This window comes from Takifugu rubripes, chromosome 13 (genome assembly GCF_901000725.2).
Source record: "Takifugu rubripes chromosome 13, fTakRub1.2, whole genome shotgun sequence".
In the NCBI taxonomy this organism is placed as follows: domain Eukaryota; kingdom Metazoa; phylum Chordata; class Actinopteri; order Tetraodontiformes; family Tetraodontidae; genus Takifugu; species Takifugu rubripes.
Window position 1 is genome coordinate 19168442 of NC_042297.1, and position 72089 is coordinate 19240530.

Sequence of the window (72089 nt, forward strand, 5' to 3'; positions counted from 1 at the left end):
TTTTGTTTTGCCAGCAAAGGTGGCCTCAGTCTGAGCCATTTTGAGGTGACCCCCGGCTTTGGGGTGTTTTAGCGACACGTTCCGCGTCACGTCGTGACCTTCTAATCATCAGCGCAACGCATTCCCGGCTCTCCTCCCTCCTCAACGGGATGAAAAAAAGCATTTTATGGGCTGACATGTGTGGCCTCTGAGGTGTTTTATGGTCAGAGCGGCAGGACCTATTCAGGAAGCACCGCGTGTTCCGATCCGACCGCGGGTATCGATTGTCAGCCGTGGTGGTGGCGCGGCTGACTGGTTAAAGCCTCACATTTGCCCTCACAGAGAGATGAAAATGAGGCCTCTGTGTGTAATGATCTGTGCGTGAGAAGGGAGAGGAGGCCGCAGAGACAGAAAGAGGAGAAATTAAATCATTCCTTTGCTCCTCCAGGAGAGGCGCCGCAGCCGGCCGCGTGCGGCTGCTTAATGCCGGATCTGTTTTTGAAAGGAAAATTAAAAAGTGAGAGACAGGGGAGCAAGTGAGAGCGGTGTAAAGAGAGATAAATGGCTGGATGTGGAGGCGGAAAACGAGAGCATCCTGATCCGGAAAGCTGTGAGCGGACGTCTCTAATGGGGGGAAGGCTGCTGCGTGCTGTCTGGTAGCTGACCACCGCGGTTACGTTGCCTCTCTCCCAACCCCACGTCGCCCCACGCCCCCGCTAATTGGCAGAAAACGATGGAGCATAACAAGTGCCGAAGACGCACCGGTCTAATTTGAGAGGGAGTGAAATGACGGGTGAAATACTTGTAATCATAGGAAACATTTTCTTGCCAGTGAGGCAAAAACTGTGTGGCGCTCTCTATTCAAAAGAGAGGAATGTGGGGGGGAGGGGGGGGGGGGCACCAAAAGGTAATTCAACATTATCTATTTGGCTTCTGTGATATTCCAGGTTGTTTCCAAAAAGCCAGAGCCTGACACCCCCCAAACAAGCAAGAGTGGCAAACAAACCCTCCTTTTTTACAGGGAGAAACCTTGAGCAGGACCAAGCTCATATGATTGGGGGGGGGGGGAAAGAGGGACAGGAAGAGATGAATGCACACAACATGGGGTCAGTGGGGTCAGAGGTCAGTGTGTGTGCCTGCAAGTGATTTACTCGAGCAGATCAGTCACTGAAGAGACAAACTTTGAACGGAAGTCACTCACAAGAGATCCCAGCTGTCTTTTTATCCAGCGTAGAAACTAAAAATAAGGAAGCGATGCAGAAACTCTCGTTTCCTCACCACGGTTGAGTATTTATAACTAAACTGTTATAATGTCGGTGAACCAGGACGACCGAATCAAACCTACCTGAACACAACAGACACCGAGTGCTGTAGCCACAGAGGAGGCAGGAAAAGCCACGACACGGGATCGTGCCCCCCCCCCCCCCCACACACACACACACACACACACCATCCTCCAAGACTGTCGCTTCCACCCCACCGGGCCGAGCGCCTGCACCTCGCCGGCCTCATTAAAACCAGCCTCTGCCATCATTAAGACATTTGCAGTGAAATTAATTGAAAGACAGATTAAAAATAAATTAAGAAAAATGCATTGCAGAATGCCTACGTGCACGTCATAAATCACCGGGGCAAAGCCAGGAGCCGGCTCCCCGTAATTAACTGCAGACTATTTATTTTATCCTGACGGTATAAATTAGAATTCAGGCTCACAGATTATATTAGGACTGTCTGCCATGCGGAACTGCTGAGGGGTGTGCAGAATATTTTAAGCATTCAAAGAGGAGTACAGAGAGATGGAAGAAGGAGAGAAAGCCAGAGAAAGATAATGTGTAGAAAGGCAAACAATATGTAAATGCATCCAAAGCAGAAAGATAACATTTGCATCCCACGGAGAAAGTATTTATTCAGCCGGTGCATGGAGAAACCGACAAAATAATTAGCAGCAACACGGAGTGTGTGATTAAATAAGTGAGACTGAAGGTGCCGAACAGGGTAGAAGTTTCACAGCAGGTTTCTTCCGCACATGTCAGTAACAACGCTGGTTATTGCCCCCCCCCTCCCCCCCTCCTGCTGTGTCAGAACCCGACCACTCCGCATGCAAATGTGCACCGAACCGACGCACCTCCCTCCGCAGTGGCAGTCTGGCTCCGTGTGCAGCCAGCGCCGGGCACACACTGCCTCCTGGTGGGCCCGGTGCCAGGCCGGGCACCGGGCCAGGCCTGCTCTGCCACGCCGGACTGGCAAAGCCTCCTCTCTCGCTCCTTCCACGAGAGATTCCCAGCACAGCCTTTCATCACGGCGCCTGTGGCCCTCTCCTTCTCCATCTTTATTCTGCACCACAGCTGAGATCCACGCTTTGAACGGATGCCCTGCAACCACGGAGAAAAATAATTCGAGCGCGGCGGCTGCTGGAGAACAAATAAAGCCCTCGTACATTTGAATGTTTGGCTATTATGCAATCACACTGAAGGCAACAACCACCTTCTTATGAACGGTGCTCCATCAAGGCACCGCATCAGACGTCAGGTGAGTGGGGACGGGACTGCGAACAAGGGCGTGAGATGTAGGACTGGAGATAAAGGACAGAACCTGCAGTTCAGGCCCGATCCAGGCAGGCGGACTGAAATATGGGTTGTTTGTAAATGCAGAATTTATAGAAAGCTCTGCCAACCCACCAAACCAAGCAAAACCAAAATAATCTCTTCTGATTCCACCGTCAGAGAGCTGGCTGTTATGGTCAGTTGTGATGCACAGTGACCAGCAGTGTAGTGAAGTGTTTGAGATTTTATTATTGTGACCCCCCCGCCCCCCCAACCCTGCTGTGACAGCCTCTCAGGGGGAGCCTCGCAGCAGCTCTCAACAGCTCTTTTAAATCCTAAAATCACAGACAGACAGACAGACAGACAGACAGTCTGAGTTTGATCACCTGACCAGCTGTCCTGTGTTTTCACTGCTGTACAGATTGTTGCATTCATAACAGCGAGCCCAAACATTCAGAATAACAATGCCCCCCCCCCCCCCCCCCCCCCCCCCCCCCACACACACACACCTTTTTTTTACAGTCATATCACGTAAAACAACCAGTCTGCCTCAGATGTATAACTTCGTTTTCCCCGGTGAGTAAAACGCCTCGGAGGCGCAGCAGTCATGTTTTTTAAGATACATGGCTGAAGCCGCTCCTTTTTTTTTTTTTTGCTGAAGCGCCAGGAAAAAACAAACAAACAAACAAACAAAAAGCATTAAATCACCAGCAATATATACTTATTACACTCTGCCCAGCGCACAGTCGCCCCCTTAACACACCGCGCATGCAAATGTGCAGCACAACACTCGGGCAAAAACATGGTATGAAAAATGACAGCAGGGAGGGGGGGGGGCTGCAGACCTGGAATATAATGGTGCGGATGAGCAGAGGAGAAATAATCACACCTAGTGGTGGTGGTTTGGTGTGTGCGTGTCTGTCTGTCTGTCTGTCTGTGGGTGGGTGGGTGGAGTGGCGGTGTATGGGGGATGGATAGGAGGAGCAAGAGGAAGATGAGTCTGTGCCCTGTAGCATGGAAATGGAGCTATACTGCTCTGCTGCTGCTGCTGCCTGATTGCAACAGAATAGAAGCTGCCTTCAGGAGGAAACCGCAGAATTTCGCGCAGATAAAGGCACGGTCGGATGTAGATGCACTGGTCGTATGAAAAAAAGGAGTGCTGCGACAATAAAACAGATTTACTATAGGCAATGCTGATTATTATTGGGTTTTTAAAAAAAAAATAACAACGAAAACCACAAGTGCGATTCCACCTATCGCCTTTAGGTGTCTCTCTTTCCCCACTCATAGGTGAAGCCCTCTCTCGCCTACTACAGCTCCTCTATCCCTGAACTCTTATCTACACATAATATATACACCATCATTTGAAAATGGCAGCTTTTTGAAAATTCACCTTGATTATCAGACATTAAAAGTGACTTCTCCAGAGCTGAGTGTCTGGCTAGGGGGATGGCTGCAGACGACAGAACAATGCAGCAGGCTTGATATTAATGCCGGGCTGGGGTGTGCAGGGAGGAGAGAGGAGCCAGCCCTTTGTTCTCTCCTACAGCCAATTATTTTTTACGTGCGCCTCGTTTCACAACAAGAGAGAATTTAATTTTAATGCACTCTCTAGTAAAAAAACAACAACAAAAAAACAACAAAAGCAGGGAAACACACAATACAGTATTCCAGAACAGAGATGGGAACTAGCATCTGCTGTTAAGCATATACATATGCACATGTCTTTGTATGAGGTGCAGACAACTGACAGGCGCAACAAGAATGACATCAACCCGAACGCAGGCTGCAGCACGAAGCTTCTCATGCAAAATGCAAAGACACATCCTTTTTTCCTCCCCCCAACCAGGGCACAATTTTATGCAGCCTTACCTTCATGAAAGCAAGACCAAAATGAGAAAAGATACACAAAAATAACCACCCTTTTTTTTCATACAGCGTCTAGGTGGAGTTGTTTGGTGTGCATTAATATGTGCATACCCAGGATTTGATGATGATGCATCATCACCAGCAGGATTCCTGCTCAAATGGCATTAAAAAAAGCTGCTGTTGGGAGGTATGTGGCCAAATATTGTTCTAATTGGAAGGGCACTTCATCTTGCTGTCAGAGAAGCACTAAAAAGCACTGCTATTCCCATAAGGAGAGGAGCACAGCTTGATGTTTTTATTAATGTTGGAACTCTGATATATGTGTTTGCACTGTGCTTTCATCAGGGAGCATCGCCATAAAGAACACATATATTACAAACTGGTAAAAGACCCAGAAACGGTCCCATTTAAACACATCATCCCGCCTTCAACAGGAGCATGTTGCCAAAAAATAAAGTTTGCCATCAATAATTTAGAACGTCAACAGTAACCAGGGGCTTTTAGGCTGGGGGGTTAATGCAGGAACAGTTCTGAACACGCACCATAGTATTCAAATCCAGAAACAGCAGCACCGAGCAAACAAATGCCTCGTAAAACGGTTGAAAAAAAACAAAAAACAAAACACTCTGGAAGCACAACACACCAGAGAAAAGGATGGCACAATCTGCTCGTGCGCACGCACACACATGCACGAGTGGAACAAAAACACTTATATATGCGGTTTATGCAAAACTAGTTTCGCACACAGAAGAACTCTAAACTGACTCATGCAGACAAAAGACAGCCAGACAGACACACGCACGCACGCACGCACGCACGCACACACACACACACACACACACACACACACACACACACACACACACACACACACACACACACACACACACACACACACACACACACACACACACACACACAGGAACTAAACTGCCTGTGTGTTGGAGCTACTCAGCAGCACACCAAAAGCAATTCTCTGAAAATGGTGAAATTAAAGGACAGAATCCAGCCTGCGTATGGTTCTCACCGCCGTTTCCCCTCAATCAAACGTTTTATTAGGAATCGTTTGGTCCTGAAAGTCGTGTTCCAGGGAGGCAGCTGGTGTGATGACAGCAGTTTCTGGACAGACGCCGCCGCCGCCGCAGCACTTACTGCTCCCAATTATTTACACCCGGGGCTGTTGGTGTACCTCTAATTGAGCACAAGACAACTGCATGATTGGGCCGCCATCTTGTCCACACATTTATTCTTTGTACTGGTTTTTTTTTTATCATTTCAATTAATTTATCTAAAATTGCACCCCTGCAGGATACAATGAAAATCAAACCATCTACATATTTCTTTGTTTTGAGCTTTATCCATAGATTGACTGTATGAGATATCACATCTGGCAGGATATTCCTTTTAAATCTACTACCTTGCAGATGTTAAAAGTAAAAATGTAAATACTGCAATTTAAAAAGGCAGCTTTCTATCACAGGGTGAGATGTAGAAAAGCTCATGGGCATATCTGAGACCCACTGAGCGAATGGGAACTGTAAGAATCCATGGGGGCGGTCTGACAAAGACTAAAATATTGTTTAAAAAAAGGAGAAGAAGGAAATAGCACGGGTCTTTATTGATCCAGTGAAATTCCTATATGGTTCTGTTGGTTAAGAATCTACTGTACCTGCTTACTGAAGCGGTCATGGATGCCTCGGAATGTGGTGGCAGGATCCTCTTTTCAATCTGGGGAAGAAAGAGAAGAAAGCTGAGTAATCAATAAGATGTCAAGTGTCCTGCTTGTACAACCATCCTTCATATTTCAGACGGGATCTTCGCTGGGTCTTCCCTGCCATTGTTTAGATCCCCGCTGATGTGAAGAAGCGGCTTTTGAAGCAAAAGCTTGTCATCTTAACTAGAACTGGAAACTTTAGTGGCAGCATCGGTGTAAAAACAAGTAGTGATTGTAATGGCTGCTGGATATCTACATTTGTGTCTGCGTATTGTATCACTGCACCATCTCTACCCCCCAAACACTGCTCACTTCTGCTGTCTGGAAGCAGTAATCTGCTCCTGAGCCAGTGCTGCCGGGATTAGGCAGCGACTGGAGGCAGGATATACGCATCATTGAAGTGAGAGGACGCCACAGCAGCGAGGAGGCAAAGTCAAGAAAGGTGACATGGACACGCAACCCACACACACAAACACACACACGTGCACAAATGTGCACGCAGTGTATTAATAAAATAAAAACAACCCCTGCTGTATGCCTGCAGATGTGTGTATGTGTGCCTGTATCAGTGTTTTCATGCACCTTTCCCCCACCCACATTCAAATCCTACAAACTTCCAGTTAAAATGAAGCAGGTGCAATATTCGGAAACGAGCAACACCCCATATAGTTTCCATACTGCTCCCCGCTTTTCTCTGGCTCTTCTGTTTTCTCTCGTGCGATGCTAACCTAAGAACTACGATCTACAGCCGTTGTGTTGTAAACAGATAAAAACACGTGAAAAACACAAACTAGCAAACCGGGAAGCTGAAAACCTGTAAAGTAAAGAAATGGTGGAAGTGAAGTGGGTTCCACTGCTGTTGTGAAGCTCGAGGACAGACTACAGGTGGACAGCAGCGGCGCTTAGCGAGGAAAGGTGAGCATGAGCCGCCGCAGGTGGTGGCACACCCCCGAGCACCATGGCCAGGAGGCCCTGGGGGGGGGGCAGGACGCTAACAACTCCTATCTGCTTCTTTGTGCCTGGAGGAACAGAGGAGCACTGTCAGAGCCCCCTACAATCTTCTCATTTGTCCGCCTGTTTCTGCTCATCCTGTCAGTCAGAAGCCACCGGGGGGGGGGGGGGGGGGGGCACGCGGGCCTGACATCTATCTTGTGGGTTTTTCCCAAGCAAATGACAATCAAGACAGAGCTTTGGAGACAGTGCCGGGGTCGTTCCGCTGCCCGTAACGTCCTGCAGCAGGGCCGGTACAGCAGTACCTGGATGGTGTGGAATTGAATGCTTTAGCCTTGCTGGGGGGGGCTGGGCACCTGTGGGGTGTTTTAAATGTTTCCTTTTGTATTCAGCTCTGAGCTCTTAGCCATTGAAGTGCATTCTTGGAACATCTCAGTGAACGAGGGGCTGAGCAGGCAGGTGACACAGACACCTGTTATTTCTTATTCTTCAGGCTAGTTGCAAGTTGATCTTCTTTCCCTTTTTCTATATGTCACAAAGTCCTGCAATTAATCACTGCCGTCGCACGTTCGTGTCGCCCACGCTTGCCTGGCTGCTTCATCCTTTCATCGGAGCCTCTTAAGTGTGTGTAAACGTCCTGTTTGAATATTTAGCGACCTTCCAATTAGACCTTCATACACATACATTTTCTTACAGTTGTATGTGTTTGAATAGGCTGAGAGGCAGCAACAAAACCACATTTAGTCAGAATCAATCGATGGAAGGATGAAATATTGAAGGATGTCTCGCCCAAAGGCCTCATAAAGCAGCATGAGCATGAGTCTGGGGTGGACTGTCGGGCCTCGGTGACTGGCTCGGAGATCTTTGCCTGTGGTGGGACGGCTGTCGCACCACGGGGGGGGGGGGGGGGGGGGGGGGGGGGAGCCAACCTGCTCGCCCCGCAAGGCTGACACCGCTCTGAGCAGTTTGTGTTGGATTATGACCAGGTCCAAAATCTAGACTGTATAATACTTGATCAGTAACTCTGTAAGAGGAAAGGTTTATTTAAAAATCTTTGCAGAACATTTCTGAATCCCGGTACATGAGCAAGCCAAAACATGCTCCCTCCACAAAAGACATTCATATTATAATAATAGTAACATACTGAGCTAGCGGCACAGCTATAGATTACCCAACATGTATATCCAGCAATAAAAGGAGGAACTACCAGATGTCTGGTCAGGTGCATCGATGATAGTAAACAGGCGCTAATTAATAACAACCTGACTCGCTAAAATCAGAGAGGTAGGAAGGATGGAGGGGGAAGGAGAGAGAGTCAAAGAAGGGAAGAGAGAGAGGGGAAGAGGAGGGATCCTGGCAGAAAGGAAGGAACGATGGGAAGACAAACAGACCCAGATGCTGGTTGGCACGGATGGAGCCGTCTGTCCGCTGGTCCAGAAGCCAAAACCAGACAAGATGGAGACTCGGGCGGGCAGCAGGATGAGCAGCGTTGCGTCTCAAATGCTCAATGAAAGCAGCAAATCCAGGGGTAAAAGAAAAGCTCTTATTCCTGTTGTTGCCCCGTCGAAGGCTGAGTGTCCTGTCCATAGCTTCATTTTCCCCTTTCTGGCTGGAGCCAATGGAAAAGATTCTAGAGGATAGTTCCAAATTCAGAAGAGAGATGAGGCAGAAATCCATCCTTAAAACGTGCCTCATCCGTTCATCAGCACGCTCTTTCTGTATGCGATCCACCCCGATAACCCGGGTCTTGCTTTCTTTCCCTCACAATCGCTCCCTCTCTCTCTATTCTCCCCTCCTAAACTGATCAATACTTCATTTAAATCAAGACATTAGCACAACTGGAAGAAAAAGAGGGGAGAACGAATACGAACGAGCCTCCCGCGTTGACGGGACCGCCGACGCTTTGCGCTTTTCAACATTTGGTCAAAGCGTGCGGGGGAAAAGACAAAAGAGGGAAATATTCGCAAGAGTTGGAGGGCTGTGGTGCTCTTCTGGGCTGAGCTAGCGAGCCTCAGCCTGATCAATACGCATTTAAATCCAGAGTGAGGGGAGCGATCACAATAAGTCATCTCATCAGAAACAAGGCAAACGTGCGAACCCAATCATCATAACCATCCCCAATGACAACTGTTGGGGAGAACCAGGGCACTGATAGAGGCGTAATTCATATTTATTCAGCAGATTTTTTTGTATTAAAATCTCAGCTTGTAATTGTCTAATATATATGCACGGTCACATTTTTTCTTCATCTATTCCCATGATTCACAATGAGCGGGATCGATACTGCCGACTCCGGACGGCGCTCAACGCTCCGACTAAAAATGCATCTGCCTTAAATCATCTAAGATGCCACTGAGAAAACCACAGAAGAAGGAGGCTAATTTCCTCCACGCTCATTAAACGCTGGGGTGAAAGTTACCCGCTAATCTTCCTGTCCCTCGTTAAAACCCGGATATTTACCTGAGCGTGCGGCGATGTCGCCCGGCCTGGCTGGAGAGAACCGCGATTCTTCGGAAAGGGTCTCGTCCTGCGGAGACAAGTGACAAGGATACAGTCCGGTCGAGAATGTGGGGGAACAGGAGGAAGCAGCAGAGGAAAGAGAAGAGTGAAGGGCAGAACCTAAAGCCCAAAGCAGGCAGAACATGGCGTCTCAGGGGAATGTGCCCTTACATATATTCTGGCATCAGTGTCAACCAATGAGCAATTAGGTAGGCAAGACCAAAGTTATTGATCGGGTTTGGGCTCCGTTCACAGGGGTAACGGGCTAGCTGTTGTGTTACGGCTGTCAGGGTGGTGGGCTCAATAAAAGGTGAGGGCAGATCTTACCCTCCTCAGGCCTTGAACCCTTTCAGTGGCCCCACAAGGAGCCTGAAATGTGGCTTATGTAAATGCACATTTCAGGCTCCCGGGTGATACAGGGATGTGAAACTCCTGATCCTAGCCGATAACGAATACGGGCAAAGTTGGTCGATGTGACATCCGCTGTTTACCAACGTTGATGGGTAAGAAAAGAAAGGAAGCTAATTTTGTAAAATGCTGTGAAAACACTTAAAAACAGCAGAGACAAGTTTCCGAAGGCAAAAACCATGAATTACAGCTGCGTTTATGCTGTTCCTGATCCAACCCCCCACGGTGGGATTTGCACCCGCAACCTCCTAATATCAAACACATCTTGCTTTGCGCCATCACCCACCTCTCCGATAACAGCGGCTTCAGAAACGCACCCGACGTTTCTCCCATTCTGCCACAAAATCTACAAATGGAACTACAAATTTTAAACAGTGGCCTCTAAAATGAGTCAGAAATTAGCCTCCATCTGTTTCCAGTCAACACTCAATTATAATTAACGGCCAGCCCACAAAATGATGTTATCGGCTAAATGTCACATGAGTAAACACTAATCAATGAGGAGGCCTTTAGGCGCTGACAGATGTGGGGGACGTACGTGGAAATTAGGTTTCCAAATATATCTGGATGAGGGGGTTCATGAAATTTGTCACTTTTTCTGCTAAAATGCTAAAAGTGATGGTGCAGCCCTTCGCTGTTCACTCGGCATTTCCATTTAAACAACGTCTTTTTGTCAAAAAAAAAGCAAATCTATGAGAAAACAGAGTCCAGAACAATGAGAGGAAACACAAAACAAAAGCACTGATATGATTGTCCGTCCCTCGCAGCTTCCACTGCCTCTGCAGCGGAAGGACACCTTTAATATTTGGACTTTCTGTGGCACTCCAGGTTAAATCCCTAGCAACCGCCATAGCAACATACTCGGTGCTGGACGTGGAATGAATGGCAAGTTCCCTCCTTCACTAGCAGGGGGGAAAGTTAACGTCACTGATGTACACGCAAACATGACAAAAGTAGAAATGTTCAGATTAAAAATGACACTTTCATGATTTCGGTTTCTGCAGAATAAAAATGAATACAACAAAACAAAGTTTGGAAAAATACATAAATATGATATGCCTGTAGTATCACCAGCTACTTAGATAATAATAATAATAATAATAATAATAATAATAATAATAATAATAATAATAATAATAATAATAATAATACCTGTAACTCTTAACTCAAATGTTCAAAGGTACAGCAGCTTCCACTCGTAGTTGTGGCTCATATCACATGCAGAAAAGCGTTTATCACCAGCGAGGGCAGAAATATACTTACTAAGGCGCTCTGAGTAGCTATTAAACAAGTGTGGAGGTGACCTCTGTGTTAAGCAGCTGTGTCTCTGACATGCAGAGCTCCAAAGGCCATGTTAAATGGATTTTTCTGAGGTTTCATTCACTAAGATGAAAAAGGAAAGAATAAGAAGACTGTTTCAATTAAATGCTGGATGTTTCAGTGCTTTCAAAGTGCTGCTCTATCCCTCTGAAGGGCCCCGCTGGTGCCCACGTTTCCACGGTGGGGGGGACCAGGAGGTACTCTTCCGGAGTGAGGAACGTTTTTCTTCATTTAATCAGATTGACATGGTTTAAGAAATTCATCGTTTCCCTCTGGTCTCACCTAAAAGTATCAGTAACACGGACGCACGACTCGATCAGCTGATGTGAACTTTGCAGAAGGAGGGAGATGTTTGCCTGGACCCCCCCCACACACACACACACCACAGACGAGGATGTCCAACTGTCTGCAGGCGGGGGAAAGCTGTCTGCACCTTTGTGGGCCAGCACCAAATCAAATTATTGAAGGCAATGTTAATTTCGAGCAGCGTTTCATTATAAAGGGGAAAGATAACCAGCAACAAAGACTCTGTGTCCTCCTGACTAATCTAATAACACTTAATTTGTTTGCTTTAATCACATTTAATGATTAAGAAGCAGCAAGAGAGCTCAGCCATGTAGACGGAGGGATCTGGTAATCTGCCTGTCACGGCCCCCATCTGATTTCCTGCCATTCGTCACAGTGGGGATGACGGGACGAGACGACGTTTCAATCTTCAGCTCGGAGTGTGAGAGGAGCAAGTAGCTTCCCGTTGGGAGGGAATTTGGTGCTTTGGTGTTTGGTCATTTCTACATTTGGGCAGCCTGAGTGGAGCCTCGTGGGACCACATTTAATGGAAGGTGCTGGATTGTTGTGTTGATTAAAAAGGAGCCGTGCTTCACCGAGTGAGCCTGCACATTTTTGCTGAATAACAGAATGGGCGCGGCTCGATGAACAACGGGTGGGCGACGAAGGTGCCGTTTTCAGGGTTTTTTTGTCACACCCCCCCTCTCCGAGAAAACATTAAAATCCCTGTCCTCATCAGTGGCCGCCATCGCTCCAACCGAATCAATCCATCGTGTTCCGCTTGGCTTTGCTCTCCTCTGCTCCTGGAAAATCCAATCTTTTCCATGTCATCACAAGGCACATTCATAAGGACCCAGCCCCTTGATTATCTCCCCCCCCTCGCCGAAGCCTCCTCCACCCCCCGCTGCCTTACGCTGCGACGTATTAAATTAAACGAGGTGTCTGTTTGGGTCACCCTCGCTCCACACACACACACACACACACACACACTGCAGGTAATCAAGGCGCAGGACCCCACCCTGCTGGTTTTTGCGCCAGCCAGGCCGCATAAATTAGCATTAATAAGCTCTAGAGAGAGCAGCGGTACAAGAGGCACTGAAGGACAGAAAGGAGCAGAAACTAGAGGCTCCAGGAAACTCAAAGGATTGAAACAGTGGTGGCTTAAGTTCTGGCAACAAACGAAATCACAGATGAGGTTGAATTGTGCTCCATAATACTGACAACATCCATGCTGTTTGTCAAATATTGACTATTTGGGTGAAAGGATGCAGATGGCGACAATATGAAGATGCGTTATGCTGACAGAGGTCTCACTCTGGCAAGGTAAATTTGATTTAGGCCATATGATTAGATTCAATTATCTCGGAAAAAAGCTATGTTACAACGCTGCATGTGGGACTGACGCGACATCAGAATGATTAGTATTTATATGCTTGGCTGCGATTCTTCTGTGAGAATCTGTCAAAACGGGGGTGATGTATGGCGCACCAGACCGAGCGAGCCGTAACAATTACAGGAAAGTCATCACATCCCTTCTAATAGCTTTCTGCATCCATTTCCTGCCAAACAACTGTGCTCATCTTTATTTTCCCTCACAACTCAAGATCCCTCCCCCCTTTCTAATATCCTCCACACATACGGTCCTCTAGCGATAGCAAATTGACACTATAAACCATAAAGGTAACAGTTTTTCATAAAACAGGAGCCAACTCTAATGAGATGTCCTGATTGCATCTGTGGGTGACGGAGGCCAACGAAACTTTGGCTCGACTGCCGGAGCAGCAGCGTCTGATAAGGCTGCCTTAGGAATATCTATAAGGAGTATAATTGGATTTATGGCTGCACGGTAGCTCTACATATACAACACCTTCATGAGCTTACAGGAACCATCTGGACCAGCAAGCATTTCTATTCATGTCTGAGGAGTCATGCGGACGCAAACACATATGATCAAGCCGCTGTAGCGTCAAAACAAGGGTTCCAATAATTCCTCGACAGAATACCCCCCCAACACGCGTTCCACAGCCCTGATTATTGCCACTTCCATATGTGCACGTGTATGTCTAGTAGGTGGATGAATAACCAGCCGAAGTCAAACCAATAATCCATTCGACTGTCACCTTTACAGGGTGAGAAAGCACCGTAAGAAATTTTTGGTTTATTTTAAAGCAACAAATCAAATTAGGACTCCAAGAGCACGCTTTACAGGAAGTGCTTTTTTAAAGAACTAGGGATGGCACAAATTGGATCATCTAAAAATAGAGATGGATTTCAAAAGCAACCGCCAGGTTTAGGAGAAGCTGGAAATGCCGCCGCTCGACAGGAATTTTAATTAATGCTGGCTGCTCAGTCAGCAGCACAGCAACCTACTTCTGCTCTTTACAAATAAACAAAGCTGGGATTCTTTTCATCATGAACTAAATCACACCGCCGCCACTGATGGGGGACAGCTTCTCTTTCATGGCTTCACAGTTTCATCTTTCGTGATGGGGCGATGAAAGAAACATGAAACGAAACCTGACACATGTCAATAACTGACCTGAAAAATATTCACGTCTCGTTTTTACGTTGCTAACATATTAGCACGCCGCTACACCGTGAAAATATCTACACACGTGATGTCGGACCTGACTTCTACATTTTTAAAAATCAGTTATAGTTGTTTTAAATTTGAAAAAAATGGGAAGCCGTCATCCTATAAACTCGAATATACGTTCCATCCATTCATCAGCCCATCATGGACAGGTCGTCGGGCCACACACACCTTATACTCACAGCGAGAGGCAATTTAGAAGCTATAATCCAGCTAATGTGCATGTTTGGGACCGTGTGAGTGGCCAATAAACCACCCAGACAGGCTCAACATAAAAAAGCTCGAACCCAAACCCTTGTTGCCATGAGGTGACTCTCCAAACCTGACATACATCTCTATGTGACCTTGGAGCCAAGGAAGAGGCGTCCCAGAGTTAGCAAAACACACTAGTTCTGTCTTTCCAACACACGTCCAATCCAAAACCTGCGACGGGGAGCGTCCCTGCAGGACAGGATGGCGAGGAGGCCACAGCTCCGCTCCCTAACGCAGGGCAGGTGACAGAGCAGTGACCGTAGATGGCTGCAAAAGGAAACAGAAGGGAGCGGGAGGAGGCTACGGGGTGAGGGTGACGAACAGGAATTCAGCTGGCATGTATATTGCTGCCAATTCCAAGACACCCATTCCATCTGAGAGCTCATCAGCTGTCAAATTGGGAAAGCGATGGGGATGTGAGGGCTGCAGGAATCTCAACAAGGCCTGAAGTTGGCACGCCACTGAGACCTAATCAAAACACAATCACGTTCACTGCCAGAACCGACTCGCGCTCCAACACCATTCTCTGTGCCGCCCCGCTTTTTTTTATTTTACACAAACACTTTTAGACAAATGCACATATTATCACACACACACACAGAAAAAAAACATTAACTTGAAGTCACACATGGACAAACACATATTGTGCCATGCAATCAGACTTTGGCCCATTTCAAACCATCCAGAGCTCAGAGGCAGAAAGACGATGTATAAAAGTCAGTGCAATATGCTGTCTTATCTCTGGTTATGACCCATGACTTGGGTTTATCTCCATTATACAGTGGCTCATTCCAAAAGCTTCACCTCTGTGGGAGATTACTGGCATGAAAGACCAAAAAGGCAGCAACCGCGGTGTTGCATATACGGCTCGGTTCAAACAGTTCTCAGGATCACTTTAGCCTTTCTCCCTAATGCCCCAAACCTTCGGACCGGCGTGTGCAGCTCCACGGCCGAGTCCACTCATTTAGGTGTAACGCCATCAGATCTGACCAGCTCCCAGGTCAGCAGCCTCTCACCCTCCACACACAGACCACATGCTATAGCGGCCTCCTGCTGCAGGCTGCTGAGTTTAGAATCATTTTTTGTTATGGTTTCATCTTTAATAAATACAGGATATAGTTATGTCCATACTATCCTTAAAAGAAACCACCTTTCTTTCTTCACATAAACACATCTTTTCCTTTGCTGCTACTGATGAAAGGGTGGGAATATTTGAGTAGAGATATTTCAGCCTTCTCTCCACGAAAAAAGAGTCTATCCTTGTGGCAGAGTCAAGTGTCCCGTACAGAAAAAACCTCAGAGCCCTTCAGGTTTGTTAATGCGCGTCTTTATGCAGTCGGTGGACGCGTCATTGTAGCGACAGGTTCAGAAAAAATGGAGCCGCTCTAGTAAAGGGCGACGTGTGCAGCGACCACTCGACGACGCGCAGACATGAGCACACATTAAAGAGGTCGAGTAAAACAGAGAATGCAAATCTATTTATCTGTCATGTACGTTTCTCAACCTACAGACAGAAAATCAGCTGAAATGATCTCAGGAGAAAAGAGCTGCACGTTCAGACAACCGCTCCTGAATGTGACAACAACAAAAAGGGCTGGTTGTGTCTAAAATCTTATCAAAGATGTTTACCTCCCACAAGATACAGAAAAAAATGCATTCACAGAAAATGAAGGGTTACAAATAAGGAAAGAACAGGAGCTCTGATGATAAGTAGGTGGGGAACAGACATCTTTTCATAGATGCAGCTAAAGACAGAGCAACAACACAAACACAAATCTTTCCCAGTAAACGCCGTTTACTCAGTGTCGGACTGCGTCTTCTCAGACCTAAAGGTCACCCAAAAGTGTAGGTTTGAGAGCTTCTGCCTCCAGGACAGGCAGGTCACCAAAACTAAAAGTAAAAACTTTGTGTTGCGCTTCCGACCGTTGAGAGTCGGAGGCTGGCGCAGGATGGTGACACTGACAACACAAGGGGAAGCAGCCGGAATACCTGGTCCAGAGGAAAGGAGAGTGAATCTTCAGTGCCTACACAACAATAGCTGCCCTCGTGTGAAGGATTATGGGGTTTAGGTTCTATAGCGGAGCCGCAGATACATACACGAGTCCGCAGAAAAAAGGGCCGCAGCTTGCTATCAACCCAACAGTGACGTGGCACAGGGGCAGGATATGCCATTCCTGACAAGTGCAGTGTAGCAGACTTAAACACCCCCCCCCGCCCCCTTCTCTCCCTTTTCTCTCGTCTCCTTCGCAGTCCCTTTCTGTCAAGTGGCACACAGGAGAAAGAGCCAAATGGCTGTGTCTGCTTACTGGGGCAAGTGAACATCTGAAATGACAGAGGGTGACGTTGGCTTGAGTGCTGGAGAAGATGCCTGGAAGCTAAGTGAAGGACCATTAGGGAGACGTTGATAAGATGCATGCATGTAGACAGCCCCGCGGTGTTCACCTTGAACAGCTCGGCGTCGGGGAGCGCTATCGTACAGTGAGAGAAGCGCATCAAACTCCAATAAAATGCCACGGTGGCTGACAGGAAAATCAAAGCCGTGCCCGTGCACATGCCAAAAGGTACCGTGACCTATCCGCACCGCTATTATTCATGCACGGTGACTGGCTGCTGGTTTGATGGCTTCCCACTTTAGCTGACATTCATGTGTAGGTGAACTAAGCAAAAAGCTTTTAGGCAAGAGCAACACTGATGAAGAGCAGCAGAAAAGACACTTTGTGCTGAAACAAAAGCCCGAGCAACGACGCCTCATATGTTCCCAGTTAATCACAAACCTATCGCACGAACTTTCATACAATTTAAGCTGTGGCCTAGTTTGGTGATATATGTGAGGTCGTGGACATATTGTGGTGGTAAAGAAATTAAAAATGCATCCACAAATAATAAACTGTTGTCATGTTTGCTGTGCATGACAAACACTGGAGGGCTGAAACAGAAAACTGCCTCTCTGTCTTTTTCTGGCCGTGTTTGCAGAGTTGGAAACATCCTAAATAATTGATGTTGTTAATAACCATCTCTGTCCTTATGGAGCAGATCAGCCTTGTCCAAACACTCTCTCACTCTCTTTCTCTCTGTGTGCGTGCGTGCGTGTGTGTGTGTGCCTGTGATAATGTTTAAACAGCGAGGTGAGTGTGTACATATGAATGTGTCCGTGATATCAGCGGGAATTATCACAGACTGGATGGAATTGAGTGATGCGGCAGGCGAGGCCGGCTCCCTTTGTTATGTTACTGATGGTCGTGTATTGAATTATCCAAGCAGGAATGTGGTGCAGGAACAACAATTTGCATATATATATTTGCATTAATGTGAGGTTACAGCATGAAAATGTCACAATGGAGGTAACCTACATTTCTGCACCGGCTCCTTTGATGAGTAAACCTCTCACAGTGTTTCTGATCCTCCTTTTTAGCTTCATTTGTGGTTAAAAAAGGAATAATAATACTGGTTTACTTCTCCTGTTGTCTACCAATCTTCTCCTCAGGAACAAACCAACAGAGGAACAATGGCTCCCTGTAACCTTGACATTCACAGACAAATGAATGATGGGATGGAAACTAATCAGTCACTCATCCTCATCCCAGCCGATTCTCTGTTTTCATTTCTCTGTGTTCTGCTGGCCCCCGTCAGTGAGGCTGTCAGGGAGCAGACCATTTCCCCCCCTATTTTCCAAGATGGGAGGCATGAGGAGGAGGTGGGGCATGTTCTCAATAAGGATGACCTTGGCAAAAGTCTGATGATTTGAGGCGAGCAGTAATATCAATAATAATGGAGAAATGAATAAGCTCTAATGCCCTGGCCTGGGGGTGAGAACACAGGGGTGGATGCGGCGCAGGGACAATGGTGGCTATAATTGTCTGGTCGAAGGTGAGGGGGGGGGGGGGGGGGGTGAGGCGTGCACCAGCGGACAGAGGGAAGCAGGAAAGGAAAAACGATTGGGGCTTTAGGGTGGTGGCGGCATTGGCGGTGGGGGTAAGTGCACGATTTCCTTAGCAGCAGTGTGGTGCTGGAGTCCACGCTGTCACACGTCAAAGAGGGAGCAAATCAAAGGCAGCTCTTTTGATGAATATAAAACAGAGAGTCCTGCTGAGATGCGCCCTCCCTCCCTCCCTTTCTAATCACCGAGCTGCAGAGGCGGCAGGCTGCGCCAATCCCCTCAGCCGAGCACAAAATAAAAGGAGGGCAGAAACACGGAGAGGGGGACAGAGAACGCACGCAATCACAACAAAGGCTGCTTTATAATAGCAATAAACATTTGTCCTCTCGAGACATCGCCGCAGAATGATGGGTGTGGTGCGGCAAGATGCGACACAAGATGGAGCGGCATCAACGCATTTTTAGCCTCCACTCAGCTCTCGGAAAGGGCTCAGCGCAAAGAAGCGTGCATCCATTTTAATCTGTCCACAAGGAGCCACAGTTATCTACCAGTCTAGAGCAGGAAGGACAGGGCCAGGCTGCCAAAACCAGCATATACACACCTGAAGACAGACAGGCAGGCAGGCAGGGAGACAGGCAGACAGACAGACAGGCAGGCAGGGAGACAGGCAGACAGACAGGCAGGCAGGCAGGGAGACAGGCAGACAGACAGACAGGCAGGCAGGGAGACAGACAGACAGGCAGGCAGGGAGACAGGCAGGCAGGCAGGGAGACAGGCAGACAGACAGACAGGCAGGCAGGCAGGGAGACAGACAGACAGGCAGGCAGGGAGACAGGCAGGCAGGCAGGCAGGCAGGGAGACAGACAGACAGACAGACAGGCAGGCAGGCAGGGAGACAGACAGACAGGCAGGCAGGGAGACAGGCAGGCAGACAGACAGGCAGGCAGGCAGGCAGGCAGACAGACAGGCAGGGAGACAGACAGACAGACAGACAGACAGACAGGCAGGCAGACAGACAGGCAGGCAGGCAGGCAGGGAGACAGACAGACAGACAGACAGACAGGCAGGCAGGCAGACAGACAGGCAGGCAGGCAGGGAGACAGGCAGGCAGACAGACAGACAGGCAGGCAGGCAGGCAGGCAGGGAGACAGACAGACAGGCAGGCAGGGAGACAGGCAGGCAGGCAGGCAGGCAGGGAGACAGACAGACAGACAGACAGACAGGCAGGCAGGCAGACAGGGAGACAGGCAGGCAGACAGACAGGCAGGGAGACAGGCAGGCAGACAAGACAAGACAAGACAAGACGGACAGACAGACAGACAGACAGACAGACAGACAGACAGACAGACAGACAGACAGACAGACAGACAGACAGACAGACAGGCAGGCAGACAGACAGGCAGGCAGACAGAGACAGACAGACAGACAGACAGACAGACAGACAGACAGACAGACAGACAGACAGATAGATAGATAGATAGATAGACAGACAGACAGACAGACAGACAGACAGACAGACAGACAGACAGATAGATAGATAGATAGACAGATAGATAGATAGATAGATAGATAGATAGATAGATAGATAGATAGATAGACAGATAGATAGATAGATATGCTCTCCATCTGCCATCTTTGAGAGCGACTTTTCAGTGTTGACAGAGATACCTGTAGAAAGGTGCTTTAAAAGAAAACCTGTGCCGCTGCCCTTGCACCATGGAGGAATGCCTTTGTTAATTCGAAAGGCTCACACCATCTGTTTCTACTTTTTTTTGTTTATCAATATTTTCTTTCTTTATTTAATTATTTTTTTCTTTTTTGGACCATGTAGTGCAAAGAATTCTTTTCCTGTTTGCAGAAATACTTAGTTGAATGCACCAGTTAAAGGCTTTAGGACGTATTTTAGCTTATTAAAGATGTTTTTATGCCAAATAATTTGCCTGCACATTGAAAAGATTCTATTGTGATGAGTCAGCCAGCCAGCCAGTCTTTATATTTACACATATACGAGATCCAAGATAGTGACTAAATTGTGTAAAGAATGCAGTAACTAAAGAAAAGGTATTTCCACTGATTCCATCATGTTATAAACACATAACTCATCATAGAAATGTATAACACGTTTTAAAAATATCTCTCATTCAGTTGGAAGGTTTACTGCCGTCTACTGTAATTCAACTACAAATACAAACGACTTTTGACATCAGATATGTGGTTAAATTAGAGGATAGAAACAGAAAAAACCTCATTCAGCACCAGACAACTTAAATCGAATCAGTGTCTTGAAAAACAGGAAAGAGACTTGAAGAGGTTGGACCCTGGAGAACTGTTGCTGGTTCCGCTCCTGCGTGGCTCAGAGCTGGACCTGGAGTCCTGTGTTCAGCAACTTACAACATATTGCACTCTCCTTTCACATATGAATGAGAGGTTTAGCAAGTGCAACAGAAATGGTTCATCTGGGCTCTTTTGCTCCTCTGCCTGAACAAAAGTTAGAATATGATAAAGAAAAAGCCAACTGTGATCGACATGGAGTCTGCTGTCTCTGACCAGGCGTGGTCAGATCTCTCTCTGTGAATATTCAGGACGCTGGTGTGGAAACAGCCTTCCGTTGTCTGGCTTCCATACTGAGCTGAATTAACCCAGTGTTTCTGTGTTCACACCCAAATATTTTAGCATATGACTGATGGCAAACAAGTTTGCTGGCAGCAGAGCAAACTGTAACTCTGGAGAGACGCGGAGACAATAAATATACAGTAGAATACAGAGGAGCCAAGCTGAGAGGGAAACTGCTGCAGCTGCCAAATACAGAGAAGAAGTGAAGCCCAGACTGTGTGGATGCATGAAATAATGACCTGCTGTCATCTGGATAACTCAGCGGCATATATCTGTGCATGTACCGCGCATTCGTTAACAGATTTACATTTGGCACGGTCCTTAGCCTGATGCTCTACGCTGCAACACAGCGCAAAAACCAAATGAGGAAAGAAACAACTAAAGTGTGTGCTGGAACCAGCAGGAACAGATTGATGGAAATAGCTCCGAGTCACAGCAGAGAGACAGGAAGGCTAAAACGGGACAGCTGATGCTGTGTGTATAAGGTTGGGGTAACCCTCCGCTGGGGCCAGAGCTTTTTAAAAATGCCCTTGGAAAGATCAAAAACCTGAGGAAGAAAAAACAAACATTCATTTTCTTGGCTTGAACATTGGCTTTTTTGTGTGATGAGAAGTTGCTTTTGCTCAAAGGAAGCTTTTCAACGTTCCTCTGAATTGGAATACATTTGTGATCGATGGTTAAAGAACATCAGGTATTTCCTCATTTTAGGTTCATATTAAGTCCAAAAGTAAAGTTTGGTTGATGAAACACTCGATTGAAACGGTGTTTTTTTATCTCAAAGGTGAAAAAGGTGGCTTTCTTTTCAAGTCAAATCTTAAAATCTTTAATGAAAGGCCAGACTATATTCCCTAAAATCCCCACTCTGCTTGTTTATGTGCCGTCTGTTAACCACAAGTGAAGGCTGACCCACAACTCAAAGGATACTGATTAATACTAGATTATTCTGTATTGATAAAAGTTAACAGACCCGTGTCTGCAACTCAGATAACAAAGGCCTGTGCTCCAGCACCACGACCACCCTTCACTTTCTCCTCTTTACGTTGCCTCGCGGCCGCCATCCTCACCCCCGCCGGAGGGAGCGCTGCCTTTGTGGCCGTGCGACTGCCTGACCTCCCTCTGGGCGCCGCTCCTCCGCTGCTCCCCGGGCAACATTTCTGCGTGACACCAGAGTCCGCTCCCACCCAAGAAAGTGACACATGCATGGGTGTCGCTGCCGCTTCACCTCCTGCCTGCTGAAGTATGAGGCAATTTCCTGCAAGTGGTGCACGGCGAGAGAGAGCTGGCGAGCCGGCTCCGTGGCTCTCTTTGATACTGTCAGGAAAGAGTAATGGCCCTCTGCAGCAACAGCCACTGCAGCCTAACAGAGTGTGACTTTGGTCCTGTTTTCTTATGCATTACAACCACGGTGAGTAAGAAGGGGATGGCAAAAAGACGGAGAGAGCGAAACGGGAAAACGAGTGGACAGGAAAAGACAAACTCAGACGTGTCATCAGAGCACATTTGTGAGGTTCCCCAACAAGCATCAGGGGGAGATAACACTGCGCAAGACGTGGGGGCAAAAACTTTGTCGGCAAAGCCTGAGGCAGGAAACCTCATATCGTTACAGGCTCGGCGGACTTTAGCACACGGGATCTCTGGGAGGTCGGAAAACGTGCTAGCTCGGCATCCACGACTGGTTCCATTGTGCCAGATGTTGCACGTTCAATAGGAGATTTTAAAGGGGTTTGATATTCATCGCAGTTGAAAACAAAGTGGGCAAAGAAAGCTGCGGCGTGGCCGTTCTCCGAGGTGGAGCTACAACTGCAATGAAGCTGTAATAATTCAGCACAACGCGCCACTTGAAACTACACAGCATGATGATTCAAGAGGAGATCAACCGTCGTCAGGCTGACCAGAGCGTTCACCCACCCGAGTTCTGTCGACAGCAACGGACTCCTCGTCAGGGTCTTCCTCTTCTTCTGGGATAGAGGCAGGAAAAGCCCCTGGACAGGTCACCAGTCCATCCCAGGTCACTTACGCATCCATAATGAGGAACAGCGTGTTTTTCTGACTACTACCCACATGCAAACTCATCACGGAGAGGTCGGACCTGGAAAGGAACCTCCATGCAAGGCGGCATAAATATAACGCGGACATTTTCATACAGCATCATTAAAAAACGTTCTTTTTGTGCTTCCCTCCTCCCAAACAGAGGCATTATGCATTAATAGAAAAAGAGAAACGGTAACAAAGTGGATAAGCAGACGGGGGGTGTCTGCAGCCTGTGGCCCCGGGCCGTGCACCGACAGCGAGGGGCTGGCGTGCACACTGCGTGAGACCATCTCAGAGCGGTTGGGCTCTTCTCGCAACTACTGGGGCTGTGTTGGCTGCACAGTAGGTCAAAGGAACTGCTGCCCGCTCTGGTTTTATGTCTCCTAACAATATATTTCAAGCAAGAGCGGCATAAACTGCAAAGCTGATGTCAGAGCCGGTCTGAGTGCGCACCCTCTCCAGGAACCATGAACACTTGGGCAGCACTTTCCAAAACCCTGGTGCTCGTCTTTACGTCGCACTTCACCCCGGACAGTGCAGTAAAGAAGTGATTCCAAACGTGATGTTACATGTTTCTAAAGGGGGCCATTATACGGTACAAGTGTATGCTTGGGTTTTTAATGGCCCGATGCTAGCCACAACAAGCCCAGATCGCCATGTGAACCCCGCGTTCCATTTCGTCTTAAATCACATAAAGCATCCTGTTTGATCTCCATCCGCTGTGACAGAGCAGCACCAGCAGACCCTCTAAATGAAGCACTCAGAGCTCAAGCAGCAGGCAGCAACGTCAAGCAGAGATGGGCAGAATATATGCAGATCTGCTAGGAACACAAAAAAGCAGACATGAGAATACACGGTCCTTTAATTAACGACGACGGGCTGGAGGCAGATGTGTTACTCCGGGACATAAAAGAGAAGATTGCTGCCGGGATTTTCATAAATTGCTCCCAGGATCAGTCGTTTGCCGAATAGAGGCACAAAGTTTCGTTTGTGTCATTTGTTGTCATCAAGGCTTGAAAAAGGCACTACACCCTTTTTGATCTTCACAGGTCATAGTTCTGGTGATTAGCCGCGCTCATTACCATGATTTTCTAGAGCTACAAAGGGCACAGACGCTCTGAGGTCTTGTGGGGGTTCTTAAAGACCTCTTCACTGCATCTAAAAAATAGCTTTTGATCTCCATGAAAATACACGGTCCACAGAAGGTCTGGGGTAAACCGTGAAGTGGGGCAGGTGTTCCTGGATGGCGCACAGGTGACCCAGAGTCTTTTCATCATTTGTCTTCTATTAGAGCTTCCAGGCAACGGGCCGTATTCTTCCAGACGCCACCAAATGGTGGCCTGTGTGTCAGGGCCTGGACCAGGTCACAGATCTATTCAGAACCATGAGTGATTTCTAACAGCTAATGGAGAGAATGTAACTCATCATGTATTATTCCTCTCCTTCCTGATGCGGCGTTAAAAGGTTACCAAGAGACCCGACACAGATTTACAGAAGAATGAACCGTGTACAAAACTCAATGAAGCAGTTCCAGCCCATAGACGCCCACGCGAACGTTCAGGTTCCAGAACATTCTGCGATGGAGGAGGGAAGAGGAGCTGTAACATACAGAAGATGATATGCTTTCATATGTGTTGGACCTTTGTCACCAATGGAGGCTGAAGCAAGTCAGCACATTTGTGTTAAAACATTAACAACATATTTGTGACCTTCTCTGCATCCGTGCACCCCATCATCCATGTACTGCATGTGTGCAGTCTTAATATCTCATTTTTTCCCATATGGATATATTTTCCAATAAATTTTCCCTACTCCAGCATTTCTATCAGCTTCACTTAGTGGCCGAGTAAACGCTATCATAATAAAGGTGTAAAACAATCAGGCCGAACACCTCGTAAATGCCTCCACCCCAATTAGCTGCTCCTCCGCCGAGGCGATCAGGGCTGCAGTCAAGGTCAGAGGTCACTGTAGTCATTTAGTGAGAAATCAGAATGATTAGGATTTCCTTTTAGAAACTCCACAGGAAACGTGCACACAGGAAACGTCACAAAGTGCTGACGTGGTGGCTGGGGGGGGGGGGCAACGATAAAGAGGAGGAAAGGGAGCAGAGGGGAGATGGATGAGAGGGAGCAGAAATAAATACAGGAAATACAAATTCTTAGTTCCACAATTGCAACAATTCAGAGCCCTGAAATTGAGGCGTATTTTTGGTAACCATTCCAATACGAGGGGGGGAAAATACACTTTTTGGCTCCCCGATGAGCCAAACCAGCCCACGTAGGCTGAATGATGTGGTCGGGCAAATTATAAATGATAGCGCCATGGCGAAATGACATAAAGGAAATAATAAAACGTCTAGTGGGGGTGTGATGAACATACACTGCAAATGTGCACTTCACTAAACAACCTACCGAACACAATTATATGAAATTGGTGCAGCTATGGAGAATTTCTATTCTGGCGTTAGCACAGTCGACCTTTTAATGGAGGGCTGTTAGGTGATAGCTGTGTGTGGGCCTCTGCTCTGGGGTCCCAACAAATCCTTTCCTTTAGAGCTTTTATAGACTGGCTGTGCTGGTTTATGACCACAGTCCTTAACCTAGAGAGGGAACTAACGTGTCCAACGATGGTGTCTGAAGGCCAGTACCACCAGTCTCCCATCCTGAAGAGGAGACAAAGGAGGAAGGAGGAAGAAAACAAGCTAAACAAGCTAAATGGTGCACGTAACTGGGTCTTAAAGGCTTCCTGCAGTCCCCAGGAAGCAGCTCAGGCTAACGTAACACCTCCTGCAGCTCCTCCTCGCTCACTTCCTGCATTTGCCACATTAGAGTGACAGTACACCTGGATAATTGTAATATTGACTCTGATTCAATGGGCCCTTTTACGTACAGCCCATGAATGACTCGACAGTTGTATCACTAGTTTTAGTAATTGCTACCTGTTTGCACTGGACTGGTAACAGGAATGCCTGGTGGGAGTAAAAATGAAGGTTCTGGGGTTCTGGTTTACAGGTATAAAGAAGAATGAGAGGTTCAGATGACATTTGTTTTTCCAAGAGGATTTTTTTTTTGTGAGAATTGTGACATCGAAACCTGATGGAATTTGACAGCATGGTCAAAGTGGACAAAAACGGACCGACAAAGTTTTATAAAAGTTGACTTGGTGTGGTGAAATACTTGCAAAAATAGAGAGGCCCAAATCCCTGTACATGGTAACACACACCTCCTTCTCTCCTCCTCGCTCTGTGCATCTTAATCTCACACTCATATTTTTCATGCCTTCTCCTGGCTCACCCAAACATCCCACCATATCTCATGCTTAGACACAATTGGGAAATTTCAATCCCCTTTTCCACACCCCCCGACAAATTCCTTTCCTAATTACAGATGCATTTCAAAGCAGGCATCATTATATTTTTAGACCCATTTCTTTCCAAATGCACAGAAATCCTTCATGCTGGTTCCCAAGGGTTCCCTTTTCCTCTCCTGTCATGCTCTTATTAGTCTGTTTCTGCCTCTCCCTGCTGAGGGAACCACATTGTTATTCATTTTCTGTCTCTCTGACCTCTGTGTGGATGGAATTCATCGAGCCCATCTCTTGTTCTTTACATTCCTTTAGAGACAGGAAGACTACTGTCTGTTGCAGCTATTAAAACATAAACACCATTAAATAAAAATGTGCTGCAGTGTGATGTGGTAGAAAAGGAAAGGCAAACATCAGAAAGCTTCTACTGGCTTTTTGGATCAGAATATGGAATTTAGCTATGAAAAATGTGCATCCATCTGAAAATAAAAAAATGACTTCATGGTGCAACACGAATTCAGACAAACCTTAAATTTCTTTCTAAAACACCACTTTCGTTACACATTTACAAAAATGTAATAACAGTAGTGAGATACATGAGCACCACAATAATGGGGTTTGAATTAGCATCAGCCAGTTTACAGTCCAACGGAGATCTTCCGGGTCTTGTGTTTTGGAATATTTGCAAAGAAATATTGCATTTATGGCACTGCAATATTTGGGTTTTCTGCTGAATAATTTAGGCTGTCCATGTGCTACCGCGGCTGTACCGCCGGCTTCAGTACGTTATTTTATTCCTGAAAGGATCAGACAGCGTGGTGTTGGACGGATATATTCTAATGCTTCAGAGCACGCTCTGACGGCTGCTGCTGGCTGGAGGGGCTGGCAGGCAGAAAACAAAGGAGAAGGTAAATTATTTTTCACTGCGGCCAGTATTCTTCCCATTAGCTACAAATATTAAATAAGTTATGGACTTTAACGAAGCCCTTTACCCCCCAGGCATTGCTACACACAAGACTGGAAGCAGAACAGATGATTAAATGGAGGATGTTGAACGGCAACACAATCTCTCCATTTGTGTCACACTGTGTGGAGATTACTGTAGCGACAGGCTGATTGGCAATTAAAGCACAGATGTTGGTGCCTTTCAAATGTCCCAAAGATAAGGAACTAAGCAAAGATGGCCACTTGTGTGTTCTGGACGTCGTTTGTATTCTGACAACATGGAGAAAGGGACTTGGCTCATCTTCACCATCCTCACTCGTCTTCCTGATTCAGCCAATCAGTGACCTGGAGAAGCAGAGTTTTCCTGACCTTTTCAAGCATTCTGATTCATCTTCCCGAGAGGCGAGATACTCCTGCTTGTGCACGCACAACGTGCACGAAAAGAAATGTAACATGAATGGAAACGTAGAGAAGTTGGTACATTTATGCAATTTGTTGCAGAAGTTCCTGGTTAAAGAGAAATTTTAACATGAATCATAAAAAAAAAAAAACTTTTGATGATTAATTAGTGTTTAATTTATCTTTACATATATAAATGAGGTATTTGTGGGTTGGGATACATTGTCACACCTTTCTTACATGTGTAAGACTTTAACTTTTACATTTATTTAACAACCTTGAGGTTAATGGAAATAACGGTGCCACCAGAGTTTGAATTTAAAAGTTTTACTACTGAATATTTTCCCCCAAAATCTGACCTTGAATTTGAAAAATCATCACATTCCTAGCACACTTTTTCTAAAAAAAATGAAGCCTCAGTGTTGTGAAATTGTCAGTATTGGAAATTTAGACATAAAAAAATACTGAAACATCTGAAATCCAAAAATTAATGCACAAACCTCTGTGTAACCAAGGAGAAACATAAGATCCCTGCAGGAACTCGTTCAGCTTGTAGCCAATCAAAGGCCACACCACTGATCATGTGACCCCACCACAGCAGCGACCAGATGCCACCTTAACTGTTTCAGCTACGCGTCACTGGAGCTGCCGTCTTTGGGAGCCCAAGATCTGATGTTCCCTGGCCAGAATGACGTGTTTGAATGGACAAACGTACATTTTTCTGACAACAACTTGTTTGACCGATTTTCACGAAATATGATTGATGACACTGTAATATTAGGAAACCCGGAAACTGTTGTTTTTCCAAATTGCCTTAATTGGTCCTTATTCTGCTTCCTCATCACAGCTAGTGTAGTTTATCCCGTATGCTTGTTTTATTCATTGATTTTATTTAATGGTAATTGATGAAGTAAACAAGACTACTCACCTGAAACTCGCTTATCCACAAATGACATAAATATTACAGACTAACTTTTGAACATTTTTAAATTCATGCTATGAAACACAGAGTTGGATACAGGAATGTAACATATAAAACAGAAGCAAATGATAGAAAACCCATTTCCAAACTTCCCAACAGATGTTGCCTTGCCAAGAGTGGGATGTTTGGCTCTGACAGGTGCTGCAGCCGTCAGCCCTCATTGTCTGAAAGGAGTAGTTGTCATATAGCCTCGAACTACCCCTTTAATTGCTTTGAATCCAGAAGATTTTTGAGATCCTCTGTCGCAAACTACCACTTTGAAGGTGCAACGTGAAATTTTGCATGGTGGTGCTGCCTCCAGCTGCTGACAACCAGTGATGAGATGAAAAAGTGATGCTGTCACTGCCGTCCTGTGGTTCAGAGTCTGAGGCTGATCACATATGTCTATGCATGGTCTCATCAGGCCCCCATTGTTCTTCAGGATCAACAGGTAGTAACGCTCAGAAAATGCTGGGAGAGCAAATGGCACTGACAGTAAAGCAGCATCCGTTTCCAGAGGGAAACGCCAACAATAATTCACAGAATATGTGCACCAGGGTGCAGTAGCACCAGCACTGAGAACCTTCACTGGATTCTATGAAGACAGTGGAAAATTAGGAGTAAATCACTGTGTGAAGCATCATCAATGGAGTTGGTTAATTATTATATGCTATATGCTAATTATTCATACTGCAGAGCCCCCCGTGTTGCTCCTGAGGTGGCGTCACATGACCAGTGATGCATGACTGGGTTGACTGGATGTTGAATGAAAAAAACACGCCTTTTATGTCTTTTCTATCCACGTACTGTTGATATTTCCAACAGCTTAAACATTTCAGAAAGGTGTCATATTAGGTCCATTATCAGAAGGTATTTCTTGCACTTAGTCACACATCATGTATTTGTTTTATCATTACCAGTAACAGGCTTACATGTATGAGGGGAAAAGAATGGGCTTTTTATTTATTTATCTATCACTACTCCACCTCTGCTCCCACTGGCCACGGGGCTAATAAGAGAAGATACCGATTCCATACACAAGTGCCATGTTGCCTCTTCTTACATCACATCATGTGCCAGCTCTGTTTATATTGCCAACCAGCTGGGCCTTTAGCGCAAATGAATTATGAAGTGAGTACAAGAGTCTTAATTACTTCATCCATCCAATCTGAATAATGCAGGCTTCTGCTTACAACCGTGTTAGTGCACGCTGCGTGCATTACACAACGTGACTGCTTAACACAGCCCAGGGCTCCGCGGACTGGTGTGTGTTTCAAGATGAGACTCATTAGTAATGTGTCTGCATATGTGAGTACACACATGTGCATGCTTCCACTGACAGTGACATGGGGTGCATGCTAAATGCAGCCATTAAGGGAGAAGACGCTGGCGGCGGGCTTGTTTACCCTCTGGCACTTGTCTGTGGTTCATCAGGCGTGAGATGGCGGGCGACTGTGGAAGCAGCTGCTGGTAGAGGTGTCAGAGTCGGGCAAAAGGCGCGCCCACGGTAAACATGGCACATGCTCAAAGACGCGGGCACTTCCAGTCAGGCTGCTAGAACAGCGTGGTGGTTGCACACTGATGACACAAGACAGTAGACAAAGCCTGTCTTCATGTTCACATTTTCAGTTTTAAAGGAAATGGTAGTTTCTGTACAAACAGATTAAGACTTGTTTACAGTTAACGTAGTAAGGTAGTCTTGTGTGGAGCTAAACCTTCTACAAGCAATACATGATGTAGAATATATAAAAATGTAGGTGATGTTATTCCATTTCATTGATATTTACTTAGTGGGTACAGTTTGCTTGACTATTGTCCAACAGTTAGTTACAATTTACTCCAGTCCAATAATTCATAGCCTTAAGAACCCCACATGCCACCTGGCAGCTGTGTTCATAGGTGTCCACTTTACTGGATTGTTAATGTATTCGTCTGAACCCTTAAAAAGACACAGAAGGCTTGTCCCTGTTTGAGGTTAAGACATCGATGTCCAGCAACAACAAAAGTACATATGATGCAAAGGCTAAAGTAGACAGAGGTGCACGCATAAGAAAGTCTGGAGGTGCCAAGAGTGCTGGTCCAAAACTTTATTTTCCCTTTTTATTATTGCCTTTAACACCGTGTCACAGTGATAAATACTGTGGTACAGCAGTTCTTGTCATTTTTATTTTCAGGTGAAACTGAACAAAATTAATTGCATTATCTAGCTGAAGCCAATCTAACCAATCTAAGACGTTAGCTTAGAAGCTACAAAGGTACCAAAGACACCATCTGCAAATGGACCTACAAGACAGGATTCCTTTAAAGCAACTGGAAATATATTTCTCCAGTACCACCATCACAGCTGCACCACTCTTTTATGCACCTGAGGTCAACTGAAAAAGGTTTAATAGTTTATATACTGGTCACTACTACCGGTAGTTGAAATGGAAAATTATTGATTAAGGTGTGTGAGGAGATTTGAAGGTAAACCGTTAATATCATTTTATTGATGAACTTTTCTTTTAAAGCCACGTGGATGATGACAAAAGGGATTTAAAGGGCAACGACTGCACACATTTTGAAACACAAGCTGTTTTTTAAGATGTTCCAAATGAGGAAGTTCTCAACAGATGAGGTATATTTAACCAGACACCAGAAAGGACACCAGCCATTTTAATCTTTATTGTTTAAATATCTTAGTTAGATAGAGAGATCCAGAAGTGAATGACCAACAAATACAAACACAAATATCATATTCAAAGGTTACGTAAGTTTGTCACTACAGACAATCACACATTCCTTTCCTTACACATATTGTGTCTTAATTGTTAAAGCCAACTAGCCTTTTTGCATTTACTTCAACAATTCATTTATTGTTGAATGAGTTTGGTCTACAAGGTCTTCATGCCAAGCATTGCAAAGTCTAGATGTATAGAAATAGAGCCTAATTATAAATAATTGCTCCGTTTTGGAATTTGTTGCATCTTTGGTTTAATTCTTCTTGTTCTCCTTGGTCTTAAATCACAACATTTATTTTATTGCTATTATAAGAAGACAAAATAACATTGAAGTCACATAATACTTGATAATAAATCCACACAATCTGTGTAACTACAATAATTCGACTATAAAATGTACAGTGCACATTATATACCATATTCAAATGTGTTATTAGACCTACTGAATGCTCTGTGCTGTATAATTTGCGGCCCTTTATATTTTAATTGCTTGCATTTCTGCTGGTAGATTGTTTTGTGATTTCAGTGCAATCAATAGTAAAAAGGATGCATAGATGAATAAATAATGCAAAGTGAGGACTGAAGACATAAAATGGGATAATGAGCTTCAGATGCTAATGGGAATGCTAATTAAGCACCAGAGAATAGTAGGGAACTGACAGAGCACAAGACAAAGGTTGGCATGAAATCATCTTAGAACTCAAATTCCTGCCACAGTCGAAGATTACGGCGAGCGTTCCACTTATTAGGATGTTTGTGTCTGTGCATTTGACAGAGAATGCAGATTTGATATTTCTGTAAGCAGTGGCCTCTGCCTCTTGTCTGTAACAGGCATTTGCTCTTTGCCAGAAACATATGATGTAGATACCTTGGCTCACTGGGCATGCAAATAGCCTACAAAGGGTGGTTCTGGCACGAGCAGCTTTCTACAGCTTCTGTCACGAGTCCATAGGTCCAAGTGTGAGGAAATGCAGTAAGGGTGCATTCCAGCTTCTCACAGATACAGTAGAGCAAGATGAAGTCTGAAATGTCTCTAAACTGGTAATCTTTTGAGAGGCCCTTGGGAAATTTATTTGATCAGTATTTGTGTCCACATAGAATTTGAGCATTGGGTCGTGAAAGCCTTTTTCCTCAATGCAGTCCCCCGTGGTTTGCTTTTCTTCTCCAGAACAGTGTCGAATTGTCTCCTAAGCCATTAGCCTCACATCAAGTATGGAAAAAGGCCAATTATCGCCATCGGGTCCAGGCAGCATAATTGCAGCAAACAAAAATCCAGCTGGGAACAAAAAAAAGCCAAAACAACTGGTATGAAATTTACAGGAAAAACCACGATGTGTCGGGTCCTGGTCTCTTTTGATACAGGCTGGATGCTGCTTTCTGGATTGATTTAGCTGAGTGGCATCCTAGGCTACTGGCGAAGACTGACTGGAGCCCATGAGAAAATGCTTGACGTTTTCTCTCTCTCTCACCTCCCATGATCCTCTCTTTGCTTTCTAGCCCACCTAGCACACGGCTGCCTCCATCCAGTTGACTCATGAGTAAATTCTCCACAAGAGGTAATAGAAAGGAAAAAGATTCACTCTCACCCCAGACGCAACGACACACAACCCTTTGGAAAAGACCAAAAAAAAAAAGAGCAAATTCCAGAATCGCCACTGTCTGAGTCGAAGACTTCCCACTCGGTATTTGGTCTGATATTATTTAGTTTCGCTGTTGTTTTGAAACATTAGCATCTGCTACACAGCCTTTGTAGAGGGATTTATGTGCCCCCCTAAACATTTCCCCAATACTCCGGTCTCCGCCCCTTCCCTGCCTCCTTTTTCTTCATTAGTCTGCCACAGAAGTTTTCCCACCCAGCCACAGTACCCAGGCCAGCAACCCCTTTTGTGGGCGTGCGTGTTCGGCATGCGTCTGGTCTCTGTAGTGCATGTCGTGCCAGTTTGGATGGGAGGAGAGAAGTCTTTGTAAGTTATGGGAACACTAGGAGGGAGACGCAGGCGCTCATAAATTATATGGTTCATTTGCATATTCATGTCGTAAGGCATTATGCAAATACGGAGTGCTTTGCATAATGGATCCTGCATGTTGGTTCTTGGTTGATTTTTATCGTACACAAAAGGTGGAAAGAGGAAATTCCATGAAGCTCATCGTTCACTTTTTAATCCAAGACTAAAGAGAAGTGTTTTTGTGTCATCAACCTCAACGACTATCATGGGCAGGCCCAACTGCAGAAAGAATATTATAATTGACATTTTGATCACAGGCGTCACACTTTCATCTAAATTATCACTGTTAACTATGATTTAAGAATTAAATAAAGCAACCTAGATGCCCTCCCCTCTCCTCCCTTGATAAACAATTAAAATAAAAAACTGTAAAGTGTAAAACTGTAAAAACATAAACTGTATGTCATAAAGTTATTTAAGTGGCTGTTTTATCTTTGTTAACAACCCCTCAAAAATAAAATACTAAATCACAGACAGTGGCTCTCAAAATTAAAGCCATGATGCCAGATGTGATATAGAAAAGAGGAGGAATATGCTTTTATCCACATTCATATCAGCAAATCAAATGTCCGTATTAGTTAGCAGCAGGCAGATTAGGCTTTATCGTGGCACCGTCCAGCCAGCACCAAGGAAGAAAAAGCGTACAGCAGAGGCATGTCTGCCAGGCGCCGAGATGACAGTCGAGGGTGCGAAGAGGCAACAGTCAACTGACAGGACACGGAACCACGAGCCTTCTGATTTAGGTAACCTAAATGTTAATTAATGTCAGAGAGGAAAGGAGGGAGCTGGTGTCCTGAACATGTGAAAGGAACATGAGGGAGAGGAGGAGGAGGGTGGGCAAGGCATGGACCGAGAGAGAAAGGGGCTGGGCAAATAAGGGAAACAAGGAGCGAATGCGGTTGATGGCAGAGAGAAGTTGGCACCGTGCCACCCATTCAGGGTAGCATCAAAGCGTACTTCTGCTCGCTCTCTTGGTTCGATGGTTAGATGTAGCCAGGGAGACGGACGGGTCTCGTTCTCACTTGGGTGGCGTCATGTTTTTTTTTCTATGCACTGTTTTCTTTGACGAATGGAGGGCAATCTTTAAAATTGTGGAAGTTTTGAGAACGATGGCTGCGTATTCCTACTTCTTCGGAGGACAACTGATGATTTGCTGACGAAGGCGTCAAGATGTAAAGATGAACATCTGGTTGAATGGTTGGACGTGGCTAATCGCTTGGATGTTGCAGGATTATGGAAAAGACAAAATATCTGGCATCCTATAACACGCAAATGCTGAGGACCTACATAAGGAAGTGACACCACACTGATGGTTACCACAAAAGCGGCAGGACGTAGGACTAAAGGAGAAGACAGTAATGTTAGAACAAAAGTCGTCGAAACTTGAGGCTGTTTTGCTCTTCTAATTGTGACTGGGAAGTGTGGTTGTGGCAAAACAAAAGGATGCTCCTCCCATGGCTCCTCCTCGCTCTTTTTTTGTAAGCATCCTTCCATCTCTGTACCAAGCAGGCAGCACACCATCTGGGCAAGAGACACCTGCCAGCCCTTTGGCTAGCTTTAAAGGAAGCTAATTGTTAATATGTGGCAGCATACGTCATTTCAGATGACAGTTGTTACAGGCTGGGAGGATATCTGACACATTCAGGTGTCAAGCGGCATGCCAGAGGAACTGCAGTGGCATCAGATGCCACTGAACGGGTGAAAGACACAGCAGATGCCATTTGGATGCAGCTACCAAAGAGATTATAATTGTTCTAAGCAACAACCACTTTGATAATCAAAGCAAGCTAAACAAAGGAGGGATCCGACTAATCGACAAGATATTTCTTGACAAAAGTGAAGATGTGGCCAGACAAAACCAACATAATGCTTAATATGTAAGGCAAGTGCAACACCCTCCCCTCTTTCTGCCACCTTCTTGTCAGTGTTTGCCTTATTGGATGGTTGCTTCTTCCAAGGTATACCATAGGCGCTGCTCTGGCAGATGCTGCCAATCAACTTGTGTGCACCCAGGAGAGGAGGAGGAGAAACAACGGACCTGAGGGACTGTGTTTGAAGCCCAATAGCAGCTGTTTAGATTTCAAAGACACAAAAGAAAGACAAAAAAAAGCGACACTGCATACTAATGAAGTGGTAAATAAAAGCCATTAGAGGACAGATTTCCCCTATCTGAACTTGTGCTAATTAGAGTTTATCCCATAGCCATGGTAATTTTCTTAATGCGTTGAAGAAACAAGAACTTCTACTTCAGCCCAATTCACACACTGGAAGCAACGTGAGAGAGGTGGCACCGACTCTGGGTACAGAAGTTACAGGAACAAACTGGCAGCGTGTAATTTCGCTCGGGGGAGGTGCCGGCCTGCCTGCAACAGCACTGGGGGTAGGGGAGGCCGTGGGAACTCATTACATCCTTCACACCCACATCCTACTCACTTTTTTTGCCCTGTTCCTGCCAACCGCCCAAAAGAAATGAACAAACTCCACCCTTCCAGGATTTTCTCTCCCTCGGTAAACTATCATAAACAGATGCTGGGCAGGCTCGCCATCTGGTTTAGGTCGAGTTCCTGGGTACCGCTGGGTCCATTTCGGCGCGTTCTTGTGCCGCTTCTGGCATCGGGCACACAGCCAACGCTAGGCATCGCTGCGACGATACACAACGGAGGATTTAATTGAGTTAATTTCCTCGTTAATTCGGGCGGAATTGATGCGGCAATTAGCTTTGCAAGGATATTCATTCATTGGTGTCACTTTTTTTTCCCCTGGATTTGGACCAGAGGCACGGTTGCAGCATGTGAACAGTAAAGGATGCGTCCATGAGGCAGGATTATAACATCTTGCGCTTGCTACCCAACCTTGGCACTAGCAAGATGTCTGAAACTGGCTGCACCGGCACCGGCGAGAGATCGCTCGGCAGATGGCATCTTTGGGGGCATCTCGACCGGGATCACCGCCATCGCAACAAATACGATCAAGCAATTAATTTGGAATCGTGCCATATTTTCTTCTATATTCATGACGGGAAAACGCGGATATTCTAATCTTTCGGAGCTAATGAACTTTGGATAATCACCCTTTTATTTAATTCCATGGGGGATGTTAATTGTTCGGCGTCTTCATTACGCAAATGGATTACAAAAAAAGGGCTTGGACACAGTATAATGGAATTGGGGGTGGAGTGTGTGTGTGTGTATGTGTGTGTGTGTGTGTGTGAGAGAGAGAGAGAGAGAGGAAGAGAGAGAGAGAGAAAGCAAGAACAGGGATATTTTTTCCTTCGTTATATGCCAGTAGTCAAATAATGCCACAGTTCTAACAAACAAGCGGAGGAAAGCTCCTCCATTGGCAGATGTTCATATTCTCTCTTTTTGGAAACCCTCCTCTCTTTGCTACCCGCCTTCTCGCCAGAGCACCAACTCCCACAGATGAAGATCTGCCTCTCCTGGCTCTGGATCTTACAAAGCTGAGAAGACCCCTTCCCGGAATCTAATTTCTATCGAATCGGATGCTACCTGGTATTCAAACGATTAGTGCATTAGCGGCATTGATCTCCTCTAAATCGGCGTTGTTGATGCCGTGGCTGAAGCGGATTGCGGAGAAGACAACAGAGACTGTGGCGGGCACTAGCTAATGTCCTCTGTGCTTAATCATCACACAGCAGAACGGTTTTATGCATATTTCATTTGCATATCATTAAAGCGCCGTGGCATACGTGCCGGTGGAAGCGGAGGGACGGCGGACTGGAGACGGAAAAACCATCAAAATTAGAGAAAGAAAATGAATAATTACGCCGTACGCCTGATTCTTGGCAGCATGCTATTTCACTTGATTCAAAATTAATTAAAGAATTGCTCAACCTTTCCCACATGGATTAATTAAGCTCCTTCAATTTTGGCATGCTGTCAGCATCCATATGATTATTATTATGTTTGTACAAGTCGACTGATGCTAGTGTGAATGTGAATAAAACCGGCATTGTTACTGTTATTAGGTTTCATTTCATGATGAGTATTATCATTAAATATTTGCATGTGACCTGCTGATTGAGAAAGACCAAATTCTGGTTAAATGAACTTTTTCTATTATTTATTTGTAGGCATTTTTGTCACGTAGGTGTAACTGAAGTCAGCGGGTAAAAAAAAAAAAAAATCAAATAACCTTCACAATATTACTCAAAACACCAAAAAAGTTCTCTGAATAAAACCAACCCTGATGTTTAATTTAGGGCTGCATTTGAGTTAGACTGTACTGTTTGTATTGTATTGTTTGACTATGCCACCACCCCTAGACACACACACACACACAGACACACACACACTATATGTCAACATCTAAAGTTCTGAATATTTTTCAAGTTTTAAATGCAATCAAAATATTAAGACCCACTCTTGCAGAGATTTGTGTTTCCTTGACCTTTGAATAATGACTAAAAGCCATTTTCGAAAGATGAACTGCTATTAAACAATGAATCGTGCCAGAGTCAAACATGAACTTAGGTTCAAAACCAACTGATAAGGTTTTGCACAAAATAATTTTTGTTCCAAAAAATCCGTGACAGGGTCCTGAAGTAAGATTTTGCTCCACTGAGAATCACATTTCTAATTGCGGACCCCATTCCCAGACATCCTTTCTTAATTCTTCCCCCACGCAATGTAAATCCCCCCGAAGCCAGAATATTCAAATGAAGCGAGCTTCACGCCTCACATAATTAGCCGTGTTTAGTAATTTGAGAAATGACTGCCGCAGGTGAAGGGGAGGAGGGGGCGGTACAGACAGGGAGCAGGCTGGCAGTCTGGGGGGAAGCCCGGTGAAGTGGGTGGGTACACGGCTGGCGCTTTTTAAGCCTGGCACATGCAGATGTCGCTGTAGTTCTTCCAATAGCTTCCACGAGCCGAGTGTGAGGGAGGTAACGAGTAACTCGTTTGGCATGGCACACCTCCACCGTGCGTCGCAAAGGATGAGTTTACAAGACTGGTGGAGTGTGGGGGGGGGGGGGGGGCTGGCAGTCAGAGCTAACAGGGTTAGGGGAGAGCTTGCCCTTACACAAAATGTGGATGCAACTGGAGCAGTAGCGCTGCTAATGTGTCTGTGCATGTCTGGCTGTCATAAGACACATGCATTATGCAGAGTGCTGCTATTAATACACATGCTGAAAGTCTTTATTACGCAGCTCAGCTCATTGATGGGCTGAACCAGCGGGCCTGGGTCACTGTCTGAGTGTTATCTGAACAAACACAGGCCTTATTTCCACACCCTGCTGAGAAAAAGTTATCGGTTTCATTCACACAGGTTAATTTGGCACCGGAAACACAGAATTTTGTGTATTAACTTTCAACACTCAGCGAGAAAAAGCTAGCAATAAAAACTAGCGTAACCATGCGATGTCCTCATAATCCCCATACTTTTCCTAAGCCTCCATATGACTTTCATTTATTTACAGAAAAGATTTTTTACCTCCACGACAGAGGTTATGTGCATCTGTGTGTTAGCAAAATAACTCAAAAGGTTAGGAACAAATTTAAAAGTCATTTCCAGGCAATGATCTGAGGAAGAACAAAGGTCATAGGCCAAAATCAATTCCAAGGAGGTTTGATCATGAATCAACATATGCAATACTACCGCCGTAAGCCACAATATGTTTTATATTGACAGTTTTCATCAGGTCTCCTCTAATCATATCAGAACAGTTCTGCAGCCGCGCTTTTACAGAACCTGTTCTGTGGTCTGCAGATTAATTAGTTACTGGCAATTCTATCAAATTAACATTAATATACTGTCACTAAAGGGGAAAGATGACCTACCGTATCTTACTAGCTTTCTAAAACTAGTATGAAGGTCAGCTGTCAGTCAACAGGCACGATATGATAATCAGTCGGCATGATGATGTCATTAACATCGAGCAGCCATGGCTGATGAAAGAAGTCGGGACAAAAAGCCTCCAGGGGTAAATTGGGTTTGATAGGAGCAGAAGCACAGGAGAGCAGAGACTACGGCTGTAGAATAGATGTCACCTTTAGGAAAACTCGCTTTAAGGGCTCGTGTATACAAACATCAAGATTTTTCTTAAAGTGTAAAACTGTAGCAGTGGAGATTTAAATGATTTTGTGTGATAAAGTGAAATTGCTTGAGGGAACACACTTGCTAATCAGTTGTATTTGTTCTTGGACTCAGTTAAACTTTTATATTCCCCCGGGAATGGAGGTGCCACAACAGGTCTCCTTTCAGAGAGTCGTACTCTACCTTAATAGTGCTTATTTTTTCCCACACCAGTTGAGGAACGTACCGTCGTACTTTGAGTCAAGCTGGGTGTCGCAGTGGACCCAAAGAAATTGTTTCCCAAAGGGTACATGTAGTACATGAACCTTGCAATAATGTAGCTTCCACTGTTATTTAATGCAATTATGCCATTTGTTTTAAATGTCAACTCATTTTTATGTTTTACCACTAAAACACCCCCTTGTCTCAGCGGCCTTTGAAGCCGGAATGTACAAATCCCGTGCTAAAAACAGGTGTTTTAGAGGTGCGACCGAGTACGAGGATGAAGACTGCAGTGGCTTACACGCTGTGTTTTGTCAGCAAGTAACAAGTAACCCGTGATGTAAAACATTTGAGAATTTTGATGCAAATGAATTTTGTGACTAGTTTGACCAAAGCAGCGGCATCATTGTGGTGTACAGCTGCACTTTAACGCATTCTTTTTAATCATAAGGTGATGCTAGCATCATATTTACTGATCTTCAGAGTATTTAAATGCATGGGGTAATGGTGTTTTCACCCCGCCCCCCAATTATTCTATTATAAATCTAAAATTAACCTTATCAAATTAATCTTATTTTTAACAGTATACTTTTGTGGTAAAAGGTCAAACTATAAATGTAACATTAATTTTCACTGGGAGTGGTGGTACAGTAGTGTTAACTGGTAACTCGCTCCAGTATTTAAAGCTAGCCCTGGCTGTCTCAGAGATAAAGATGTACCATCAGAGTGTGACTATTACACATGGTCCACTGAGGAACAGGCAGCCTGTGGCCTGATTCACTGAGGGTAGATCTGACTGCCCATGAAGACCCACTGAGCACTGAGGACAGTGGGACCTCCTAGGGGAACCAGTCCCTAAATGCTCCCCTGAGTCCACAGTGAGATTCTTGGCATGTGTGTGATTTCCTGTCTGCATCCCCTGAAGTTCCCTCTCCAGGTCACAGTTTTACCATAAAGTGAGGAAGGAGGGAAGACAAACGGGCGTGAAAGAGAGGAGAACGTGTAAAATAAATTGAGAGTCTGTGCTCGATCCCAGTGGGCCTGAACTGGGTGCCTGGCGAGGGAGCCATAGCATGCATGTGTCTGACAGCTCGCTGTCTCATTATAGCAGCTGACAGTTCCCACCACCGCCAGTCCAAATACCTCTAATAGCAGTTGCTTTTCTCTTCCTACAGTTTGCACAAGGAGCCACTCACTGCTCCTGGCTTCCACACCACCCACTGTGGGGTTTGGAGGACAGGCAGTGTCAGCTTTGTAAGTAACAGGACATCTATGGAGCGCCGTGCGGTATATAGACGGAGGTGTCACGAAGAGGAAGGCCAACACGCACATGCACGTGCGCACCACTGAATCTTTTCTCTGTGTATTACTGCTCTCTGTGTCATCCATGACAGCAACTGCAGCAGAGATGGTGATTCACTGGCCAATCACTAGCCTGCATTTTCTCTGACTCTGCTAGCTAAGGTGCACAAGTGTGTTCAGAACTGGACCACAAGGCTCTCTGAAAATGCGGCCGGTATTTAGCCTAACCTTTCTTTCCCCTAGAGGTACCAGCTCATGAAGACCACGTTGCCTGTTATTATCCATTATTACTATTCTGTCCTTTCCAGTAACCCAAATTTTTATAAAAATCAATTTATCTGGAGGCTCTAGACGAGGTGGATTTAACGTTAGCCCACACAGTTACTGCTGATCAACTGATGGAAGGCGGGATGTAGAGCAGCGATGTTCCACTGCGGCTGGGATGGCGGTGTCACACTGGCTACATTATATCTTGTCCATCTTAACTGTGTGTCTACAGAAATGAATAACAGCGCCGTCCCCTGAATGACCATGAGATTGAAACTTCTCGGTTCTGCTCACTTCAAGGGGCACCTGCTGTAAGTGCAGTGAAAACAGACAAGAAGGCCTCGTAAGTGCTGGACAAGCACACGCAAATGCGACCTCCGCTGCCCCTGGAAAAATTCAGCTTACACCCCCCACACTTTACAGGGTAGTGACAGATCTCATCTGAGTCGAAAAGTCCTTTTTTTGAAGGTTATGAGAATTATGAAGTGGAAAACCAGCCATTTTAAAAGCACATTTATGCTGTCAAATTCGCAGAATTCTCTATTGATGATTTGTGCTGGCCAGCTCAGCTCGCTCTGCCCAGGTGAATGCTGTAAAAATAATGACCCCCAAAGTTAAGGCTATTACATACTCTGCAAGAATGGAGAATTGTGTTCTCACTCCCAGGGTGCTTCAAAAGAACTGATGTAATTGTGTTCCCACAGCCCAGGTTTAGCAGTCCTCTAAGCCTGTTCTTGACACGTTTGCATCTGAGAGGTTTTGTGTGAATGATCAGAAATTGGAAGTGGTTAATATGGAAAAGGCACGTTTTTCTATTTTCCTTCTGTTTTAACATTAATTATAGGAACCCAAAACATTTTCCCAAAGTGAAATAAAATCCGAGTGTGACAGTTAATGAGAAAACCGCTGAGGTCTGCCCCTATTTTTTATAGCATAAGAATAATGCCAAAAAAGGTGAACAAGTGTCTCTGGGTCTGAGTTACAAAATGAACAATAAATATTGGGTAATAATTGTGCAATTTTGTTCGGAACTTGGCCGAGTGTAGCACCAGGGCTTAGCCTATTCTGCTTACTTTTGGAGACGTTGCTCTCCTCATTAAAGTGCACTACCCCAGAGAATATCGAAGAGTAACTAAACCCTTAGTTTCTCTTGAAACAAATGCCCTTTATTCCTCCTTATGAGCCTCACCTAAGTCTTGAGGAGTTTGGCTTTGGGAAATCATGCAAACTGAGAGTGGTGGTTTGAAGTTGAGCAGTCCAGTACTCTACACTAACAGCGGCCAGAAGAAGCCGCCATCACTTCTAAAGTAACCAGGGAAAGGGTGGGTATTTTTAATCTTCCAGAAACCAGAAGTGTGACAAAGGTGTATTGTTAGGAACGTGACGGGGCGAAAGGAACCTGCTTTTCATTTTGCAGTCGGTCCTGATGAGCATGTGGGCTAACGTTCGCTCTTATTTCCTGTGAAACTGATCCCATCTTATTCGACCTCATTGACAACACACCAGTCGTTCACATGTAGACAAACACTATTTTATTACGAATCAGCTGGAGTCGGTGTCTGATTATGGCCCCTGGAAGAATGTCAAAGCTACTTTTACACTCAGAATTGAAATGATTTGTTAAAATTCTTTTCAGCCATCTTACAAGATGCGATACATCACTCCAATGTGGAACAGCTACAAATACATAGAACAAAAGGGCCTTTTGATACAGAACTGTTATCCTCTTATATCCTCTGTACAAGGCTGACGACTAAATTGGATTTTCTCAGAACTCTTTCGTAATTTGAAACATCCATCATTTATTATTAAAGAAAAGAAATAAAGTGAAGAAACAGGGTAGTACTGCTTTGGGCTGTTTCAGGAAGTGCTCTACTACCACAAACCTTCAGATATTTTCTTAGAACACCTCGCTATGGCTGCATGCCCAGTAGAAAAGAGCACATTAATGTTTTGCTTGCCATTGTTACCTGGATGAAACCTTATAAACTACACCAAAAGTGCAAACTCTTCTTTATTGAACTTTTTAGCTTCTGTCAGGAAACAATAGTTTTCTTTTAACAATTTCCACCCTGTTGAAATTTGTCTGATTCAACTCTTGTATTAATTCTGAAAAATCGAATCCAACAAGTTAGCTCATGGCAAACCGGCGCACGTTTTAAATCACATAAACGGCAGAATCCTGTCAAAATTAAGCGTAACAGCTCTTTTTTTTTTGCATCATAATAATCTTGCATACAGGATATTAAGCATTTTAAAAATCTGTGTACTTACTTATTTTCCAGTGGAATATTACCTTAATTCAACCAATGAGAATCCACGATGATATGACTGTCACAAACCCTAAAGGCCCTAAACAGCACCTTTATGGCTCCGTCCCTGAGCAACATATACTAAACATCCCAGAGGGATGAGCTGGCGATCATGTGACAGGAAATGACTTTTCCAAAATTGTGGAATCACCTGCATATAAAATAAAGAAAGGAGCTAATTTCCAAAAGCTCATTATTGAGACCAAAGGTAACGTTAGACACATTTAAGAGTTTTCTCTGGGCCTTTTGTTTGACGGGTAATTTCAGTAGATCAAACACACACATAGTTAGGTAAAGGAGAAAATAAAAAGCTGGTTACCAGTATTCTTACAGGCTGAATGTGCTCTTGTATGCTGAAGGGATTGTGCTACAGATATAATGTCAAATAGGAGCAGCAAGTTCTGCTATTTATTTCTTTGAGTTCAAGTTGGATTATTGTTATTGGCCTGCTCTCTAATTCCTTCAAAGAAGCTCATTATTATTCTAGATGGGGTTGCAGAAATGGAGAGGCAGCAGATTTGGGACCTTGTTTCAGCTGTTTCTCAGCAAGTTATTAAACCAAATTGCCTGATGCTCTGCACACCCCATCTTAAAAAGCACCACAGCGTACCTCTATACTCCAACCCCTCTATGTATTTCTGCTTAGCAGAAACTTAGCAAAACATTTGCAGGGATACAGGCTGGGAATGGAAATGTTGCACTGATTGGTATGGTAATGAATGCTGAGACAGCATTGTGCAGTCTGCTGCCTGATGCATATGTCATGTCAAACAGCACCAGTTGAGGGACACTCTGCTTTGAATGGTCTCGACAGAAACAGAAGGTGGTGCTACGTCTGTCAACAACACCCTGGAAATCCTTCTTAATAAAAGCTCCTCCGTGTCCCTTTATAATCCCGCTCTATATTATCAGGATGTTGCAGCTAAGTGTTCCAATTAGACCAGTCTTTTTTCATGCAAATCAATTTGACAGCATAACAATCTGTTAGTTATGCTAACTCCTGCTCTCTCATTCTTTACTCTGCACTCCTTCGCTCTCGCTTCCTTCCATCTCATTTACCCTGGCATTTGCAGGGTTTTCTACATTTGCATTATTTATCATATAAGGCTACAATATGCAATTCAAAGGAATGTTATTTGAATATTATTACAAATGTGTGCACACAGAAAGCATTAGCTGGATTTGCATAAGTGCGTTTCCAAATTTACCGGGACCTTAAAACATTTAGAATATTTAAAACACAGATAGTGATACAAGAGGCCAAAAGAGGACAAACACATCAGCTTCATTGCAATTGAGTGCAAAATATGGCTACTTTTTTTTGTGGTACAATGTCGATACCAGTTAAAAGGAAAAAGAATGTATGATGACTAGCAACACTTGGTAGGTAGCACCTCTATCCCATCTATAAGTTGAAGGTATCACGTTCAAACGTGAATGAGCACTGTATGGTGCACTCATAAATGTACATGTTAAAGAGGGCTCCAGCAGCGGGCCGCTCTTACATTATGATGCATGTGCCTTTGGAAGGTTGGTCGTTGGGAATATTAATGGATACCATTTGTTCATAGGAGGAGTCCCATCAAAGGCCTGCACAGACTTGTACTGGTGTGATGGATAGATGTGGCTTTATTACCATTAAAAAGTCATTTACAAGACAAATAGGGACAAGGTTTTTGAATAATGGTTACTTTACAACACGGCGGACTCGAGGACAAAAATTACAAATAAGCTGTTGGTTTGCATTGGTGACCACTATTGATTACAGCCTTCTTCTAACAGTGGCCCCACCAGTCAGGTGAGCTGTCTTGTCCTTTTATCCCACCTGCCGTGTGTTAACTGTGAGTGCGTGGCGTGCTCAGGTGCACGTCACGTGTGACCAGAGGGCCTCTCGGTTCTGAGGTGGTGGCGTTTTTCTTTTAATGTGTCAGCCTCCTCTAAAAAAGATTAATTTTTTCTCCCCATCAAAGGTCTTAGTAAAGCACAGAAGCGAGATGAGGAGACAGCCGCGCAAATTCAGAGGGAAATAACAGCATGTGATCCCCCCCCCCCTTTCCTCTCTTCTTAGGGTCAGATAAATTAAATCTGACAGAAAAAATACTGAGGGATAATTTATGAGATATTAAAAAAAAAGCCGGAGGAGGGGAATTCGGCGATATGAGAGAGATTCTGTTTGAGAGGCAGAAAGGTGTGTGTGTGTGTGAGGGGGGAGAAGTGCAGCAGGACGGTTGGTGCTCCTCTACACTGAAGTCTCAATCTTGTAGTTTTGTTCCTTAAGAGGAAATCAGAGGGCTTAGCCAAGGCTTCGCCTCGAAAGTCATGAATAAACATCGGAGTGCCTTTCCGTGCATACATGATAGATCACAAGATGACACCACCTAATGGAGGAAGATTCCTCGCCCTCCGCCACATGAAAAGGCAGGAAAATTACCCACCAAACCGAGCAGCCGCATGGTTCTAAAACGGACCGCTGAGGGAGATGAAGGGAGGGGTTAAAGGGGGGGAAAGGAGGCATGCTGGGGGAAAAAAGGGGGAAATGGATCCCAATCACCACAGCGCTGGTGCGCCTATGTTCTGTGCTGAGAGGCAAATACACAATGCAAAAACCATTTACAATTTGGTACTTTCCTCATGTTTCCATGGGCTTTTTTTACAACCCCCATGCTAGCAATAAACGAAGCCCCTTTATCGTTTCGTTTAATTGAACGTCTAATGTAATTTTAGATAACATTACTTTTAAGAACCTTTAAGAATGTACCAAGGTGGGACACCTGCTGCAGAGGGAAGAGGTAGACAAAGAAATTTACAGAAAGAACACACCCAAAACAAGACAAGCAAGTGGTATGAAGAGATTTAGGGAGCAGAAGTTGTGTTTTTAAGCCTGAACAAACATGGGACTGCTGTAGGGCTGAACAATGACATCCCCATACCAAATGAAAAACAAGGCTATTATATACTATTTATTCATATACCGTAGCATCTGTCTGCTTATTTTGCTAAAAGCAAACCTCTAAAAATACTACAAACAAGCTTTTAGAATTCAGAATTTCTAATTGAACAAAAGACCAAAGAAAATCAAACCTCCTGGAAAACACTTGTGGCAAAACGTCCATGAATAATTTGTGGTAGGGATATCGAGAACAGACATGATTTGGAGGTCGCGCATGTCCTCCATTTCCTATCTGCGAGCGTGGGTGCATCATCTGCAGAGGCCCGAGGCAACTACGCGCAGGACATTTCCACAGAGGATCACTTGGAAAATATCCATCAGAGGGAGAAACTAATTAGCACAAGTTCACGTACCGATAGGTGCGCGCGTGTGTGTGTGCACGCCTGTCCACACGCACGCCAGGGCAGAGGCGTGTACACCTAGCCAGGCGTGAGAGCAGTGTTGTGCAACCGAGTATAGTAATTTCTTTGATCATTTTTAATGGCCATTCTTTCATGTGAGGCTGCAGCTCACACGCGGCTCCCTGCAGGTGTCATCTCATTCCTTCAGTTGTGGGATTAGTATGCAGCAGGCAATAAAAAGCCGGGCCATTACAGTGTGCGGCACACATACATAATCCCAACACAGTGGGATCATTACCCTTTCAAAGGAGGATATCAGCGCACGGTCTGCAGAGAGACACAAAAGACAGCAGCAGAAGCTGAGCAAAAGAGGGAAAGGAAGCGCACGGAGGGAGAAATAAAGAGGCTCTGCAGCTAAGCACAGATCCAATGTGGAATGGATGGGGGGGTCTGTCTGTATGTGTTTCAAATGGCAGACAGGTAGAGGCAAGATGGCGAGGAGACGCTTGTCAGGTTTTACCATTTTAGCCTAAAAATGCCAGTTTGTTTACTTCCCCATTGTTGGTAGGAATGGAAAAACAAACTCCACATTTTTTAAAAATCTGATATTGGATTTTAAGAACGGTCCTTCGTGGAAAAACGGACGCTGGGTTGAGTGCTCCAACTCAGCAGGCTGGATATCTAAGTGCCACACCGGGGCCACGCGTTTCTAAATCCTGACATGCACTGATTTCCTCACACCAAACAAAAAAGCCTTCAATGAGGAGAAAAAGTCTTCACGCTGTGAATTCCACAGACTCCTACACAAGCACATAGGTAAAAGACCTGTAATGCCAACTAAAAAGCCACTTTCATGATATGTGACTCTGTACAAAGCAGCGTGTTGTTTCATTATTAATAGATCTCAGGAGGCCCAGCTAGTGAGCTGCTGCTTCTCCCATGCTGCTCCACAGAACATGCCGCAGTTTACGGGCTTTATCCATTTATTCAGCTCCGCTCTGGAAGCCTTCAGCAGCACATGAGCTCATGCACTTTGACAGCAGAAGCTGAGCATTTTCACTTTTAAAGATAAATGAATCCCAATTATTATTGCAGTAATCACGCATTCAGCCAATTATTCAGATGGCTAAACAAGTAACACTTCGTTACACAAGAGCAGTGTGAAGAATATGCTACTATCAGCGACTTGCCGACTGTGTCACCCATTGATGTTTTAGCTTCTCTCTCATTTTTTTTCTTTATAAAAATGTGCCTGGTACTCATCTTTGAGATGCAATGAGATGTTGCTGGTTTATTGAAGTGAAATAAATCTGATGGTAAGAAGTAGCCCTGCTCTATTTCGAAGAAGTCCTTGAAGCTGCATGGCCAAATCGATGTTTCGCTGTGTTCTGCTGAGCTGCCATCCCTGATTCACTCAAAGCAAGTGTTTTTGGGCCGAGCCCTGCTTGTTAAAGTTTATCTCCTCCTGCTGAAAAACCAGGACTGAACGAAGCAGGGTCTTAATATCTCTAACTCACAAACACAAACACGACACAATAATGAGTAGAAAACCTGCAGATGTGCGCAGATGCCCGTTTGGACAGAAACTAATAATCAAAAAGAGAAAAAAAAACTGTCCTACAGTCAAACTTTGTTGAAATACTTGGGTGGCTTAAGGAGAACTTTGACAGAGATCACTTCCATGGAACACGACCAACAAACAAGCTAAAAGACGGATGATTAATGCCTTTTAATTGTCCTCATCTCGGCCCAGTCTTTACTCTAGCCTGGCAATGCCGTAATTACTCGACTCCAGGGAAATATCTGACATGATTCTTGGGCTTAGCATTCAGGAAAGGTCGGTAAGCTCGGGTATTCTTTCAGTAAGCCCATTAATCACCGAGAACCTGATAATATCAATTATTTCAGTAAAATATTTAGTCCAGATCAAGCCCCGGCATTAAATAACCACGTGGATAGATCTGGCAGCTAATTGGAATAAAACAGAACATTGTAGGGGATAACAGAGGATTTCAGACACTGTTTTCTAGTCAATTAAAAAGGATAAAACAGATAATAAAGGAAAACTACAATTATTCAATACTGGCAGTTTAAATAGCCTGGCCCATTTGGAACAGGGTTTACGTTGCGTCTCTGTACTATAAATTTACAGCTTTCAAGCAAAGTTAATTGTTAGAGTTGGAAAAACTATTTATTCACCCCTGACTAAAGAATATCTGCAACAGCTATCAAATAGACCTTTTGATTCCCTGGATACATAACAGAGGGCTCCCCCAGGTCCAATAAAATGATGCCTTCCTCCAGACTCCCGCCTGCATTCTGCTTTTTAATTGGCCTCCACTGTTGCTGCGAACCTTAATGACTTTGTTCCGGGATTAAATGTGCAGGCAAGACGTTGAGTTCTAACCTTTCCCTGACTACAACGTTCCTCGTCTTCTTTCATTCGTTTTCCCCAGAAGTTTTCTCTCGTTCTCTGTCTCAGATTGTTCAATTTTTCCACATGAATGTCTTCTAACCAGGTTAAATCTAATCTACAGGTCAACTCTCCCTCCAGAATCAACTGACCTTCTGTACCAAATCAATAAAACATTGGTCCTAAATCTCGATGCTGTGAATTCTTTGTCCGCCTGTTTCACGTTAGTGATGCATTAAATAAGTAGTTAAAATAAGAGTTGTCAAATGATATCTCTCTATACGTCTAGATTTCCAACAAAATATGTTCTCCATCTCTTCAGTCCATAACTTTTCTTTGCTTGAAAATAAACTTTGATATCAAATAAACAACACATTTTCACCGTATCGCTTGTTTTGACTCTCATTTTAGTGCAGATAAAATTAAATATCTCTTTTTTTTTTCTATCTTTGAAGAAAATGGTCCTGGGATAATCATAATAGGCTATAGTAAAATATTCCGAATGACAAAGCTATACCTTAATTGTGTCAAAAATGTTAGCAAAGGAAAAGAAGAAGCAACTATTTGCACTCACACGCACCAATTACAGCAGCTTGCTTTGCCCGCGTGGTAACGAGGAGCTCCTGGGTAAAATTGCCTTCAGCCACCGGCTACCGGGTCACTCCGGAGGCTGGCCAAACACCAACTGCAAGAGTAAACATCACTGCTATATTAATAACATGAATGCAAACAAGAGCTAGATTTTTTAATTATTTGCACAATATGAAATCATCAGTTTCTAACCAGCCTGCAAGGCAGTAGTCCTTAAAATCAGCCTCATAGGCTCGTTCCTTGTGTATCTACAACCTGGCTAAGTTAATGCTAGCTGCATTAGCAGGTTTTCAAGCACTGATACTGTTTCTTTATTAAAACACTTCACAATTGGCGAATTGTATGGTTCCAAATAAGGACTTTTGCTTGAGGCTTTGCAATGGAACCAACTGTCTTGGTTAGCTGTAATATCGAGTCTCTTGTTTGCATTAGTTGATGTAATCAAATAGCTGAAATATTCACATTATCACTCTTTAGCTAACTTCATTATTTCGTATTTCAACGATTGGTTGTGCTGTAGCTCGTGATTTGATTGGTCGTCGTCGAAGGCGGAGCTTGGCTGGAGCCAATGGCGATGGGGTGCCTTGCTCAGGGGCACTCCAGCCCATGACTAACGTGTCATAGCTGCCGATTTAAAATTGAAAACCTAATCAAACAAATATCACCCGTTTTCTTCCTATATATTTTGCGTCATACAGGTTAAAAAACTACATACAAATCGACCAGAGATCGAGCAAAGATAAGTGGGCGGGGCTTCAGAGACACGCGCGCTTCGATGACGTTCAACCCGCCCAAAATGGTGCCGCTGTGCCCAAACTCAGTCAGAACCAATTAACTTTTTATTCACGTTTTAAACATGTCTAAACTCTTCCTGCCCTCACGAACTCTCATAAAAGAGTGACGCGGATGCATTAGTTAACACACTGTAAGACACATTCACTGCTTACTGACCTGTAGGAAGCAGGTAGGAAGGAAGAATAAATCACTTCGTCTCGCTCTCCTCCCACGTGACAGGAGCCTCCCGGAAGTACCCCGCAGTAAAAAAAAATAAAGGCGTACATTTGCTATAAATTATAATAATCAACAATCCTAAAAAAAAAAAAAAAGCTCCCCATAAAATCCATGGGTTGCACACAATTACCAAATCTTTTACCAAATTCAACGGAATCACATTTGTCTGCATTAATTAAATCAAATCTCTCAGAAGTCATATCACTAAACAGCAGGAAGCCCACCAAATTGATGAACATACATATTTTGCCAAGGATGGCCTCCTATGAGCAACATATTGTAATACTTTTTTTTCATCCCTCAAAAAAGAATGCAGCAGGAGTTATCAGTTACAGCCAGAGGATGTGTGACTAAAATAATAATCCGAGGGCATTAACAAGTGCCTGAAGTATTTGGGGTCCCTCCCCTCCTTTGGATCAGGCAGAGAAAGCCTGGGCCTGTCTGTAGTTACACAACAAATTTGATGTTATAGTTCAGTGATCAAAAAGTCATTTGCAGATGACAACATAGCCCTCAGGAGATGGATGTGACATCACCTGAAATCTCCTAGTAGGTGACAACATACTGTATTTGTTGGAGGCTTTATAAAATAGCCAGCTCTGTTGCCGTCTGCCCTAAAAAAATCCAAACCCCCTGTAAGCTAAAACGCGTCACTATTGATTAACCAGCGTGGGAATCCCACCCGCAGGCGTTAGGTTAGAAACTCTGTTACAACAAGAGAGACAGCAGGGTTTTATCTGGTGTTAATGAGCTTCACCAGCCCGGTTCAGAAAGAAAATAATAATGGGAATAAAGGCGTTACTGTAAGTGTTGCTGCGGTTGGCATGGCTTGAATTTAAGTGAGGTCACTTCTTAGGAGAGCTTGTTGATTTCTTCCCCCTCTTCAGTGCACTCCTCAAGATGCCCAGACCCGACCAGCGCTCAGTCATCGACTAATCGATGTGAAGCCTAATCAGCCAGCTTAGCTGTAATACCCTGGACAGGTCCACATCATTATCATATCAGCCCCCACACATTTTGAGGTGACATGAAAAAGGTAAATGATAAAGGACAAGGAAGGAGCAGCACCATTTAAAAAAAAATGTGTTGACCAATCGGGAGACCTAAAGATGCTGTCAGTAAAGTAGGTGCTTAGAATGAGAACTAAACAAAAAAGGTAGAAATCCGGATTAGGGCAAAAACCGCGGCTGCCCCCTTTTATGTATGGTGGAAGCCGACAACAGGCGCTTTTCATTGACACCAAAATATCTAGGGCCAATTATGAAAACTGTAGGAATTATCTATAAGATGCAATCATAACGGCATTACATTCATAAAAAAAAGATGCGGGTTAAAGGTCGTGGCTGCGTCCTCGGGGCATGTAATGCATCTCGTTTTCTTGCTCATTATTCTGCTGCCTGTCTGATCAGTTCTGAAGCCTTATCAGCTTAGGTATCAAAGCAAGGTTAGAGAAGATGCCACCATCGTCCACAGGCAGGTTACTGTGGCAGCTTCTGACGTGCTTAATTCCACGTGGCGCTACGATTCACCTGCTGCGTCGCTTCAGGCCGCCGTCGTTACTGTTTAAGACGGCCGACATCTGCGCCGCCGACGGCTTCCGCGATAATCGGCACGTCGATCGATGGCAGGTGTGAGGTCGGCTTTTAGAGGGTCCCTGAGGTGGCTCCTCTGTGCACGCTCACTTTAACGCAAGAGCGGCGCTAGAGTGTGAACAGAGGAGAATATAGACCCCAGGATTGACTGACTGATCAATGTCATTGATCACCTAGCCCAAGGTGCCTACACATCCGTGTGTGTGTGTGTGTGTGTGTCCCATCTCTTCCACTATCCTGCTACAAGCCTCAGTCACCAAGAAGAAAACCCTGCACACTAGGGGGAGACAGAGGGGAGGGTTGAGGCCTGAGACACGGTCCCATTTAGCTCCATGAATATATGAAAATAATTATTATTATTCAAGAATTCACCACGTCACTACGAGCTGGCACTATTTCCTGGCCTCATTGTGGAAAGCAGCGGATCACATTCAGAGATCGTAGCCTTGCTATTGTTTGAGCGAATATGGATCATTTACATGAGAGCAGCAACAAAAGGAGAAAAGAATGAACCCATATGCTCTTTTTCTTTGATCCCTACCTCGCAGAGCAAACCCGCGGCTCCACTCAACATTTATCGCCAACCAAAGAAACCGACAAAAACCACTCACGCGCTCATGATCCAATGCTCATTACTGGATCGGGCCGGCCGCGCATCTGTACCTACACACGGCTCCATCGGCTCTAAAGTCACAATGAATTTCTGCTCTTTCCTCAACACATCTATTTCAGATGAGAGCGAAAAGTAATATTCCAGCAATAACGCTTGATTTACATCCTCTCCACTGTTCCCCCTCTTCCTTTTTTATTTGATCATTTAGCCGGGATCGTATAACTGTATATCAGACACAAATGAAATCAGGTCCTGTGCACATTAGGCCCGTGTCTCTCTGCCGCTAACATCCCCTCCGACCCAACCACCCAGCTCCACAGCGAGCCAAGGGCAGAGTACCATTCATTTTCAGGCCCATTTCCTCCTATGATTAGGCGATCAATCAATCCCGGCATTCAATCTCATCAGGCAGACGGGATTATCTGCCCATCTTCCCCTCTGCCTCTCTCAACTCACTGCCTCCCACACACAGCAGCATATTAACATCAGATCGAGTATCACCCAGCATAAGCAGTCTAGCACATCTTCTGACCACAAACAGACAGCTTCTCATCTGAGCCATCCCACTAATCCATTCCATCTCCTCTAACTGGCTCTGCACACACACACACACACACACACACACACACACACACACACACACACACACACACACACACACACACACACACACACGGAGCACATATACTGATTGTGAGTGACTGAGTGATAAATATGCATCTTACTTCTGGTTGCAAACATTTCAGGCATCACGTTTTAATATTAAACATGAGGTCATAGGGAAAGTGATATGAGGAGATGATAATGACACTTTGTTCGTTTTTGGTTTTTGCGTGCAGGATTCAAGATTTTACGTTTCCACTTTTTAAGGTTTCGTTCTATTGTATGTAGACGCAAAGGCATTCAAAGGTGGTCGATTTAGTCAGAAAGAGGAAAAAAAAGAAAAGAAGAAAAGAAAATAAAAAAAAGAAGAAAAGAGGTTAAAGCCATTATTCAACCAGATCCACTTCGCACGCAGCGAGAGGGAGGCCACGGATCTCCTCTGGAGGAGATGAAAATGACAAAATATTATATCATGAAAAGAAGAAGCAACAAAAAAACCCCAAAAAATCTGAATTAGTAATAATCTTTGCGAGTTTTAGAAAATGAAATGATCTCATATGCCATCACTAACATTTAATGTCTCTCTCTCTCTCTCTCTCTCTCTCTCTCTCTCTCTCTCTATATATATATATATATATATACACACACACACACGCACACATATTTTTTTTCAGATAAGCACTTGGCAGAGGGGACATGTCTCACCACCTAAAATATTTAGTGAATTCTCCTTAATGGCTAAAAAGCATTTTGATGTAGATATGCAAATTTCTGAGGGAATACTGATAAAACCGTCAAGCTTTCAAGACTCACTACCTTTCATTAAGCGTCTGCTGAAAGGCTCTTTTCATGAGAGATGTGCGTTTTAGGGCTGTTTTCCTTTTTAAATATAGTTCCATCATGGTGTAATGGATCATCTACAGGTGCCTTCCTTGTCTCATATTTTCCCAGTAATGAACTTTTCTGTCCATTTCACTGCAGAATAACAGTGTTAATTTATTGATTATTAATGTAATTTATCTAAGTATGCATCAAAACTGTCAAGCTGCAGTGGCTGCACAGTCAGAAATCCCTCTGTGGGGCTGTTAACCATCCACAGAAGTCAAGCCTACTTTAATAAATGGCTTCAATAACATGTCTGACTTTTTGTTTGCATTGTTTATACCTGTCCACTCACATTATACTGCCCCCCCCTCACAATAAACAACTCCAAACAGGTCAGGATTAGTCATATTTGGGTTCGAGGCTGTCTGCGCTGGGCCCTGAGTCAGCAGCACAGAGAACCTTCACAGATCCATCAACAAAGACTTTTGAAAAACAAGAACTGATGCAATATAAAAAAGAAAGACATAATTAACAACTGCTGCACCTCGGTGTGTGTGTGCATGTGTGTGTGTAACCCAGGGAAGGGTAAATGAGGGAGTGTGTGGAAGACCAAATGCGTCTGGCTGCAGAGAAGCATTGACCTGCTGGATGATCTTGATAAAGCTGCCGTCCCTTTAATTCATATGGATACACTAACATCCTCCAGTATAGCTTATCTCAGTAAGGACCTGATATAGGATTTGGGATTGGATTAGAGGGATCCCACTGGGGGGGGGGGGGGGGGTCTGAAATCTCTGTTTTGCATCATGAATTATTTGTAATATTTAAAAAACTACTCAGTAATGATGAAGGTGGGTGTAGAACGGACATGATGAATGTGCCAACGAATACATGAGGCCACATTTTTAAGGTGCTGTGATGATGTCATACGGCTCGGTACCAGTAAGGAATGCAGCTGTGGCAGCGTGCAAGAGGCAGAAACTCCGCAGCTGAACGGGGCAGGAAGGCAAAAGCATTGGCTTCTGTTTTTTACTGGCAGCTTATGCTAACCTTAACCAACACAGTCATTTTAGAAACATTATTATTAAAGGAATATAATCTACAGATGCGTGTTGCATGGCAGTATTACTCCTTTGACCATGTCAGCGTCACGTAAAAAAAATAGGGTCAAGATGGGCAGGTAATGATGCACCTGACAACGATTTCCACCATGATTTTGTTAATGGGGAGCACAGTGCTTCCTATAGAGCTCCATTTCCTCATCAGGCTCCGGCTGATCTGTCAAAGGCTGCGTTCACACGCTGCAGGCGCTAATGCCCAATTATAATTTATGGCTCAAATCCGATTGTGTGGCTTTATTTGGCTCTTCAGAGAGTCTGTGTAAATGTGGCCTGTCTGCAGACTGACCCCCATCCTCAGCTGAACATTCATGAAGTCACACGCAGAATATTGTTTATGGAAGGGAGCCTGGCGGCGTCACAGCGACATAACGACATCAACGTCGCACTAAATGTGACCTGGCTGTTCAGATCGTGCGCGCATTCGAAAGAATCCGACACGTTTCTGATTCACGAGCACATGTGGAAGAGGCCTGAATCGGATCTGAAAATGTCGGCTTCAAGGGGACCTTTTTCTGTTCACGTTGTCAGAAGCGAAGCAGACTGAGGTCACGTCTGAGTGAACAAATCAGGTTCAGGTAGCGTGTGAGCGTAGCCGTAATGTGGGACTTTAATGAACCCTAACGCTCCGACGCTAAGACGTTCCGACCACGATCGTTGATGTGTCCGGAGCCACGGATGCTGACGCTAGTAGCAGAATCGAGCGTCTTTGGTCGACAAGCATGGAGCAGCTTGTCTGGTTGACTTTTGCTGAGCTCCTATTACCAATCAGGCTCACAGGGAATACTGGAAACCACCCTGGAAAACCACCCTGAAGAGATCTCCATTTCAGTAGTAGAACAACAACCACAACAACAGTCGTTGCAGTTTTATTCGATGTTTTCATGTGTTGGTTGATTTGAATGTTAACTCAATGGCAGACAGAATGCCCAGCGTTCAGGATGAGAGCCCTCCTTGGGGCTGGCGCGAGCTGGATTTGTCAAAGTAAGTGCGCAGGGACCCGAGCATGGCTGCGGCTGCAACTTGGCAACATCTTTGTTACTCAGATGAGATGATTAAGACCATGTCCTTTGGCGAGTCATTACTGTATCTCCTCAGACCGTTTTTCTCCTTAAGCCTTTAATTAAATTTGAATGATTACAAAACAGAACAGTCAAAAGCTACATGACTGCTAGCTATTACTGCATTATGCCAACAGCCAGATGACTTACTCCTCTTAATGTATTTATTATTATTATTTTTATCCGCACGGCTCTCCAGATTGCCTTTTCCTCTTCACAGCGTTGACATTAATTACAATCCGTCCCGTTTATTCTTACATCCTTTTGCAGGGTTTATACACTTTTGTGGCATTTATGAGTTGGAAAGTCTTTTGAAAAATATGATTCTGAACGCTGCAGATTAATGTTGGATACAGTGCAGCTGAGGCCGCCTTCAGCACAGCATGAGGATTGTGTACAGTTTAGGTGATTTACTGACTGATGTAAAATTTAATTGAGTCTAAAGCATGCTCCATTAGACTGATGGATATTTAGAGAAGGGCATTGTTCTTTTCTGTTGTTCCCCAATATTTGATTTTAATAGACTTCTTTTTTGCAATAAAAGGAGAATAATTACACACCAAGGTGCTTAATTGAGAAAGTGGGACACCGCTTCACAGATTCTAACGCCAACGACGTGATGTCCTGAGCAGCTGCTGCAACATTCCAGCAGAACTTATGCACAAGTTTAAGGAAGGATCAATAAAAAGAATCATTGCGCATCAAATCTCCTGCATGAATCTGACCATAGCTTGAAGAATCAAGCTGCTGAGGCAGGTTTCAGATGCGAACACGAACTATCAGTTTTTTAAATCTGCATTTGGAGTTGAGAGGAAGCAGCTTTAGACCCCAAATGTGTTAATAAACACCCAGAGATAAAAGGCTCTAATGATTTCCATGATTTTTAATAAAGCTCCTGTCTGTAAGCACCCCTTCTGCCCCAGCTGGTCAACCCTGGACTCCTGGACTCCTTAGATTTCCCCATGGAGGCTCATATGATTTCATTTATTTGATATGTTAAACAGAAGCGGGGTTATTATTAAGGGTGGGGCTCCCACGCTGACTTGCGTGTCCCGTCCTCTCTCCCCGATTTACAGATTTTATGAATCTGGGCGTGCGTGCGAAACACGGGCGGGTTATCAATCTGCTTTCTATTTGAAAGTAATTAGAATTCTTCATTTCTCTTTAAGGCCCCGCAGAAATACAGCGGGTGGTGGCGGCGGCGGTGGCGAAGGGGAGGTTGGGGGTTGGGGGGGCTGACAGGTTAATTGAGGAATAATACCCTTCAGAATGATGGATTTTGGTGACTTGAGATGTCAGAATCCATTATAGCAAATTTAAATTTGCAATTAAAGTAGGACGTCAGGCACTAAATTCTTTGGTTTCAATTCTCCTGTGTTTCCCCCCCCTTGTTATCATTATTGCTGGTCATAAAGGAAGGTGGGGGTCCTCTCCTCTCTGGTTTGGTACTCACCCACCATAGTTTGCCAAAATGAGAGTTAATTATTGAAGTCGTATGTACAGTAAATCAGTTTTTAGGGATTCTGGACTTGAGGGACATTTAGCGAGGTAATTGAAAATACACACCTCATCACGCTGGGATAATGAATTGAGCCCCCACCAGCTCCACCCCCAACGCCTCTGCATGCACGTCACACCCTGACATGTTTAGACGTTGTTTTTTTAAACTGTGTTATTATAATTCAAAATCATTCGTGCTCATGAGCTGTGGGAAATCGCCTTTAAGAGTCAAATTTTTAGCCGGTAAAGACGATAATAATGATGTTTCCTCGCACCTCAGCTGTGTGCGCAGCTCACATCTGGGGAATTTCAAGCATTAGATGGTGTAAAGGCAACACTTGTGTCGGTAAATTAATGTCAAACCCCTCAGCACCTTCCACAGACAGACACAGGCGTCCTGTTGCACATCAGACGTTGCCCCGCAAATTACATTTCCAATTCAAATGGGTCAGCGAAGGCATCATGCTGTTGATTGGATATGAGAAATGATCATCAAACTGATGGAGTGCATGGAAAAATAAAGGTTAATGTTATATGTGTGTGGAAAAAAGTTACTTTCCAGTCATTTAGAACAAGAAAAGTTTAGAACCCTCACAAAATGACTTTACAGAAGGACCTACTGCACAGATTTCCCGTGAGTTGATGGAGTGGATGCACAATGCTTGATGGGCAAACCTCAAGCACATTAATGCCACCATCGGCTTCGATGCCACCAGTCAAAGTGACGAATGACAGACAAGCTCCTCTCTGGTCTTCTGGGTGGGTGGGGGTGCGAGCGCAGGGGTGGTGATGGGTGCCGGTGTGTTCTGGGAGACTGTGTGCAAAATCTGGACACGGCTGGTGGTGAGAAAGAGTCTCGAAAAGAAGATAACAGCATTTGGAAATCCATGATTCAGAGTTCAGAACAAGTTGTTGTCTTATTGTCCTTTCTTATGCACACACACACACACACCCACACACACACCCACACACACACACACACACACACATCCCCCATCATTCAGACAGCTGGAAACAGAATTCATCCGATTTGTTCCGCAGCTACACACACACAGACACACACCCACGCTAGCGCGCACACACACCTCCACCGCCGGTCCCCCTCACTGTCGTAATAGGATCTGCAGGAATCATTCAAAGGCTAGATATAATTTACTGCTTGCCGTGCACAATACCCCCACCCACTCTCGCCCCCTTTTCTCAATCGCACAAGGTGCCCTGCGGATGAACTAATCACACTTGAAATATTATTTCTGCTTCTTATTCCTCCATTTTATGAACAGCTCCTTTTTATGGTGCGGCGGGTTTAACCCCTGCACGCCCACGCTCACGCCAGACGGCAGAGTGGAATGAAGAGGGAAAAAATACGCCTGGAAAAAAAAATCTACATTTCTCTGTTTATGTCTGTGTTGCCGCGGTTGTTGTGATAAATTCCTGTTTTACGCAAAATGCTGATTTCCCCAGGTGCCGACTGCATCGGTTGCTGCAGCACTATGGGGATGTATAAGCACAGCAGCCATGAGCTTCACTAACAACCCATAAAGAGACACTCCACAGGGCTCTTTTTCCTCTCCCCTTGCTCTCTTTATGTAATCCACATATTTGGATAAGTAACTCCACTTCATTCATAATACATACGTCAGAGTAAAGGCTCTCGTGCAGAACAGTTATTAGCATAGGCTGCTTCTTCTAAAAAAAACATGCCTCCAACAACCTCTGTTACTGGGATAAATAAGCATTCCGAGGGCCTCGTGGATGTAGAGATTTTAGCTGATTTCCACTGCGAAGAGAGTGAATCAGAGCCAGACAGCGAGACGATGGACCCGCGCAGTTTGTGAACAGCGGAAAACCAACAGAGACTTGCGAAACTCTATTGATCCGACACTTTGTCCATTGATCTCCTGCGGTGCACCAATTCTGGATTAGGATTAATGTCCTCTGAAGCTGCCGGTGAGCCGAGGGTTAAGGAATGCTCTTTTCTGAACTTGTCAGACAAGCCTGTAAATCCTAGTCCATTTTTTGTTTGGAAAAACTACACACATCAACTAAAAAAACCCAAATCTGACGGCTGACAATGCAAGCACCGCAAAAAGTACCGTCAACTCTAACATGAGAGTCTGTCGCTTCAAATTTCCAGTGTTTAAGTAGGAAATTAGACGGATCAGAGTCAAGATAAAGCAGGTGGAGAAGAGGGAGCAAAACCAGATGAGGACGATGTCATAACATTCCTTCTGCTCTCTGACTGCATAAATGCTCCAGATAATAGAAAAATGTGCCTTTTCTGCCAATTACTCAAATCACATCACAAGTCTGTGCAAGCGTCTCGTCGGCACGTTGGGGTTCGTTGTCTCCTACATCCTTCCCTGCTTGAGCTGGATCTCTGTTTCACAGCTGTGACACTGGCTCTAAACTCCTGAATGATTCCAACTGTCCTGTAAAATAATTTTACTGCACATTTGTGGCGTTTGTCTGCCGTTTCTAAAGACAAAGAATGTTTGATAAAACTTCAGAATCGGCGTAGAGGCCAAAGGTCAGGCTTTTTCCAAGCTCGTGTTATCAACTCTGAGGAAGACCTAATAAACTGCAGGGGAGCTGGAACCCTTCTGACCCACCTTTCTGCCTGATCAGAGCGCCTCCATCTGGCTGCAGCTCCAGGTCCATCTGGACCAGAGCGAACAGACACCTGAAGTTTTTATTTCTCCTCAGCAACAAATCTCAGTCCCCAACCTCACCCAGTTGCACGAAAAGTCAATTCATCACTGGCTTTCATGTGAAGATGCTCCTTTTCCCGTAATGTCTGAAACGCATCGCTACTTTGGGGGAAACACACCGAACCAATAAGCGTCCGTGAGCTGAGCTCATCAATGCGCATTTGTCATTGATTATCTCCTATAAATACATCAACCTGCTTGATTAAAACGAGATCTGCAAGTCATTAGCTTTTCAAAAGACGGCTTCCAAGACCTTTTCTAAGAGCCGGATTAGACGGGGAAAAGTGCAACTCGCATTTTTGGTTGTCTGTGTCTCACCACGTTTATCCTCTCTCTGACCTGCCATGTACCGGGAGATTAGAAAGACATCTGCGGATGCTCGTTCTTTGGAAGCGCAGGCAGACAGTGGGAACGGCGAGAAGAAGAGAGGAGAGAGGCTGAAAGGCAAAAGGAGAGTGACAGAAGGCAGCTATCAGCTCTTCACTTGTACTTAGGGAGCACATTTACTTTACATTGATTTCCAATGCTTTAGTCAGTTTCCTGTCACTTTGCATTGTAGAAACATGTGATCTCGTTCTAACTGCTTGCAGCAGAGGGGAAAAAAGGAGGGATTCCGAAATGGGCATTTTACAGAATCCATATCGCAGCTGCTACAGACTGATGTCCTCGGTCCGACATTAATCGCAGAGTGTATATCATTATTGTTTAGCCGACAGCTGCTCCATAAAAGCGTAAGAATGTACCCAGAAAGAAGGGAAAGTGCTTATAGCAAAGGTACAACATAAGAAAAAGTCATAAACACATCTCCACACAAAATGGCCTGTCACTAACAGATGTGTGGTGCTGAGCCGTCCCCATGAATCACCAGCAAAATATGTTTTACTGCCTCTTACATGCACTTTCCTAAGGTTTCTTTTGTGTGTCTGTGTGCAACATACTAATGTGATCTGTATTCCATCAGTGCTCCTCCATATTTATCGCAGTTATGCCTTAATGCAAATGCTCATCCAACGACCTTTCTTTTTTTCATTCTGGCCTCGCCTCGGTCTCTTGTCCTCGAACAATTTTCTTCAACTTAATGCTCAGTTTGAAATAGCCCAACTCCAAACAAAGGGCTTTCTTCGCTCCCGCCCAGCACATCTGCTTGAGAGGGAGACGGGCCTTAACACCTGGAAGCAATAAAGGGCCAAAACTGTGAGAGAAAATAAGGTAGGATTATTGTTCTGTGTGGGGAAGAGATTATATTCAGAAAGGGAAAAAAAGACAGTGAAGCGCGCGGCTACACTTTCACCTCAAACACTGCGACTAGGATTCAGACGCTGATTAAAACTGAAATGAGGGGAGAGGGAACGTCTTAAAATAAAACGTTCCGTGTGGAAAGCCTTATCTGAAATGGAAATAAAGCAGATTGAAATATCTGCGCAGGCTCTGCGGCGGCGCTGTGTCATTATGTCAGCAACGCTTAGAGCGACGCAAAGGAGATAGCTCGTGGTGCGATGAGGCTCATTGGTTTTTGCTTCTGCATTTAAAAAACATCATCCGGAAATCAAATCAGCTTCTAATTTCATCGCACGTCACCCAGACGCGCGCTTCCTCCTGCACATAACCGCTGAAAAAATGTTGCATGTTGCCTGGAACAGGGGGAAAACAAGAGCTTCACGTTCTTTTTTGGCCCAATCGCAGGCCGCCGTCGGAGCAGGGGGCTGTAATGAACAGGCAGAAACAATAGCAACTGTGTCCCTCCCCAGGTATATGACCTAACAATGCCCCAGCTCAAGCCATGTTGGTCCATAACATCCAGCACAATCCCAGTAATCCCCACAGAAACCTGTCCAAAGTGTGGGAAGGGAGTGAGGGATCGCTCCCTCTCTCATCGCTCTCCCTCATGTTGACTGGAATGACATTAGATGCCAGTGCTTGTTTGTGCTCTAATGACAAGTAAGAGGGGACTGCAGTCTCCATGGCAACAGCCGGGGCTCAATACATCATACCTCGTTACAGTAGTGGAGCGGGGACGTTTGGTCAAAAATTAATATCTGGAGGAAAAGGGAGAGGGAGCGATTGTCCTGCTCTCCTTATCAGAGTTTGATAAGTGCTGCATTTAAATGCCGGCCTCATTCATTTCACCCAAACGGACTGACCTTGGCTTGATACCAGGAGGTTTTCATGTACATACGAGGAAGATGGCGAGCGATAGAGAGATGGACCCGAGGATAGCGAGGGTGTGCATCGGTGCGGGTGTGTGTCGGGGGCAGGAAGCCTGCCGTACATTAATTACCCATGATTCTCAGTTGTGGCCCAACAGATAGAAACAAGACTGACCCAGTGTTTGTCTGACACAATATTTTTGGCTGAATTAAAGGTATAAAAAAATCAAAAAAAATCAAATAAAATAAAATCATTCTTATCAGACTGCCTGAAATTTGTCAGAACGAGGTTGGAACCACAAGAGTCAGCTGGAGCACAGAGGCCCACTGGACCGGATGCGTGAAGCATCTTAAAGCGACCTCATGAAATTGTAATCCTTTTATTTTTAATATATATTCCACTCAGACGGGTCAGGCACCGGGGGGAACCACCTCAGCTGCCACATCAGCAACCCATGACTCGCATTTTCAGGCGAGGTTTATTTCTTCGCCATGAAAGGTGTCAGTCACCGAGGCGCCCATTTTCCCCGCCCGACTCAAATCCACCATTTTAAAGGCGCACTCTCCGCCTTGTCTTGTTGCCGGTTGGAAATATTTTAATCAGGCTTTTCCGCTCAGCCCAAAGTGATTGATTTGCACAATAAAAAGCTCAATCAAAACCCAAAAATGTGCCGTCGCATTTTGCCTCAAAAGATCCACCATCCTGAGCGACAGCCTCCATAATAGCCCGACAGAATAAATACGGGGGGGGGTGAAGGGGGGGGGGGGGTATCCTGCCCTCCTCTGATACTCCCAAATGCCTTTAAAAGGGCTGCCTTGCCTGCTTGTTCGCATCGCAAGTGCTGTGATTGCCCCTTATTCATGTGGGAATAATTAGCAATTCACTCACTTGACAAAAAGGCCTCAGTAGGACCTTATTAGATTTAATTATGCGATAATCTCGCGAAGACAATAGTCAGTGATGATAAGAGAGTCGTGCCTATTTGTATGTAATCAATGTTTAATATTTATCTTTCAACAAGCTCTTCTGGAGAAGGTTTTTAACAGCGACTTATCTTCAGCTGAGTCCCTCTTCATCATTTTCAGCTCTTTCTTCAATTGACATTGAGTGACCTCCTATAGAAGACAGAAGTGGAGCACAACTGTTTCACCCCCCCACAGCATCTGTTGGAGCCTTTGAAATCTATCCTCAGAGGGTTCTTGTAAAGGGTTAAATTGTTGATGTTAAATGGAATGCTGGATTCAGCTCGCTGCCTGCTAATTAGATTGTAATTACTGCATTGCTTTGCAAGCCTGTCTGCTTCAATTAGAAACACTTTTTCTCTCTTTTTTTTTTGCAGCTGCTCTGCCAAAGTGTGATTTAAAAAAAAAAATTAAAATAATGTCACTGCAGCACATTTTCTTTTAAAAAGAGTTCTTCCGAATGGTCAAACGATTGCGCCGATGAATGCCAGCGATGTCACGGAGACACTCAAGTGCACATTGTTGATGCAAAATATTGATTTTCTGTCCACATTTCAGCCATCAGGGATACAAATAAGGTCATGCACAGCTTTCGTTATTAAGCAAAAGAAACAATTTGAAGCAGATAATGCTGCAGATGACTTGTGCGCTGTAAAGTGTGAGGATTATCTGCTGCGTGTCGTCTGCGGTGCTGGGCCGTGGCCCGGCGTGCTGTCAGCGGTGGTGGTAGTGTGCCCTCCCTCTCACTGAGAGGAGCTCTCAGCCTGACTGAAGAGCGTCTCAGGCATCCACAGCGCACCTGGTCTCCATTATCTCTCCATTTCACAGGCTTTCACCCCCTAACAGGGCAGCCTGGGAACGGGCCTGGCTCTTTCATCTTCCCATCATTATAGCAGCCAGCCCAGGGTCAGGGCCCAGTCAGACAGGCATTCCAGCAGCAACGCGCCGCAACTGATTTTGGTTAATGCTAAGAAAGGGGAGAGGGAACAAAAGCCAAAGTCGGTGAAATATTAATAAGAGCGAGTCTTCGAGCAATTATTGCATTAGGAGTCCTGCTCGGCGTTGACGTTCTCTCCAGAACCGTGTGAAATGTGATTCTGCCGCACCTCTGAGCGGTGCCTCCCGCTTCCTCAACAGCTTCGACTTTCTGCACCGCTGCTTTGGATCCGAGGCTGCTCGGTGCACTCTTGGAACGTCGGGAGGTTCTACAGCGTTCTGGCAAACCCACAGGAGAGACTTACAGTGGTGCAGAAAGTATTGTTTGGTGGCGGACTCGTCCGCAAGACGCCTTCCAAAGAGATTAGAACAAAGGCGCATTCTTTTCTGACAGTTTCGGAGCCCTTTAACAGCCCCCTGAGGTCGATCTGGGGAACACGGAACCACCTGACGGCCTGACATGGTCCAGCCATTATCATTTTGCATAGGGGAATGAAATGAGGTGTGATAATTCATCTCTCGTGTACTTCAGCTCACACCCCAACGACGCTCTCAGGCAAAGGCAAAAACAGGCTCGGGCAGGGCCTTTTTCCGAAATGCATCAACGCTTTAAGGTTACAGAAATGACAGTAAGAGAAGCACTTTGAAGTGAAATTATCCCTCATTTCTGCCCCCACAAATGATTTATTAAGGGCCAAAAAAAGGGTGGGGGAGAGGAGAGGAGAGGAAAAGGGCAGACAAAGGATAGAGAAGGACAAAAACATTCCCAGCACATATTCTCTTCATTACGGGTGAGTGAGGGGGGGGGGCAGAGGGGTTAGGGGGGTGAGGCGGGGTGGGGTGCCGATCATTCAATTACTGACTGCCGTCACAGGCTAATATTCCAGCCTGTCAGGGCCCATTCTGGCTCAGTTTTGCTCAGAATCCTTCTGATGGACCTCATTTCCTGCTAAACAGAACCAGAAGGTGCTGTGAAAACGGTGACACCTGATCCCGCCTTCAGAGGACGGCAAATGCTTCGGCGAGGCCCAGAGCCTGCCAAGAAGCCCTCCACACCTTCTGCAGCATGAACGCAGTGTGGGTGGGATACCAGCGAGTGGGGGGGGGGGGGGGGGGGCAGTTCGCTTACAGCCAGCACAGGTGGGGACACGCCCAGCTCCGGTGAGATCTTTCTTTTTGTCTGGGAGTTAAAAGCAAACGGGTCAACCTGAATTCAATCAGAAACCTTTGGGCAATCATTAAAGAAAAGGGCTGCTTCTTTCATCCCGTTCGCTTCCTCTTTGATCCCCGCTGGCCCCTCATTTGACCTGACAGGCTAAATGATTTGGACTCATCCTGAAGGCTGCAGCACCATTTGTCTGGAGCCCTGAAGAGCCAGGGAGGCAGCGCAGCAGCAGAACAGAGGGGCACGCACAGGTGTGCCGCGGGTCTGGTCGGTGGGGTTCCCCTCCATCGGCGGGATGGTTAGCGCCCGACAGTGGCAACGGGGGCCGCTGCTGCGCACAGCAGCCCCAGTTCGCCTGTCTTCTGCCGGCTTTGTCGTGAATGCGTTCAACATGTCGAGGCTGAGCGGCGACATACTTGCGTTATTTCTCATTAAACGTTGGATTCGGCTGGATGGTCGGAGGCTGGTGGGGCTGCGGAGCGTTTCTGGGCGTCAGCGAACACTATGAAGACATCGACTTGGCTCAGATGGATGCAAGATGCTGCCTCTGACCACAGCGAGGCGGGACTGGATGCTGGGATCGTGTTGTAGCGTGGCTCTTCTCATTTTCTGCCTTTTTGATGTGAAACGATAAATCCGACTTTCAGCCAAGAAACTGTTAGAGAGCGCTGTTTCTGATTTGAGACACGGACCAGGAGGGGATGCCTTTCAAAGGTACCCTTTATATATACGAGATGTTCAATATTTGTTCCATTTATTCCCCTGCAAGCTTGAAAGCTGATACTAAAGAACTCAACAAGCCATTATTCCAACAAAGTGAGAGTGCAGCCTCAGCAGGGCAGCAGCGCCCAGCCCAGGTCAGAGTCTGTGCTATTCTATCCACCAGAGGCATGCTGGTCCACACAAGAAAACATTCTCCAGCATGTCAAGAGCTGTTTGGGAGATGTTAAAGGTTGACTGGTGGAAAGAGGCGACTGGCACGAGGAAGCTGTCACTGAGCTGCTGAGGTGCGCTGAGGATGATAATCAAATATGAGGCCAGGCATTTGCAAGGTGGGCCCTGTACCTTCAGGCCAGTGGAGAACCAGTTTGGTAGCCGTGGTTGCCCAGGGTCTGTGTTAGAGCCGAGCGGTAACCCAATTTCACACTGTGTGACTGGCTCTGGCCTCTCTCAATGCAGCCTCTGACTATGAGTGCCATCTGGCCCGGGCCTGTGAAGGAAATGGCCTTGCTTTTCACACTGATCGGATTAGGGGGCTTTTAATTCATTCGGGATGTGCCCTTGCGTGTTAATTGGCTCAACATGGGCAATGAATCTTGCCTGTTGCTTGGGACAGGACGGCCTCTTTCTTCAGCCCCACATACTCTCCATAGTTTAGCTCCTTTTTCAGCCCAACTTTTCCACACTGAAGAGCAACATTTTAACAAAGTTTAGAAGATGGCAACCTCAGTGGAATTTGGAATTTCTTGACAGACACTGAAAGGAACGCATCTGTTAAAACGCTCGAGTCTGCTTCTGTTTTTTTTAAAACAAATTCTGTTCTTAAATTCGTTTTGTCGTCTTTGCACTTTTAATTATTGGGGTGAAATAAATTAGAAGACAAATGCAAATATCTTAAAGATTATACTGTAGTTTTATCATTTCCTGTCTATTGGAGGAGGATTTTTCTATTTAATTCAGGAAGCATGTGTTTTAATTAAATTCTCTCATTAAACAATGAGAGAAATTAATTAAAATAAAGAAAATATTACTGAAAGTACTTCTTGTTTTAAACATGAACACCTCAGGATGCATTTAGCGTATTTAAGAACCAGCAACAAATGCTTCTACAATGGTTCTAACGGTCAAGACAACATCAAGTTATTTCCCAATATTTCACTCGAACTCCTGTGCAAATAAATATTTATAGACTTCAGTGATTCAGACTGTCCATAATAACCAAAGCTGTGTTAACCTAACCTGTAACAGTGCCACATACTAAAGATCCCGGCGTGGTGACCAGCTGACTGGGATAGGAAATGACTTCTCCAAGATGGTCAGAGATGTACAAAGCTGATCAAAAAGCTTGTTTTTTTGATACCAATCTAACTTTAAACCCATTTTACCTGTTTCATTTAACATGTGACCATGTCCATGTACCAGAAAAACAAATAAAAGGCAAAATTGTGTCATCACGCTGGTGTAATGCTCATGTCTGCCTGTTATTCTCTTCCATTTATAACCCGACAGGGTTGTTGTGAGGGAAAATGGGTCTGGGTTCTTACACAGAAAAGCATAATTAGTGAAAGTATAACTTACCCACGGGAGTCTGGAGCTGCTGTGAATGACTGATGTGCACTTACCCATCCCTAAAACTGGAGCGGTTATTAATGTTACAGTTAAATAAAAAGGGGACGCGATCCTCCACCTGCCACACATTCACGCGACACAAAGACGAGTGCACGCCAGCGCCAGTTATGCTCATACTTTTTTTAATGTATCACAATGAGCAAGAAACATACTTGATGAAATATTTTCAAAGGAGTATATTCAATTACCATCTACAGTCAACTTAACTAGGACAACAAGGTTTTGTGACAAAAGTTTCTTTAAAAGTCTGAAGTTCCATGTGTTGTATGTATGTTAGTTTCCATGTAATTTGGTACAGTTTTGGAAATCTTCATCATATAATTACAGTAACAAAAAAGCTAACAAGACTACAGCATAGAAAAGACATCAAGAACAACATTTTTGGTTTAACTTGCTCTTTTTTGTACATTGCAAGGCTGTTTTTTTTTTCTACCCTCTGATGGGCTGCCTGGAGCCACAGAGCCATGCTTGTGAGGCTCGAAGGAGGAGAAATTCAAGGAAAACAGAAACAGACAAAAAAAAAGAAAAGAAAAAGAAAAGCATTTAAAAAAATCATTGTGGCACCGTAAGTCACAAAAGGAACAAAGAGCTCCAAGTAACAGTTCATCTTTGAAGTTGGAGCGAACGGTTGTTTGGTTGTTAGTTTGGTTGCTTTATTTTGGTTAATACGCTTTCGTTCAGTGTAACCGCCTCGTCAACGAAAAATGACAGCTTCAGAGAACCCGTCCCCTCTTCCTGTCATTCATTTCCCCCCCCTTCGATTACGCAATCAACAGAGAGAGGGGTGAGCCGCCGTCTGACAGGAGAGCTGCGCCCGTCAGCCCGGGACGAGCGTAAGCAAACGAAGCGGGTAGCCATGTGACCTGGGAGAGATGGAGCAAGCGCCTCCGTCCGTCCTGACTCAAAAACGGGGGGGGAGGGGAGGTTAAAAATGTCCATCCAAGAAGCAGAGGCAGGGCCGGAGGGACAGAGTGACGGACAGAAAGGAGAAAAGGGGCAGCTGCAGCCAGTTAAGTTCGGCTTTAATCGAAGGGCTTTCCTCTCAGTCACACGTGTCCATTAGTTCCAGAGTCCATCCCGTCACACAGTTGTCAGTAATAAAAGCAGAAGGTGTGTTTTTAAAGCTGTTTTCCAGCCTGACTTTGGCTCCTGTGCCCAGTATCGGTGTGCCCGCAGCTTCTCCTGACCTCCCAACGAGATCTGCAAAGTTTCCCAGAGTCTTTATTTCCATTCCTTCTTCATCTCAAAAACAACAAGAAAAAAAAAAGATGTTTTAAATATATCTATATCTGTGTACATGTTTGTTTTCACAGTGGGCAAATTTATGACCTTGTACAGCAAAACCTTGTCTTTGTCGCACTCTTCTCCAATGTCCATGAAAATCAAGTATCCCGATGGAACGCCGGCGGACGAAAGCATCCACAGTTAAATATCACACTTATCCGGAGCAAACTTGTGATTCTTTATGGTGTTTTTCTGCGTGTTTCAACTGCATAAAGCTTTGGCTGCTCTCAGAAACTGCTCAGTGCTTCAGTTCCCTCTGATCTTTTGTCCTCAATTTTCTGTTTTTGCTTCCCAAATTTTCAAAATGTATTTTTTCCTCCGACGCAGCGGTTTGCTTTGTTTAGGTGTGTGACACTTAATCAAAGAGCAAACAATGGAAAAAAGGGAAAATAACAATTGTTGCTGGCTCTTAAACGCGCCCCCGCGCGTTCAACACGTGCACACGTGCACACGCACAGACCGTGCTGGCTGAGTCGAGACCTCAGTGTCGCCTTCCACAAACGAGGCCGAAAGAACGGACTTTGGAAAGAAGTGAGCAGTCTGCAGCATCCAGACCATGGAGAACATCATCACACCATAAAGTGGCCGGGTCGTTTCTGCGTCTGTTAGTTTTTTTTAGTTTTTTTTTTTAGTCTTTTTCCATTTCATAGATTCAAATTAAAGCTGGTGTTAATTTATGAGGACAAATAACAGACAGACATTGAAAATAAAATACAAACACTCAATAACAAGAACATAAAGCAGACATATTAAAAAACAACAAAAGGAAACAGGCACAACTTATGAATTGTCTAAAACGTAACAGTAACTTGGGGCGCTGAAGAAATAATAAGCTAGCAGATCCAATTTTCTGGCTTTCGGCAACATGCTGCAGGATTAACACCAACTCAAAATACTCGCAAAACGAAGCACTTTAACACACTTCTGAGATTGTGCTGTGTATTCGTCGGGGCATATACAGTATCTTGGCTGTACAGAAGAGGCCAAAAGGTAGTTCACAAATGTAAAGACAGCGGCGATGAGCCGTTCTGGAGGAGCTTCAGTCGCGGGCCGAAATCAAACAGAGCGAGTGACATCTTTGGGAATAAAAGCATATCAAACGAGGGACATCTTCAAATAATATCAATACTTAAATCAACATTTTAATGCTTTGGAATGAAGAGGTCCCCTAGAAACCTGCGATATTTGCACGGAAGCGGCACCCTGCAGACACATGGGACAGTCACTGCTGGAGGGGGGGCAACAACACCTCAGCAAAGCCATCCTTTCCCTTTGAGACTAGCCGTAGGTTGACTGGCGGAAATGTTACTGAACCTATGAGTCGCATCAGTACCAGATGTATTATGTACATTTTTGGTAACCAATATTACTTGCTTGACAAGTGAGCAACAACCTGCACTGGATGGAGGGATTTTCATCCCACGACCACACGACCCGCGACGCGACTCCAGCGTACACCAAAGGTTACAGTCGCACAAATTGAGGAGAGAGAGAAAGAAAAAGGAACTAAAAGCAATGAAGTATAATCAGTCCTTGCTTAAGAGAAACCCACCATGTTATTTGGAATGCACTGTTCTTTACAAACGTTAGAGATCATTGGCTTTAAACATTGGTCTGTTTGGAGGAGAGAAAAAAAGGAAAAAAAGAAAGAAAGTTGGCAAAAATGTCCTTTGGAACAAACGGTATATTCACAGTCTTCAAAGTTCCGTTTTTGCAACGAGAAAAAAAGGTGTTGCAGAGGCAAGGAATTGGTTTATTGGTTGTTTTTCGTTAAAGCTTAGCCAAAAGCAAAATGAGCATGCATCTAGTACTTTTTTTTCTTTCAAAATTCTACATTAGCAGCAAAACGTATGTCCTTGAAGACCAGACCTTACACATTTTCTTTGAAAAACAAAACAAAACAAAAACGCTCATTTGAATGTGACTAAAAAAAAGAAGTCAAAGAAGGATTCTTAACCTTTATCTTACAAACTGCAATGGCTCTGTAACGGTGCTACTCCACGATGCAAGGACGAGGGCCCTTTTTTGGTTTTTGGTATTTACGTAAAAAAGCCGCCTTTTCGCTCGCGCGGAAGCAAAAACGGCAACTCTGATGCGTACTCCTCTATCTTTTAAAACTTTGTTTCCTTTCCTCTAAAAACACAACAAATTCTCAAGTATAAAGAAGCCTCTTTTCTCATATTTATGCACCAATGGTGAAAGTGTTTAGTCTTTGGATTTTCTTCTTGTCTTAAAGCGTGAGAATTATTATTAGCATTCTTTTTTCATTTTCACTTATGACAACAAAAGATAGTCAAATCATATAAAGACCGTAGCCACACTAAATAATGAAGGGGGGGGGGGGGGGGAGAAAAGCGCTGTAGTGTACATTTCTACAAATACAGGGAGGGCAGAGAAAAATAAGTGCGCAGAACGAAGAAGATGTGAGAAGTCAGACAGTGATAAGTGCACAAAGGTAATGCAAAAAATAAAACTTTCCATACTTCACCCAGGATTGTTTAAGTTTTGGTTCGAG

General features: G+C 44.8%; 1 protein-coding gene and 2 long non-coding RNA genes across 7 annotated transcripts in view; all 3 read right to left on the reverse strand.

The window, feature by feature from the left end:
- Positions 1 to 7973: 7973 nt before the first annotated feature.
- Positions 7974 to 50751, reverse strand: LOC105417293 (uncharacterized). Its single transcript, XR_003890523.1, has 5 exons — positions 50648 to 50751; positions 49686 to 49790; positions 9517 to 9583; positions 8448 to 8686; positions 7974 to 8056 (listed from the first exon to the last, which is right to left on the reverse strand). It is a non-coding gene; the product is annotated as an uncharacterized lncRNA (long non-coding RNA).
- LOC115252087 (uncharacterized) lies at positions 31584 to 33198 on the reverse strand. The gene is made up of 2 exons (XR_003890524.1): positions 32849 to 33198; positions 31584 to 32538 (listed from the first exon to the last, which is right to left on the reverse strand). It is a non-coding gene; the product is annotated as an uncharacterized lncRNA (long non-coding RNA).
- A 17644-nt stretch (positions 50752 to 68395) lies between the features above and the next one.
- zfhx3b (zinc finger homeobox 3b) overlaps positions 68396 to 72089 on the reverse strand; it is a 170162-nt gene continuing 166468 nt past the window's right edge. For all 5 annotated transcript variants that reach the window (XM_029846549.1, XM_029846548.1, XM_029846550.1 and 2 more), the window contains one exon: positions 68396 to 72089. This exon is cut by the window's right edge and continues 2924 nt beyond it. The gene's annotated coding sequence lies outside the window, so the exon portion shown is untranslated.